The sequence below is a fragment of the Triticum urartu genome, chromosome 1A (assembly GCF_056163025.1).
Source record: "Triticum urartu cultivar PI428250 chromosome 1A, HENAU_Tu73, whole genome shotgun sequence".
Taxonomy (NCBI): domain Eukaryota; kingdom Viridiplantae; phylum Streptophyta; class Magnoliopsida; order Poales; family Poaceae; genus Triticum; species Triticum urartu.
In genome coordinates this window covers 380,090,027-380,160,146 of record NC_141873.1, presented here as the reverse complement: position 1 = coordinate 380,160,146, position 70,120 = coordinate 380,090,027, and the positions used below count along the sequence as shown (strand labels likewise).

Below are 70,120 nucleotides of genomic sequence, written 5' to 3'. Positions count from 1 at the left end.
CTTCGACACAGATCTGGATGACTCTAAGTCACAAACCGGATACGTGTATATGTTGAATGGTGGAGCAGTAAGCTGGTGCAGCTGCAAGCAGAGCGTCGTGGCGGGATCTACATGTGAAGCGGAGTACATGGCAGCCTCGGAGGCAGCACATGAAGCAATATGGGTGAAGGAGTTCATCACCGACCTAGGAGTCATACCCAATGCGTCGGGGCCAATCAAACTCTTTTGTGACAACACTGGAGCTATTGCACTTGCCAAGGAGCCCAGGTTTCACAAGAAGACAAGGCACATCAAGCGTCGCTTCAACTCCATTCGTGAAAATGTTCAAAATGGAGACATAGAGATTTGTAAAGTACATACGGACCTGAATATAGCAGATCCGTTGACTAAACCTCTCCCTAGAGCAAAACATGATCAACACCAGAATTCCATGGCTGTTCGATTCATCACAATGTAACTAGATTTTTGACTCTAGTGCAAGTGGGAGACTGTTGGAAATATGCCCTAGAGGCAATAATAAAAGCATTATTATTATATTTCCTTGTTCATGATAATTGTCTTTATTCATGCTATAATTGTATTATCCGGAAATTGTAATACATGTGTGAATAACAGACACCAACATGTCCCTAGTAAGCCTCTAGTTGACTAGCTCGTTGATCAACAGATAGTCATGGTTTCCTGACTATGGACATTGGATGTCATTGATAACGAGATCACATCATTAGGAGAATGATGTGATGGACTAGACCCAATCCTAAACATAGCACTAGATCGTATAGTTCGTTTGCTAGAGTTTTCCAATGTCAAAGTATCTTTTCCTTAGACCATGAGATCGTGTAACTCCCGGATACCGTAGGAGTGCTTTGGGTATACCAAACGTCACAACGTAACTGGGTGACTATAAAGGTAGACTACGGGTATCTCCGAAAGTGTCTGTTGGGTTGACATGGATCAAGACTGAGATTTGTCACTCCGTATGACGGAGAGGTATCACTGGGCCCACTCGGTAATGCATCATCATAATGAGCTCAAAGTGACCAAGTGTCTGGTCATGGGATCATGCATTACGGTACGAGTAAAGTGACTTGCCGGTAACGAGATTGAACGAGGTATTGGGATACCGACGATCGAATCTCGGGCAAGTAACATATCGATTGACAAAGGGAATTGCATACGGGGTTGATTGAATCCTCGACATCGTGGTTCATCCGATGAGATCATCGTGAAGCATGTGGGAGCCAACATGGGTATCCAGATCCCGCTGTTGGTTATTGGCCGGAGAGTCGTCTCGGTCATGTCTGCTTGTCTCCCGAACCCGTAGGGTCTACACACTTAAGGTTCGGTGACGCTAGGGTTGTGAAGATATGTATATGCAGAAACCCGAATGTTGTTCGGAGTCCCGGATGAGATCCCGGACGTCACGAGGAGTTCCGGAATAGTCCGGAGGTAAAGAATTATATATAGGAAATGCTGTTTCGGCCATCGGGACAAGTTTCGGGGTTATCGGTATTGTACCGGGACCACCGAAGGGGTCCCGGGGGCCCACCGGGTGGGGCCACCTGTCCCGGGGGGCCACATGGGCTATAGGGGGTGCGCCTTGGCCTGCATGGGCCAAGGGCACCAGCCCCACTAGGCCCATGCGCCTAGGGTTTCCATGGGGGAGGAGTCCAAGTGGTGGAAGGCACCTCTAAGGTGCCTTGGGGGGGAGGGAATCCTCCCCCTGGCCGCCGCACCTAGGAGATCAGATCTCCTAGGCTGCGCACCACCCCCCCTTGGCCCTCCTATATATAGTGGGGGAGAGGAGGGATTTCATACCCCAGCCCCTGGCGCCTCCCTCTCTCCCCGTTACGTCTCCCTCGCGTAGTATAGGCGAAGCCCTGCTACTGTGACGCCCTGCATCCACCACCACGCCGTCGTGCTGCTGGATCTTCATCAAACTCTCCTTCTCCTTGCTGGATCAAGAAGGAGGAGACGTCTCCCGTCCCGTACATGTGTTGAACGCGGAGGTGCCATCTGTTCGGCGCTTGGTCATCGGTGATTTGGATCACGTCGTGTTCGACTACATCATCACCGTTCTTTGAACGCTTCCGTGCGCAATCTACAAAGGTATGTAGATGCATCCAATGACTCATTGCTAGATGAACTCCTAGATGATCTTGGTGAAACGAGTAGGAATTTTTTTGTTTTCTGCAACGTTCCCCAACAAGCCCCTCAAAGGATCATGTTCCATAGTAACAAGTGACAGTAAATTTCAGCACACTATATAAATTTTTTCCTTACCAAATTCCACCTACCAAAGGCGCTACACTCCCCGGCAAAGGTGCCAGAAAAGAGTCTTGATGGCCCACAAGTGTAGGGGATCTATCATAGTCCTTTCGATAAGTAAGAGTGTCGAACCCAACGAGGAGCAGAAGGAAATGATAAACGGTTTTCAGCAAGGTATTCTCTGCAAGCACTGAAATTATCAGTAATAGATAGTTTTGTGATAAGGTATTTTGTAACGGGTAATAAGTAATAAAAGTAAATAAGGTGCAGCAAGATGGCCCAATCCTTTTTGTAGCAAAGGACAAGCCCGTACAAACTCTTATATAAAGGAAAGCGCTCCCGAGGACACATGGTAATTATCGTCAAGCTAGTTTTCATCACGTTCATATGATTCGCGTTCAGTACTTTGATAATTTGATATGTGGGTGGACCGGTGCTTGGGTACTGTCCTTCCTTGGACAAGCATCCCACTTATGATTAACCCCTATTGCAAGCATCCGCAACTACAAAAGAAGTATTAAGGTAAACCTAACCATAGCATGAAACATATGGATCCAAATCAGCCCCTTACGAAGCAACTCATAAACTAGGGTTTAAGCTTTTGTCACTCTAGCAACCATCATCTACTTATTACTTCCCAATGCCTTCCTCTAGGCCCAAACAATGGTGAAGTGTCATGTAGTCGACGTTCACATGACACCACTAGAGGAGAGACAACATACATCTCGGACTCCATCACCACCACACGAACTCGGATGAAAAAGTTTTTTATATGAAAAATCATCTACTCGAAAAGATGCGGGGCTTTTAAGATCTGGGAGGCAAAAAAATTCAAAAAAAAACAAACTTACTAATGGCGCACCTACCCATGGTGCGCCATTAGTATCTTCCCGCCTTCAAAATTCAAAATAAGTCAAAAAAATAAAAAAAGTTACTAATGGCGCACCTGCCCATGGTGCGCCATTAGTATCTTCCCGCCTTCAAAATTCAAAATAAGTCAAAAAAATAAAAAAAAAGTTACTAATGGCGCACCTGCCCATGGTGCGCCATTAGTATCTTCCCGCCTTCAAAATTCAAAATAAATCAAAAAAATAAAAAAAAGTTAGTAATGGTGCACCTGCCCACGGTGCGCCATTACTATGTCGTATATATGGCTGGGCGCACCTCCTCCACTCCACCTCTCCTCCACTCCATCTCCTCCTCTCTTCCACTCCATCTTCCCTTCTCTCCTCCACCATACTACCCTCCTCCTCTCCGACGACCTCCTCCTCCTCCTCTCCGGCGACCTCCTCCTCTCCGGGGACCTCTTCCTCCCTCCTCTCCTCTCCTCCCCTCCCCTCCCCTCACGGTTTCTCCTCCCTCCTCTCCGGTGAGTGTTGGGGAACGTAGCAGAAATTCAAAATTTTCTACGCATCACCAAGATCAATCTATGGAGTAATCTAGCAACGAGGGAAGGAGAGTGCATCTACATACCCTTGTAGATCTCTAAGCGGAAGCGTTCAAGTGAACGGGGTTGATGGAGTCGTACTCATCATGATCCAAATCACTGATGATCCTAGTGCCGAACGGACGGCACCTCCGCATTCAACACACGTACAGCCCGGTGACGTCTCCTATGCCTTGATCCAGCAAGGGGAGAAGGAGAGGTTGGGGAAGACTCCATCCAGCAGAAGCACGACGGTGTGGTGGTGGTGGAGGAGCGCGGGACTCCAGCAGGGCTTCGCCAAGCACTACGAGAGACGAGGAGGAAGAGGGGTAGGGCTGCGCCAACAGGGAGATTGAATCGTGTGTTGGGCCGGCCCTTTGCCTCCACTATATATAGGGGGAGAGGGAGGGCTGCACCCCCACCTAGGGTTTCCTCCCTAGGGGTGGCGGCAGCCCTAGATCTCATCTTGGGTGGCGGCCACAAGGGGGAGAGGGGGAGGCGCACCAGGGGTGGGCCTTAGGGCCCATCTGCCCTAGGGTTTGCCCCCCTCCCCTCTTGGAGGCGCCTTGGGCCTTGGTGGAAGGCGCCCCAGCCCACCTACGGGCTGGTCCCTTCCCACTATTGTCCCATGTAGGCCTCCGGGGCTGGTGGCCCCACCTGGTGGACCCCCGGACCCCTCCGGTGGTCCTGGTACACTACTGGTGATGCCCGGAACACTTGCGGTGGCCAAAACCATACTTCCTATATATTAATCTTTACCTCCGGACCATTCCGGAACTCCTCGTGACGTCCGGGATCTCATCCGGGACTCCGAACAACATTCGGTAACCGCGTACATACTTTCCCTATAACCCTAGCGTCATCGAACCTTCAGTGTGTAGACCCTACGGGCTCGGGAGTCATGCAGACATGGCCGAGACAACTCTCCGGTCAATAACCAACAGCGGGATCTGGATACCCATGTTGGCTCCCACATGCTCCAGGATGATCTCAGATGAACCACGATGTCGAGGATTCAATCAATCTCGTATACAATTCCCTTTGTCTACCGGTACAGTACCTGCCCGAGATTCGATCATCGGTATCCCGATACCTTGTTCAATCTCGTTACTGGCAAGTCTCTTTACTCGTTCCGTAACACATCATCCCGTGATCAACTCCTTGGTCACATTGTGCACATTATGATGATGTCCTACCGAGTGGGCCCAGAGATACCTCTCCATTTACACGGAGTGACAAATCCCAGTCTCGATTCATGCCAACCCAACAGACACTTTCGGAGATACCTATAGTGTACCTTTATAGCCACCCAGTTACGTTGTGACGTTTGGCACACCCAAAGCACTCCTACGGTATCCGGGAGTTGCACAATCTCATGGTCTAAGGAAATGATACTTGACATTAGAAAAGCTTTAGCAAACGAACTACACGATCTTTGTGCTAGGCTTAGGATTGGGTCTTGTTCATCACATCATTCTCCTAATGATGTGATCCCATTATCAACGACATCCAATGTCCATGGTCAGGAAACCGTAACCATCTATTGATCAACGAGCTAGTCAACTAGAGGCTTACTAGGGACATGGTGTTGTCTATGTATCCACACATGTATCTGAGTTTCCTATCAATACAATTCTAGCATGGATAATAAATGATTATCATGAACAATGAAATATAATAATAATAACTAATTTATCATTGCCTCTAGGGCATATTTCCAACAGTCTCCCACTTGCACTAGAGTCAATAATCTAGTTCACATCGCCATGTGATTAACACTCACAGGTCACATCGCCATGTGACCAACATCCAAGAGTCTACTAGACTCAATGATCTAGTTCACATAACTATGTGATAAACACTCAAAGAGTTCTGGGTTTGATCATATTATGCTTGTGAGAGAGGTTGTAGTCAACGGGTCTTGCCATATTCAGATCCCTATGTATTTCGCAAAACTTTATGTCATATCGTAGATGCTGCTACCACGTTCCACTTGGAGCTATTCCAAGTTATTGCTCCATTATATGTATCTGGTATCTCTACTCAGAGCTATCCGGATAGGTGTTAAGCTTGCATCGACGTAACTCTTCACGTCGAACTCTTTACCACCTCCATAACCGAGAAACATTTCCTTATTCCTCTAAGGAAAATTTTGACCGCTATCTGGTGATCCAGTCCTAGATCACCTTTGTACCCTCTTGCCATACATGTGGCAAGGCACACATCAGGTGCGGTACTCAGCATGGCATACCGTATAGAGCCTATGACAAGAGCATAGGGGACGACCTTCGTCCTTCCTCTTTCTTCTGCCGTGGTCAAGCTTTGAGTCTTACTCAACTTCACACCTTACAACTTAGGTAAGAACCCCTTCTTTGACTGATCTATTTTGAACTCCTTCAAAAGCATGTCAAGGTGTGCGTTCTTTGAAAGTATCATCAGGCGTTTTGATCTATCTCTATAGATCTTGATGCCCAATATGTAAGCAGCTTTATCTAGGTCTTCCTTTGAAAATCACTCTTCAAACAACTGTTTATGCTTTTCAGAAATTCTACATCATTTCGAATCAACAATATGTCATCCACATATACTTATCAGAAATGTTGTAGTGCTCCCACTCACTTTCTTCTAAATACAAATTTCTAGCAAACATTGTATAAACCTAAAAGCTTTGATCACTCCATCAAAGCATATATTCCGATTCCGAGATGCTTGCTCTAGTCCATAGAAGGATCGCTGGAGCCAGCATACCTTTTAGCATCCTTAGGATCGACAAAACCCTTTATTGTATCACATACAACTTTTCTTACGAAGAACTGGTAAGAAAACTTGTTTTGACATCCATCTGTAAGATTTCATAATCGAAAAATACAGCTAATGCTATCATAATTCCGACGGACTCAAGCATCGCTACGGGTGAGAAATACTCATCGTAGTCAACTCCTTGAACTTGTGAAAAGACTCTTTCCCACAAGTCGAGCTTCATAGACGGTAACATTACCGCACACGTCCGTCTTCTTCTTAAAGATCCATTTATCTCAATGGCTTGTCGATCATCGGGCAAGTCCACCAAAGTCCATACTTTGTTCTGATATATGAATCCTATCTCGGATTTCATGGCTTCTAACCATTTGTCAGAATACGGTCCCGCCATCGCTTTTCCATAGCTCATAGGTTCATTGTTGTCTAACAACATGATATCTAAGACAGGATTACCGTACCACTTAGGAGTAGTACATATCCTTGTCGACCTACGAGGTCGATAGCAACTTGATCCGAAGCTTCATGATCACTATCATTAACTTCCTATTCAACAGACGTAGGTGCCACAGAAAACATCTTTCTGTGTTGCATCATTCTCTGGTTGAAATAAAAGGTTCGACAACCTCATCAAGTTCTATCTTCCTCCCACTCAATTCTTTCGAGAGAAACTCCTTCTCGAGAAAGGACCCGTTCTTAGCGACAAACAATTTGCCCTCGGATCTGAGATAGAAGGTATACCCAACTATCACCTTTGGGTATCCTATGAAGATGTGTTTGTCCGCTTTGGGTTCGAGCTTCTCTGGCTGAAGCCTTAAGCATCGCAGCCCCAAACATTAAGAAACGACATCTTTGGTTTCTTGCCAAACCAATGTTCGACGTCATCTCAACGGACTTAGATGGTGCCCTATCTAAAGTGAATGCAGCTTTCTCTAACGCATAACCTCAAAATGAAAACGGTATATCGGTAAGAGACATCATAGATCGCACCATATCTCATAAGGTTCGATTACAACGTCCGGACACACCATTACTCTATGGTGTAGGTGGCTTCAACTGTGAAACAATTCCACAATGTCTTAAGTGATTGCCAAACTCATAACTCAAAAAATCCCCTTTTGATCAGATCGTAGGAACATGATCCTTTTTGTTATGATGATTCTTAACTTCACTCTGAAATTGCTTGAACTTTTCAAACGTTTCAGACTTGTGCTTCATTAAGTAAATATACCTATATCTACTCAAATCATCAGTGAAGATGAGAAAATAGCGATATCCACCGCACGCTTCAATTCTCATTGGATCACATGCATCAGCATGTATGATTTCCAACAAGTCACTTGCCCGTTTCATTGTACCTGAAAACGGGGTCTTAGTCATCCTGCCCATGAGGCATGGCTCGCATGTGTCAAGCGATTCAAAATCAAGTGACTCCAAACATCCATCGACATGGAGTTTCTTCATGCATCTTTATGCCAATATGACCTAAGCGGCAGTGCCACAAGAAAGTGGTACTATCATTATTAACTCTACATCTTTTGGCGTGAACATGTGTATTACCACGATCGAGATTCAATGAACCATTCACATAGGGTGCATGACCATGAAAGGTATTATTCATGTAAACAAAATAACCATTATTCTCTAACTTAAATGAATAACCGTATTGCACTGAACATGATCTAATCATATTCATGCTCAACATAGACACCTGATAACATTTATCTAGGTTCAATACTAATCCCGAAGGCAGATGGAGCGTGCGATGGTGATCTCATCAACTTTGGAAACACTTCCAACACACATCGTCACCTCGCCCTCAGCCAATCTCTGTTTGGTCCGTAGCTTTTGTTTCAAGTCACCAATAATAGTAACTGAACCGGTATCCAATACCCAGGTGCTACCAGGAGTACTAGTGAGGTACACATTAATGACACGTATAAATTTTGTTGAAGTTGCCAGCCTTCTTATCTACCATGCATTTGGGGTAATTCCGCTACCAGTGACCGTTCCCCTTACAATAGAAGCACTTAGTCTCGGGTTTGGGTTCAACCTTGGGTTCCTTCATTGGAGCGGCAACTGGTTTGCCATCCATGAAGTTTCCCTTCTAGCCCTTGCCCTTCTTGAAACCGGTGGTCTTGTTAAACCATCAACACTTGATGCTCCTTCTTGATTTCTACCTTTTGCGGTCTTAAGCACCGTGAACAGCTCCGGGATCAACTCCATCCCTTGCATGTCATAGTTCATCACGAAGATCTAGTAGCTTAGTGATAGTGGCTAGAGAACTCTATCAATCACTATCTTATCTGGGAGTTTTAACTCCCACTTGATTTAAGTGATTGTAGCACCCAGACATTCTGAGCACATGCTCACTAGCTGAGCTATTCTCCTCCATCTTGTTGGCAAAAGAACTTGTCAGAGGTCTCACACCTCTCAACACGGGCATGAGCCTGAAATCCCAATTTCAGCTCTTGGAACATCCCATATGTCTTATGGCGTTCAAAACGTCATTGGAATCCCGATTCTAAGCCGTAAAGTATGGTGCACTAAACTATCAAGTAGTCATCAGGATGTGTCTGTCAGGTGTTCACAACATCCACAGATGACGTTGTAGGGGTTTGCACATCGAGCGGTGCATCAAAGACGTAAGCCTTCTGTGTAGCAGTGAGGACACTCCTCGGACTACAGACCTAGTCCGCATCATTGCTTACAATATCTTTCAACTTAATCTTTCTCTAGGAACGTATTGAAACAGGGAGCTACAGCATGAGCTATTTATCTACAACATATTTGCGAAGACAATTTAGACTATGTTCATGATAATTGAGTTCATCTAATGAACTCCCACTCAGATAGACATCCCTCTAGTCATCTAAGTGAAACATGATCCGAGTCAACTAGGTCGTGTCCGATCATCACGTGAGACGGACTAGTCAACATCGGTGAACATCTTCATGTTGATCGTATCTTCTATACGACTCATGCTCGACCTTTCGGTCTTCCGTGTTCCGAGGCCATATCTGTACATGCTAGGCTCGTCAAGTCAACCTAAGTGTTTTTGCTGTGTAAATCTGGCTTACACCCGTTGTATTCGAACATTAGAATCTATCACACCCGATCATCACGTGGTTCTTCGAAACAACGAACCTTTGCAACGGTGCACAGTTAGGGGGGACACCTTTCTTGAAATTTTAGTGAGGGATCATCTTATTTAAGATACCGTCATTCTAAGCAAATAAGATGTAAAACATGATAAACATCACATGCAATCAAATAGTGACATGATATGGCCAATATCATTTTGCTCCTCTCGATCTCCATCTTCGGGGCTCCATGATCATCGTTGTCACCGGCATGACACCATGATCTCCATCATCATGATCTCCATCATCATGTCTTCTTGAAGTTGTCTCATCATCTATTACTTCTACTACTATGGCTAACGCTTTAGCAATAAAGTAAAGTAATTACATGACATTTATGTTGACATGCAGGTCATAAATAAATAAAGACAACTCTTATGGCTCCTGTCGGTTGTCATACTCATCGACATGCAAGTCGTGATTCCTATTACAAGAACATGATCAATCTCATACATCACATATATCATTCATCACATCCTTTTGGCCATATCACATCACAAGGCATAAGCTGCAAAAACAAGTTAGACGTCCTCTAATTGTTGTTGCAAGTTTTTACGTGGCCGCTATAGGTTTCTAGCAAGAACGTTTCTTACCTACGCGAAAACCACAACGTGATATGCCAATTTCTATTTACCCTTCATAAGGACCCTTTTCATCGAATCCGATCCGACTAAAGTGGGAGAGACAGACACCTGCTAGCCACCTTATGCAACTAGTGCATGTCAGTCGGTGGAACCAGTCTCACGTAAGAGTACGTGTAAGGTCGGTCCGGGCCGCTTCATCCCACGATGCCGCCGAATCAAGATAAGACTAGTAACGGCAGGTAAATTGACAAAATCGACGCCCACAACTGCTTTGTGTTCTACTCGTGCATAGAAACTACGCATAGACCTAGCTCATAATGCCACTGTTGGGGAACGTAGCAGAAATTCAAAATTTTCTATGCATCACCAAGATCAATCTATGGAGTAATCTAGCAACGAGGGAAGGAGAGTGCATCTACATACCCTTGTAGATCGCTAAGCGGAAGCGTTCAAGTGAACGGGGTTGATGGAGTCGTACTCGTCGTGATCCAAATCACCGATGATCCTAGTGCCGAACGGACGGCACCTCCGCGTTCAACACACGTACAGCCCGGTGACGTCTCCTATGCCTTGATCCAGCAAGGGGAGAAGGAGAGGTTGGGGAAGACTCCATCCAGCAGCAGCACGACGGCGTGGTGGTGGTGGAGGAGCGCGGGACTCCAGCAGGGCTTCGCCAAGCACTACGAGAGACGAGGAGGAAGAGGGGTAGGGCTGCGCCAACAGGGAGATTGAATCGTGTGTTGGGCTGCCCCTTTGCCTCCACTATATATAGGGGGAGAGGGAGGGCTGCGCCCCCACCTAGGGTTTCCTCCCTAGGGGTGGCGGCAGCCCTAGATCCCATCTTGGGTGGCGGCCACAAGGGGGAGAGGGGGAGGCGCACCTGGGGTGGGCCTTAGGGCCCATCTGCCCTAGGGTTTGCCCCCCTCCCCTCTTGGAGGCGCCTTGGGCCTTTGTGGAAGGCGCCCCAACCCACCTAGGGGCTGGTCCCTTCCCACTATTGGCCCATGTAGGCCTCCGGGGCTGGTGGCCCCACCTGGTGGACCCCCGGACCCCTCCGGTGGTCCCGGTACACTATCGGTGATGCCCGGAACACTTTCGGTGGCCAAAACCATACTTCCTATATATTAATCTTTACCTACGGACCATTCCAGAACTCCTCGTGGCGTCCGGGATCTCATCCGGGACTCCGAACAACATTCGGTAACCGCATACATACTTTCCCTATAACCCTAGCGTCATCGAACCTTAAGTGTGTAGACCCTACGGGCTCGGGAGTCATGCAGAAATGACTGAGATAACTCTCCGGTCAATAACCAACACTGGGATCTGGATACCCAAGTTGGCTCCCACATGCTCCACGATGATCTCATCGGATGAACCACGATGTCAAGGATTCAATCAATCCCGTATACAATTCCCTTTGTCTAGCGGTATAGTACTTGCCCGAGATTCGATCGTCGGTATCCCGATACCTTGTTCAATCTCGTTACCGGCAAGTCTCTTTACTCGTTCCGTAACACATCATCCCGTGATCAACTCCTTGGTCACATTGTGCACATTATGATGATGTCCTACCGAGTGGGCCCAGAGATACCTCTCCGTTTACACGGAGTGACAAATCCCAGTCTCGATTCGTGCCAACCCAACAGACACTTTCGGAGATACCCGCAGTGCACCTTTATAGCCACCCAGTTATGTTGTGACGTTTGGCACACCCAAAGCACTCCTATGGTATCCGGGAGTTGCACAATCTCATGGTCTAAGGAAATGATACTTGACATTAGAAAAGCTTTAGCAAACGAACTACACGATCTTTGTGCTAGGCTTAGGATTGGGTCTTGTCCATCACATCATTCTCCTAATGATGTGATCCCGTTATCAACGACGTCCAATGTCCATGGTCAAGAAACCGTAACCATCTATTGATCAACGAGCTAGTCAACTAGAGGCTTACTAGGGACATGGTGTTGTCTATGTATCCACACATGTATCTGAGTTTTCTATCAATACAATTCTAGCATGGATAATAAACGATTATCATGAACAATGAAATATAATAATAATAATAACTAATTTATTATTCCCTCTAGGGCATATTTCCAACAGTGAGCTCCTCCTCCCTCCTCTCCGGTGAGCTCCTCCTCCCTCCTCTCCTCCCATTCCCTCATGGTTTCTCCTTCCTCCTCTCCGATGCTTCGGTGAACTCCTCTCCGGCGACCTCCTCCTCCTCTCCGGCGATGTAGGCGAGTGCCTCTCCGGTGACCTCCTCCTCCTCCTCTCCGGTGAACTCCTCTCCAGCAAAAGAACACGGCAAAAGAACGTACAAGATCCAAAAACAGGAACACAATTTGAAATAATATCGTGCCAAAAAACGAGCAAAAAAATCACGATCCAGATCCAAATTCAAAATTCAAAAATAGCAATGGCGCACGGTGGGGGTTAGACGGTGCGCCACTACTATTTTCCCGCCTTCAAAATTCAAAAATACTAATGGCGCACCGTGGCCTATACTAATGGCGCACCAGTGGCCTATACTAATGGCGCACCATGGCCTATAATAATGGCGCACCAGTGGTGCGCCATTAGGAAAAAAATACTAGTGGCGTGATACTAATGGCGCACCAGTGATGCGCCATTAGTAGGGAAAACTGGTGCGCCATTAGTAGCCCTTTTCCTAGTAGTGCGGGAACAAACGGAACTACTCACAAATCATATTCATGTTCGTAATCAGAGGGGTATTAATATGCATAATGGATCTGAACATATGATCTCCCACCAAGTAAACCAACTAGCTGTTGGAAATATGCCCTAGAGGAAATAATAAATGGTTATTATTGTATTTCCTTGTTCATGATAATTGCCTATTGTTCATGCTATAATTGTATTAACCGGAAACCGTAATACATGTGTGAATACATAGACCACAACATGTCCATAGTAAGCCTCTAGTTGACTAGCTCGTTGATCAATAGATGGTCATGGTTTCCTGACCATGGACATTGGATGTCATTGATAACGGGATCACATCATTAGGAGAATGATGTGATGGACAAGACCCAATCCTAAGCCTAGCACAAGATCATGTAGTTCGTATGATAAAGTTTTTCTAATGTCAAGTAGCATTTCCTTAGACCATGAGATTGTGCAACTCCCAGATACCGTAGGAATGCTTTGGGTGTACCAAACGTCACAACGTAACTGGGTGGCTATAAAGGTGCACTGCGGGTATCTCCGAAAGTGTCTGTTGGGTTGGCACGAATCGAGACTGGGATTTGTCACTCCGTATAAATGGAGAGGTATCTCTGGGCCCACTCGGTAGGACATCATCATAATGTGCACAATGTGACCAAGGAGTTGATCACGGGATGATGTGTTACGGAACGAGTAAAGAGACTTGCCGGTAAAGAGATTGAACAAGGTATCGGGATACAGACGATCAAATCTCGGGCAGGTACTATACCGGTAGACAAAGGGAATTGTATACGGGATTGATTGAATCCTCGACATCGTGGTTCATCCGATGAGATCATCGTGGAGCATGTGGGAGCCAACATGGGTATCCAGATCCCGCTGTTGGTTATTGACCGGAGAGTTGTCTCGGTCATGTCTACATGTCTCCCGAACCCGTAGGGTCTACACACTTAAGGTTCGATGATGCTAGAGTTGTAGAGATATTAGTATGCGGTTAACCGAAAGTTGTTAGGAGTCCCGGATGAGATCCCGGACGTCACGAGGAGTTCCGGAATGGTCCGAAGGTAAAGATTTATATATAGGAAGTCCAGTTTCGGCCACCGGGAGAGTTTCGGGGTCATCGGTATTGTACCGGGACCACCGGAAGGGTCCCGGGGGTCCACCAGGTGGGGCCACCTATCCCGGAGGGCCCCATGGATTGAAGGGGCGTGGGAACCAGCCCCTGGTGGCCTGGTGCGCCCCCCCTTGGGCCTCCCATGCGCCTAGGGTTGGAAACCCTAAGGGGTGGGGGCGCCTCCACTTGGCTTGGAGGCCAAGCCACCCCTAGGGCTGCCGCCCCCCCTCCCTAGATGGGATCTACAAGGGGCCGGCGCCCCCCCCTCCCTAGATGGGATCTACAAGGGGCCGGCGCCCCCCCTAGGCCCCTATATATAGTGGAGGGGAGGGAGGGCAGCCGCACCTGAAGCCCTGGCGCCTCCCTCCCTCCCATGACACCTCTTCCTCCCCGCTTGTTCTTGGCGAAGTCCTGCCGGGATCCCGCTACTTCCACCACCACGTCGTCGTGCTGCTGGATCTCCATCAACTTCTCCTCCCCCCTTGCTGGATCAAGAAGGAGGAGACGTCTCCGCTCCGTACATGTGTTCAACGCGGAGGTGCCGTCCGTTCGGCGCTAGGATCATCGGTGATTTGGATCACGACGAGTACGACTCCATCAACCCCGTTCTCTTGAACGCTTTCGCTTAGCGATCTTCAAGGGTATGAAGATGCTCTCCCTATCTCTCGTTGCTAGATGAATCCATAGATTGATCTTGGTGACACGTAGGAAAATTTTGAATTATTGCTACGTTCCCCAACAGTGGTATCACAGCCAGGTTTATGCGTAGATTCTATGCACGAGTAGAACACAAAGTAGTTGTGGGCGATGATTTGTTCAATTTGCTTGCCGTTACTAGTCTTATCTTGATTCGGAGGCATTGTGGGATGAAGCGGCCCGGACCGACCTTACACGTACACTTGCGTGAGACTGGTTCCACCGACTGACATGCACTTGATGCATAAGGTGGCTGGCGGGTGTCTGTCTCTCCCACTTTAGTCAGATCGGATTCGATGAAAAGGATCCTTATGAAGGGTAAATAGCAATTGGCATATCACCGTTGTGGTTTTGCGTAGGTAAGAAACGTTCGTGCTAGAAACCCATAGCAGCCACGTAAAACATGCAACAACAATTAGAGGACGTCTAACTTGTTTTTGCAGGGTATGCTATGTGATGTGATATGGCCAAAAGGATGTGATGAATGATATATGTGATGTATGAGATTGATCATGTTCTTGTAATAGGAATCACGACTTGCATGTGGATGAGTATGACAACCGGCAGGAGCCATAGGAGTTGTCTTAATTTATTTATGACCTGCGGGTCAATAAAAACGCCATATAATTACTTTACTTTATTGCTAACCGTTAGCCGTAGTAGTAGAAGTAATAGTTGGCGAGGCAACTTCATGAAGACACGATGATGGAGATCATGATGATGGAGATCATGGTGTCATGCCGGTGACGATGGTGTTCATGCCGCGCCTCGAAGATGGAGATCAAAGGTGCAAGATGATATTGGCCATATCATGTCACTTTGTGATTTGCATGTGATGTTTGTCATGTTTTTACATCTTATTTGCTTAGAACGACGGTAGCATAAATAAGATGATCCCTCATTAAAATATCAAGAATTGTGTTCCCCCTAACTGCGCACCGTTGCTAAGGTCCGTTGTTCCGAAGCACCACGTGATGATCGGGTGTGATAGGTTCTAACGTTCGCATACAACGGGTGTAAGCCAGATTTACACACGCAATACACTTAGGTTAACTTGACGAGCCTAGCATGTACAGACATGGCCTCGGAACACGGAAGACCGAAAGGTCGAACATGAGTCGTATAGTGGATACGATCAACATGAAGATGTTCACCGATGATGACTAGTCCGTCTCGCGTGATGATCGGACACGGCCTAGTTGATTCGGATCATGTATCACTTAGATGACTAGAGGGATGTCTATCTAAGTGGGAGTTCATTGAATAATTTGATTAGATGAACTTAATTATCATGAACATAGTCAATAGGTCTTTGCAAATTATGTCGTAGCTCACGCTTTGGTTCTACTGTTTTAGATATGTTCCTAGAGAAAATTTAGTTGAGAGTTGACAGTAGCAATTATGCGGACTGGGTCCGTAAACTGAGGATTGTCCTCATTGCTGCACAGAAGGATTATGTCCTTAATGCACCGCTCAGTGTGCTGAACCTCGAGCGTCGTCTGTAGATGTTGGGAAACATCTGACATACACATTTTGATGACTACATGATAGTTCAATGTGTAATGCTAACGGTTTAGAATTGTGGCACCAAAGACGTTTTTGAAACGTTGCAGAACATATGAGATGTTCCAAAGACTGAAATTGGGATTTCAGACTAGTGCCCACGTCAAGAGGTATGAGACCTCTGACAAGTTTCTTAAGCCTGCAAACTAAGGGAGAAAAGCTCAATCGTTGAGCATATGCTCAGATTGTCTGAGTACTACAATCGCTTGAATCGAGTGGGAGTTAATCTTCCAGATGAGATAGTGATAGTTCTCCATAGTCATTGCCACCAAGCTATTGGAGCTTCGTGATGAACTATAACATATCAGGGATAGACATGATGATCCTTGAGCAATTCGCGATGTTTGACACCGCGAAAGTAGAAATCAAGTAGGAGCATCAATTGTTGATGGTTAAACCACTAGTCTCAAGAAGGGCAAGGGAAAGAAGGGATACTTCATGAGACGGCAAATCAGTTGCTGCTCTAGTGAAGAAACCCAAGGTTGAACCAAACCCGAGACTAAGTGCTTCTGTAATGAGGGGAACGGTCACTGAAGCAGAACTACCCTAGATACTTGGTAGATGAGAATGCTGGCAAGATAGACAGAAGTATTTTGGAAATACGTTATATTAATGTGTACTTTACTAGTACTCCTAGTAGCACCAGGGTATTAAAATACCGGTTCAGTTGCTAAGTGTTAGTAACTCAAAATAAAAGGCTATGGAATAAACGGAGACTAGCCAAAGGTGAGATGACGATATGTGTTGGAAGTGTTTCCAAGGTTGATGTGATCAAGCATCGCATGCTCCCTCTACCATCGAGATTGGTGTTAAACCTAAATAATTGCTATTTGGTGTTTGCGTTGAGCATAGACATGATTGGATTATGTTTATCGCAATACGGTTATTCATTTAAGGAGAATAATGGTTACTCTATTTATTTGAATAATACCTTCAATGGTCTTGCACCTGAAATGAATGGTTTATTGAATCTCGATCGTAGTGATACACATGTTCATGCCAAAAGATATAAGATAGTAATGATAATACCATATACTTGTGGCACTGCCATTTGAGTCATGTTGGTATAAAACACATGAAGTAGCTCCATGTTGATGGATCTTTGGACTCACTCGTTTTTGAAAAGATTGAGACATGCGAACCATGTCTATTGGTAGATATGCATGAAGAAACTCCATGCAGATGGATCGTTTGGACTCACTTGATTTTGAATCACTTGAGACATGCAAATCATACCACATGGACAAGATGACTGAAAGGCCTCGTTTTCAGTAAGATGGAACAAGAAAGCGACTTGTTGGAAGTATTACATTTTGATGTGTGCAGTCCAATGAGTGTTGAGGCACGCAGTGGATATCGTTATGTTCTTGCTTCATAGATGATTTGAGTAGATGTTGAGTATATTTACTTGATGAAACACAAGTCTGAATTATTGAAAGGTTCAAGTAATTGCAGAGTGAAGTTGAAGATCATCGTGGCAAGATGATAAAATGTCTATGATATTATCATAGAGATGAATATCCGAGTTACGAGTTTGGCACACAATTAAGACATTGTGGAAATTGTTTCACAACTAATACCGCCTGGAACACCATAGTGTGATGGTGTGTCCGAACATCATAACTGCACCCTATTGGATATGGTGCATACCATGATGTCTCTTATCAAATTACCACTATCGTTTATGGGTTAGGCATTAGAGACAACCGCATTCACTTTAAATAGGGCACCACAAAATTCCGTTGAGACGACACCGTATGAACTATGGTTTAGAGAAACCTAAGCTGTTGTTTCTTAAAAGTTTGGGGCTGCTATGCTTATGTGAAAAAGTTTCAGGCTGATAAGCTCGAACCCAAAGCGGATAAATGCATCTTCATAGAATACCCTAAAATAGTTGGGTATACCTCCTATTTCAGATCCGGAAGCAAAAGTGATTGTTTCTAGAAACGGGTCCTTTCTCAAGGAAAAGTTTCTCTCGAAAGAATTGAGTGGGAGGATGGTGGAGACTTGATGAGGTTATTGAACCATCACTTCAACTAGTATGTAGCAGGGCACAAGAAGTTGTTCCTGTGGCACCTACACCAATTGAAGTGGAAGCTTATGATAGTGATCATGAAACTTCGGATCAAGTCACTACCAAACCTCATAGGTCGACAAAGATGCGTACTACTTCAGAGAGGTACATAATCCTGTCTTGGAAGTCATGTTGCTAGACAACAATGAACCTACGAGCTATGGAGAAGCGATGGTGGGCCCGAATTCCGACGAATGGCTTGAGGCCATAAAATCCGAGAGAGGATCCATGTATAAAACAAAGTATAGAATTTGAAAGAACTACTTGATGGTCGTAAGGCTGTTGGGTGCAGATGGATTTTAAAAGGAAGACAGACAATGATGGTAAGTGTCACCATTAAGAAAGCTCGACTTGTCGCTAAGATGTTTCCTGACAAGTTCAAGGAGTTGACTACGATGAGACTTTCTCACTCGTAGAGATGCTAAGAGTCTGTTGGAATTATGTTAGCAGTTACTGCATTATTTATGAAATCTTGCAGAAAGGATGTCAAAACATTGTTTCATCGACGTTTTTCTTGAGGAAATGTTGTATGTGATACAACCAGAAGGTTTTGTCAATACTGAAAGATGCTGACAAGTATGCAAAGCTCCAGCAATCCTTCTAAGGACTGGAGTAAGCATCTCGGAATTGGAATGTACGCTTTGATGAGATGATCAAAGATTTTGGGTTTATACAAAGTTTATGAGAAACTTGTATTTCCAAAGGAGTGAGTGGGAGCACTATAGAATTTTTGATGAGTATATGTTGTTAACATATTGTTGATCAAAAATGATGTAGAATTTCTGGAAAGCATGCAGGGTTATTTGAAAAGTGTTTTTTGATGGAAAACTGGATTAAGCTACTTGAACATTGAGCATCAAGATCTATAAGGATAGATCAAAAACGCTTAATAGTACTTTCAAATGAATACATACCATGACAAGATTTTGAAGGAGTTCAAAATAGATCAGCAAAGAAGGAGTTCTTGGCTGTGTTACAAGGTGTGAGTATTGAGTAAGACTCAAGACCTGACCACGGCAGAAGAGAGAGAAAGGACGAAGGTCGTCCCCTATGCTTTAGACGTAGGCTCTATAGTATGCTATGCCGTGTACCACACCTAAAGTGTGCCTTGCCATGAGTTAGTCAAGGGGTACAAGGGTGATCCAGGAATGGATCACATGACAGCGGTCAAACTTATCCTTACTAACTAGTGGACTAAGGAATTTTCTCGATTATGGAGGTGGTATAAGAGTTCATCGTAAAGGGTTACGTCAATGCAAACTTTGACACTAATCCAGATGACTCTGAGGAGTAAACCGGATTCATATAGTAGAGCAGTTAGTTGGAATAGCTCCAAGTAGCGCATGGTAGCTGCATCTACAAGATGACATAGAGATTTGTAAAGCACACATGGATCTGAAAGGCTCAGACCCATTGATTGATAAACCTCTCTCACAAGCAAGATATGAACAAACCCCATGGGTGTTGGATTCATTACAATCACATAGTGATGTGAACTAGATTATTGACTCTAGTGCAAGTGGGAGATTGTTGGAAATATGCCCTAGAGGCAATAATAAAATGGTTATTATTGTATTTCCTTGTTCATGATAATTGTCTATTGTTCATGCTATAATTGTATTAACCGGAAACCGTAATACATGTGTGAATACATAGACCACAACATGTCCATAGTAAGCCTCTAGTTGACTAGCTCGTTGATCAATAGATGGTCATGGTTTCCTGACCATGGACATTGGATGTCATTGATAACGGGATCACATCATTAGGAGAATGATGTGATGGACAAGACCCAATCCTAAGCCTAGCACAAGATCGTGTAGTTCGTATGCTAAAGCTTTTCTAATGTCAAGTATCATTTCCTTAGACCATGAGATTGTGCAACTCCCGGACACCGTAGGAATGCTTTGGGTGTACCAAACGTCACAACGTAACTGGGTGGCTATAAAGGTGCACCGCGGGTATCTCCGAAAGTGTCTGTTGGGTTGGCATGAATCGAGACTGGGATTTGTCACTCCGTATAAACGGAGAGGTATCTCTGGGCCCACTCGGTAGGACATCATCATAATGTGCACAATGTGACCAAGGAGTTGATCACGGGATGATGTGTTACGGAACGAGTAAAGAGACTTGCCGGTAACGAGATTGAACAAGGTATCGGGATACCGACGATCGAATCTCGGGCAGGTACTATACCGGTAGACAAAGGGAATTGTATACGGGATTGATTGAATCCTCGACATCGTGGTTCATCCGATGAGATCATCGTGGAGCATGTGGGAGCCAACATGGGTATCCAGATCCCGTTGTTGGTTATTGACCGGAGAGTTGTCTCGGTCATGTCTACATGTCTCCCGAACCCGTAGGGTCTACACACTTAAGGTTCGATGATGCTAGAGTTGTAGAGATATTAGTATGCGGTTAACCGAAAGTTGTTCGGAGTCCCGGATGAGATCCCGGACGTCACGAGGAGTTCCGGAATGGTCCAGAGGTAAAGATTTATATATAGGAAGTCCAGTTTCGGCCACCGGGAGAGTTTCGGGGTCATCGGTATTGTACCGGGACCACCGGAAGGGTCCCGTGGGTCCACCGGGTGGGGAAACCTATCCCGGAGGACCCCATGGGCTGAAGGGGTGTGGGAACCAGCCCCTGGTGGGCTGGTGCGCCCCCCTTGGGCCTCCCATGCGCCTAGGGTTGGAAACCCTAAGGGGTGGGGGCACCTCCACTTGGCGTGGAGGCCAAGCCACCCCTAGGGCTGTCGCCCCCCTCCCTAGATGGGATCTACAAGGGGCCGGCGCCCCCCTAGGCCCCTATATATAGTGGAAGGGAGGGAGGGCAGCCGCACCTGAAGCCCTGGCGCCTCCCTCCCTCCCGTGACACCTCTTCCTCCCCGCTTGTGCTTGGCGAAGCCCTGCCGGGATCCCGCTACTTCCACCACCACGCCGTCGTGCTGCTGGATCTCCATCAACTTCTCCTCCCCCCTTGCTGGATCAAGAAGGAGGAGACGTCTCCGCTCCGTACGTGTGTTGAATGCGGAGGTGCCGTCCATTCGGCGCTAGGATCATCGGTGATTTGGATCACGATGAGTACGACTCCATCAACCCCGTTCTCTTGAACGCTTCCGCTTAGCGATCTTCAAGGGTATGAAGATGCACTCCCTCTCTCTCGTTACTAGATGACTCCATAGATTGATCTTGGTGACACGTAGGAAAATTTTGAATTATTGCTATGTTCCCCAACACTAGCATCAACTATAAGGAGTAATCAACACTACTAGCAACCCACAAGTACCAATCCGAGGTTTTGATACAAAGATTGGATACAAGAGATGAACTAGGGTTTGATATGAGATGGTGCTGGTGAATATGTTGATGGAGATTGACCCCCTCCCGATGAGAGTATCGTTGGTGATGACGATGGTGATGATTTCCCCCTCCCAGAGGGAAGTTTCCCTAGCATGATGCAAAATGGTCGTATCAAGAACCACCAGATCCAATCTAGACACCATCTCGGATGGGGTTCACCACCTCCATTGGTGCCTCTCCGATGATGTGTGAGTAGTTCTTTGTAAACCTTCGGGTCCGTAGTTAGTAGCTAGATGGCCTCATCTCTCTCTCTCTCTCTTGATTATCAATACAATAGTCTCTTGGAGATCCATATGTTGTAACTCTTTTGCGGTGTGTTTGTTGGGATCCAATGAACTTTGAGTTTATAATCATATCTATCTTTCTATATCCATGAAAGTTATTTGAGTTTCTTTGATCTCTTATATGCATGATTTCTTATAGCCTCATATTTCTTCTCCGATATTTGGGTTTTGTTTGGCCAACTTGATATATTTATCTTGTAATGGGAAGAGGTGCTTTTTAGTGGGTTCGATCTTACGGTGCTTGATCCCAGTGACACAAAGGGAAACGACACGTATGTATCGTTGCTACTAAGGATAAAACGATGGGGTCTATCTCTACATAGAGAGATCTTGTCTACATTATGTCATCGTTCTTATTGCATTACTCTGTTTCTCCATGAACTTAATACACTAGATGCATGCTGGATAGCGGTCGATGTGTGGAGTAATAGTAGTAGATGCAGGCAGGAGTCGGTCTACTAATCTTGGACGTGATGCCTATATAATGATCATTGCCTGGATATCGTCATAATTATTTGAAGTTCTATCAATTGCCCAACGGTAATTTTTTTTACCCACCGCTTTTCTATTTTTCTCGAGAGAAGCCACTAGTGAAACCTACGACCACCGTGTCTTCTTTCTCATATTATTTGCCTTTGTGATCTACTTTTATTTTCAGATCTATTAATCCAAAAACCCAAAAATACTTTGCTGCATTTTATTTTATTTGCGATCTATTTATCCAATCTATTATAAACTTTTTCCCGTCACGCACCAATTTCTGGCACTGTTACCCGAAAGGGATTGACAACCCCTTTAACACGTCGGGTTGCGAGGATTTGTTATCTGTGTGCAGGGGGTATTTACGTTGTGTTGCTTGGTTCTCCTACTGGTTCGATAACCTTAGTTTCATATCCGAGGGAAATACCTACCGCCGCTGTGCTGCATCATCCCTTCCTCTTTGGGGAAATACCGATGTAGCTTCAAGCGACATCACGGGCGCCCACACCCGCACCCCTACGCCCATTAACCCGCATGGCCACCGGGCCAATGACAAATGGGGCCCAATCCCCCTTGTTTTTTAAAGAAGAAACAAAAATGTAAAAATTAATAAAAATTAATTAATTACTTAACTTAATTAATCTTATTAATTGACCTAATTCACTTAACTAATTAAACTGTTAATTAGTTTCAGTCAATTACAAGCGGGACACACGTGCTGTTTGACCAGTCAAACAGACTGTTGACTGATGACATCATGTTGATGTCATGCTGACACAGTAATTGCTTTTATCTAATTAAATTAATTCTGTTAAATCCAAAAATGAGTTAAATCTTTGAAAAATAATATAAAATAAACCGTAACCCGGGTTAAAATACTTTGTACATGAAAGTTGCTCAGAAAGACGAGATGAATCCGAATACGCAGTCCGTTCGCCTGCCACACAACCTAGCATAGCGAACATGCAACCTCCCCCCTCCGGTTCGTTTGTCCAAAAATGCCAAACTTCGGGAAAACTTTCCCGAATGTTTTCCCCCTTCACCTATATCGTGTAGCACTGCGTTAAGTCACCCCAACGCAACGTTTTACTTTGTCATGCTTTGCGATGCATTGTTTGCTCTGTTATTATGTTCCCCCTTTGTTACTTCTTTCCGGTAGACCCCGAGGCCACGGTTGAACCGGTACTCGACTGCTTCACCATCGAAGGTTCTTATCTGTCTTCAGAGCTTCCAGGCAAGCCCCCCCCATTTGATCATCCCGATATCGCCCATTCCATTCTCTCATGCTTGCTTTAGATTTTGCTACTGTAATTGATTGCTCCCATTCTGATGCATAGCTTGCTTTTGTACCTACTATTGTACCCTACCTGCTTATCCTAAACTGCTTAGCATAGGTTGGTTAGTGATCCATCAGTGACCCCCACCTTGTCCTTGTTGCCCCTACTTCATCACCGATGACTCGATCAATGTGATCGATGACCAAACTCGACACCTCACATCACATCATGCCCCTTTTGTTGCTCGACTCTGTAGAGTTACCATCGAGTATCGAGGGTGATACCTCGCACATCACTCCTGATGAGATCTCTGTAGTGTAGCTATTCAGTCGTGGTCATCGAGGGTGATTCCTCCTTAACCACCCCTCAAGTGTGAACCTGGAGGGTGGTTCCTCTTACGTTCACCTTGATGATTACATCGAGTGGAATCCACCGAGGGTGATTCCTCGAGTTTTGCGCTTGATGTTTGGACACACAGTTACCTTGACTTTACTTGAGACCTTGGTGAAAGTCGGGCGGGCCCGGAAAGCACCTGCAAGATAATTATGTGGCACGACCGGGCATTCTGGGCCCTTGCCGTAAGTCCACGAGACAGGGCGACGAGATCACATCGATCGTGAGTCTCTGCTCGTCTCCGCAAGCTAATAATACACTATGGTTTGGGTATTTGTTCTGAGTTGGCCTTTGTCCTTTACGCACTAACCACCACGCGAGAATAGTTATGGGCCTCGACGACGTAGTATCAACCGAAGCTTTGTTAGACGTCCAGTTCAGCATTGTGGCACGGCCTGGTCGGCGCCCCAGTGGAGGTGGCCTGGATCGCCCTGCGCGCAACGACCTGGAGCGCAACGGGCGATGGGCCCAGACCCCAGAGTGCTTAGGATGTAGACCGACGGGGACCTCTCTGCTGAGCTTAGGTAGGGCTACGACATGTTGATCTTTCGAGGCCGGGCATTGACCCAGAAAAGTGTGTCCGGCCAGAGTAATCAAGCTTGTTGGAAAACATGGTGCACCCCTGCAGGGAAGATTATCTATTAATAGCCGTGTCCACAGTAATGGACGTTCAGAATTATATCCTGATCTTTTACAACTAGAAATGGATACTTGAGATATGTGGCCCCGGGATTGCTTTCTCGCAGGGAGTCGAGGAAGGATCTCTGGCCATTAATGCTACAACATGTTTGTTAAATATAAACTGCTATTCTTTACTCTTCTACATGCTGCAAGATGCTTGGAGCTGCTTGAAGATGCTAGTCTTCAATAGGCTAGGCCTTCCCCTCTATTCTGGCATTCTGCAGTTCAGTCCACTGATACAGTCCTTCCGTTTGATACGAATGCATACTTAGTATAGATCTGATGCTTGCGAGTACTTTGGATGAGTACTCACGGTTGCTTTGCTATCCCTTTCCCCCCTTCTTTCTTCTTTCCGGTTGTTGCAACCAGATGGTGGATCCCAGAAGCCAAATGCCACCACCGACGGATACTACTACATGGAGGCCACCGAAGATCAGGAGTAGTTAGGAGGTCCCAGGCAGGAGGCCTTGCCTCTTCGATCGTTGTTGTTTTTGTGTTTCCCTTTTAAGGCATCCTTGTTTAACTCATGTCTGTACTCAGATATTTGTTGCTTCCGCTGACTCTTGTGTATCGAGCTTGTATTCGAGCCTTCGAGGCCCCTGGCTTGTAATATGAAGCTTGTTTTATTTCTTTTTTTGTGTCTAGAGCTGTGTTGTGATATCTTCCCGTGAGTCCCTAATCTTGATCATACACATTTACGTGTATAATTAGTGTACGGTTGAATCGGGGGCGTCACAGTAGCGCATCGTCGGAGTTCTCTCCTCCTCGTCGCTGATCTCCCTCAGTTAACTCAGCAGTCTGATCCCTCGAACAAATTTGCTGAAGCAGCACAAATGTACCACCTCTAATGGTATCTGCACGTACAAGAGGAACGTTGGGTGGCTGAAAGATCGTGGATGTCCTCTAGAGGGGGGTTGTGAATAAAATAATTACGGTTTAGACTTTAACAAATGCGGAATAAACTAGCGTTTAATTTGTCAAGCACATGACCTAATACAACTAGGTTCACCTATGTGCATGAACAACTTATGATAAGCAATATAAACAACTAAGTGATAGCAAGATATATAACATGAAACACTATGGCTATCACAAAGTAAAGTGCATAAGTAATGGCTCGGGTAAGAGATAATCGAGGCACACAGAGACGACGATGTATCCCGAAGTTCACACCCTTGCGGATGCTAATCTTCGTTTGTTGCTGTGTGGAGGCACAATGCTCCCCAAAATGCCACTAGAGCCACCGTAATCTCCTCACGCCCTCGCACAATGCAAGATGTCGTTATTCCACTAAGGGACCCTTGAGCACGGTCACCGAACCCTTACAAATGGCAACCCCTGGAGGCGGTCACCGAAACCCTACTCTCGTCCTCCTCGGACAAAGGTAAGTAATTGTCGTCAGCCCCTTCAAAGAGGTAATCCTTCGTCCTCGGGGATTCCTGCGGGACTGTGTTGTTGCCATGAGGAGGCTTGAAAATCCTCCTCTAGATTGTCGGCCTCATCAGCTACCGCACCGTTGTTGGTAGTGGTGTCGGGCCTACCGGGGTCCCGGTTGGTATCTCTCTCGTGCCTTCACCGACGTCTTGACGGGTTCTTGGGAGTATCTACCATGTATACTCCCTCTGTCCGCTGAAGAATGTAAGTTCATATTTAAAATTTGTCCACAAAAGAGTATACTTCTATCTTCCCATTGCACTTTAAAGTATTTTCTCACACGGTAATCAAGACCAATAGCATTCTATACATAGTCTTATTAATTGCTACATGCACTTAGCTCATTGGGGGTTGGGTAATTAAAGAGGAGAGAGATTGTGGCTTGCAATTTCCCAATGCATTTTTTACTCCACTTCATAATTTGTCTTAAAATTTCTAGATGTACACTTTTCACCGGGAAGGAGTACATCATAAGTAGATGTTGCGGTCCACTTGCCGGTGTTGACCAACGGCGTAGTGGTTTCTGGAGGGCCGTCGACATCTTCATCCATGTCGGTAGCCTCCGCGTAGTCTAACACGCCAGTTAAATCGTCGACTGTGGCGACTAGGTGGGTGGCGGGTGGGACGTAAATTTCCCGATCGTCGGCTTTAAGTCTGATCTTGTCATAAACCGAGGTCTGACTGTCCGAGATTGATAAGCTCTGGATGCGATCGAGTATCTCGTTTAGCTGAGATAATTCCTCAGGGTATCAACATAATTTGCAGTAAGCATTATGACAGTGACAGCAGGCCCGTTACCTCGAGCCATTCAAACAACAGTGCACATAGATAATGGTTTCACAGTTCTACAGATCATCCAAACCACAGTGCACACAGATAATGGTTTCACAGTTCTACAGAACCCACACTAAAGGTCTAAAGTTTAAAAGAAGTATCCCTAAGCTCACTATGTAGATCTCATCGTCTCTGAAACACAACAAGGGCCCTTTGCACATTCCAGAGCCACCCGCCACCTGAGTCTTGTTAACTAGTACAATTCTTCAGTTACTACCTTGGTTCTCCAGCAGAAGTCAGCTAAGCCTAGGCTTTGGTGAGATGCCAAGATTTGCTATGAAATGGAAAAAAAATGAATCAGTTTGTTTAGATGAAGCAATCCCTCCGTTTGAATGAAAAAGAGATACAAAGGTTCCACATGCCAACAAAAAACAGTTTGCAAAAGAAAAATGAGTTCAGGGTATGTTTGAATTGCCACCAATGTCCACCCTACCGAATTTTTTGGTCATGGCCAAAACATTGGTCCTTGTTTGGATGATTGCCAACTTTTTGGCATGCCAATGCTCTTTCGCAACTCTAGTTCATTTTTCTAGCCAATGTTGGCCAACTCACAGGCATGCAAAACCTCAACCAAAATATTGGCTAACCACATTTTTGGTAGGGTAAACATTGGGAGCAAACAAGTAATCCTGAGATCTTTACTAGTTCCACATTCTGCAGTTACCATTAACCCCAAACGATTCTCAGACACAATTTCAGGCATGACGTTGTGCCTACTGCCTAGCACAGTAAAGAAATAGATGGTCCACATCCAATACAACAATATGCGATTTGAAGTAGAAAATTCTGAGTTTTAGTCAATCACCGAAACATGTCAAATGTAGTGACGAAGTGATGATTGACCAAGCAGCTTTCATGAATAACCCAAAGCTAGTGTTTAGTTTGCTTTCAATCACACTGAATTTTTAAATAAACACTAGCAAAGATTAGTTCAATTGGAGATAATTTGTTAACAAAAATCAATGCATTTATGCACCAAACAAACAAGAATAAGAGGTGGCCCAAAGAAGAAACACTAAACTACCTTTTCGCATAAGCCACAGTGAACACATCAGTCAACCCTGAGTTCTCCAGGCTCAGTATTCTTTTGATCTTTCTGTAATCGAGAGGCAGGCAAAATAGATTTGAGCTGGGTGGTCTCCATGTTTGACAACAGTTGTGTGACAGTCTTAATTTGAGATGCGCTGCATAGTTTAAAATATGATGTTACCACAGGTGACAAAGAGGAAAAGTACCTTCAACCATGCGGTAGAAATATGTAGAGAATAAATTATGGTTAAAGAAGCTCTTTGGAAAAGCTACAGGTGCTTTAGAATATTATTAGCAAGATGACTGTGTAAATGACATGAAGTTCGGGCAGTCACCTTTGCAAACTACTGTCCATAAAAGCATCCAAGGAAGAAATTACATTAGGTAGTTGTTGTAGCACCTAGAATATGTTAGGATACAAATGTCAATAGCTACATTACAGGGATATAATTTCACATCAATGCAAAATGACATTTTACTTGCTCTGTGTTCTTTGTAAGAGATGCTTTTGCCAAGAGATTCTTAGGGAGTTTAGCCAAGTGGACCTGTGACAAAAAGGACCCCGTGTTAGCACAATGATACAAAATATTTATTCTGGACACAGACCCCATAGTCAAAATTATACTGAGACTCCTGAATTCAGTGAACTAGCATATTTTGTAATTGTAGGCTTGTAACTTCGATATTTTGGGGGACAGAACATTATCGCAATCAGGGTGACTTCCACTAGCAATCTGATTGATTAAGCACCACGAGGTCTGGACAAGAATGAAAGCACACAAATAATCTAGAACTGTAATACCATGCTGCATCTGAACACTCCAGAGCAGTATTTTTGCAACTTTCTCAATGCCAATCAAAGCTCACACTACTTGATAAATGTGGACAAAATGTTCAATGCGGTCTTGACACAAAATATTAGATTATAAGATGCAACAGATTAACTAGGAAGCAATCACAATGGCGTGAAAATTCATTCAAAACCTAACTGCAAGGAGGAACTACCACGTCTATCGCAAGATTCACACCCTTGGGGGCACCTGAATAAACAGTCTGCACGAATCAGCACCTACTTCCTGTCGAAATTCCCCGGACTTGACAAATTGTTGCTCTTGTATCACATCCAAACGGATGCGAAACAGCAAGAAACAGACAAGGAGAGAGGAAGAGAGGGGGAGGGAGACCTGGGCAGGGGAGGACTGCTCCATGAGCTGGAGAAGGTTGGAGGTGGACTGCACCGCCTGCCCTATCTGCTCCGCCACCGTCGCCTTCGCTCCTCCGCCGCCCCCCGCCGCCGCAGCCATCTCCTGGTCGTCGTCGTCGTCGCCGTCGCCGTCGCACAGCGCAGCCTCAGAATAATTCGAGGCCCAGCCCAGTCAACTGCAACATGGGCCACGTGGGCTGTCCATGTAAGGAGCCATTCGCAATTCGAAACATTCCAGAGGTGGTGGGTCGAAAACTCCCGAACCCCCTAGAACAGGACACGCCCCCACCGACCGGCGGCGAGGAAGAGGAGGAGGACATGGCGGCGGCGCGGGGGCAAAAGGCGCTGGCGACGCTGGTGAGGTCGCTGCGGAGCGATTCCATCTCCAACTCCAACGCTCCCAGGCTCAGGCACCTCCCGTCTCTCAGGTACGCATCGGCTTCCCCCTCCTTCGTAGGCGATGCTGGTGGATGACGCGTGCTGGATTTGATTTGACCGGGATGTGGATTTGGCTTGATCAGGAGGACCTTCTCGCTCTACGACCAGATCAACCTCATCGACACCGTCCCCGAAGACCAGCTCCGCTTCCAAACGTAACCTCTCCTTACATCCTCCCCGTTCCATTTCAATTGTTTTCAGCTTTTGCTGTGCGATAGCCAGATTGCCTTCTTCAAAATATATCCGTGGATATGTAGATTTGTGGAATGAGATTGACCATGATTGCGTTTTAAGCTCAATGTTTGATGTATGGTCGAAGAATCATCCTGGTAGTGGTAGATTAATCAATGTACTCTCTTCCCAAAATAACAGGTTACAAAATATCACTCAAATCCGTCAGTATCTGGAGGTTTAATTACTTACAAAATTATCTGAAGGGTCCTGTGGTTGATCAGTGCCCGGAAGTTTGGTTACAAACTGATGTTCTTCTCTTAAAACCAGATACTGCCCACAGGAGAGTGCTGTAGCCTGTAGATACTCTTGTTCTACCTACTAATCCTAGCTGTTTGTAGGATTAAACCAGACGAATGCTTTAGATACTTACGTTGATAATTCATATCACGAATTTCAATGACATTTTCTAGCAGATGGAGTGAGACTGAAGAGGTTTTGATTAGAAGTGATCATCTTGATATAGGATGGTTAACTCATATTATTGCTTGCAAGTAAAGGGATGCAGCTGCCATTTTTCCTTTTTTCCCCTTTAGTTGCTAGGAATCTGAAAATGATGCTGTACTCACGTACTGCTATGAATAATTTCTGAGGATTGACCAGTAACTTCAACAAAAGTGAATCAATCTCCTTTTTTGCTGAATGAAGGGGAACACAACATGTTTGAGCGACTTTTTTTAGGCTGCGAACTGTCATTTTTGCCTCTCAAATTATTTTGGTTTTAGGAAGACCACTAGCCTATTATTTAGAAAGCCAAAAAGAAATTAGCTAGGTGTAAAAGTGGTTTCTTAGTTCTTATCCTGGGGGTGTTGGGGGCAGGTTGAATGATAAGGAAAACAAACAGAATTGCCGTTGGTAGCTGGAAGCCGCTATGCATGAAAAACATCTAGTGGTTTGGGCATTCAAAACCTCAGAGTTATTTACATGTATTGTTTTTGGGAACCATTATTTTAAACTTCTGATGCGTAAGGCTGTCACACGGTTGTTTTATTGTACCTGTTTTCCTTGTTAAGTTGCATAGTATGACTTAGCCTTGTACTGATCTTGTTTTTTTTCGACCGAAGGGGCCACACGGCCCTCATTTTCATTATGAAAATGGACTTGTTTACAGGGCAACAAACCAACCATTACATCACTGATCTAGAACCACACCAGGATGCTCCAGCGTAGCAAGCCTAATCATCACACCGCTGATATATATCACCACATCAGGATGCTTCAATCTACCCAAAACTAGCCCAGAAAAGGCCTAGTTTCACACTACCTACAAAGGTATCAGCAGAGTAAAGGACGACAACCAAATTAACATAAAGGCTTCGAGGCCAGCAAGCATTTCCAGCGGCTAGCTTCACAAGATCCTTCTCACATGCGGCGCCAAACCATGCCCACCTCTGAAGACATCACGAGTCACCCTCACGATCCGTCTAGACACCTGATGCAGCATGTTTTGTACCCCTCTTTTCTGCAGATTTTTCCAAGAGTCAATTAGGGAACAAACAAGAAAGATAATGCCAGTAGGATCTGTAGGCATGACACTTTGAAAACTGGATTTGTTCCTTGTTTTCCATATAGACCACAAGAGAGCAGCAGTACCCAATAAAACAACTACCCTATCTTTGCCAGTATAGCTAGACAACCAGTTCTGGCACAGGTCGAAAAAAGACATTGGAGCTCTCTGGTTCCCTAGAGCACATCCCACAATATTCCACAGGAACTTAGCTAAGGAACAAGAGAAAAATAAATGATTCACAGGTACTGATCTTGTTCTTAGATTCAATATAAAGCTGGGAGAGGTGCATCTGTTTCTTACTTTCTCTTATGAGAATCACTTTGCTCTACTGTCATGAGGGGTGGATAGTACAACACATAGTGGATTTTTTTAACATTCCCCTTTAGTTTGCTAACTTTGGTTCCTTTCCTGAGAATCATCATCTCAGTCTCGCTTATATACAATTGGCAAGAGTAACCAAGATTGTCAAAAATAGTGATTGGGGACACACTTGAATTTGCCATGACTTGGGGCTTAGATTTCTCTTGTTATGCTTTCAGTTGTGTGTAGTTCTGAAGAAAATTTCATTCTACTATCTCATTTAGTTATGTGGAACTTGTGTATTTGATCAGATGACTGAAATACTCTGCAGTTACGATGACACTGGATTCAAGATTAACAATGTAAAGTATGAAGGGAGCTTGCTGATAGTAGAAAACAAGATAATGACCTGGACACCCAAAACATTTGCGGATATAACTGCTGAAAGGTAAAGGTTTGCACAGTAATGTACTATCTGCTGTATATATGTCTTGAGCAATGACTCTATTAGACCATGTGATACCATTTGTTTGCAGTAGCGCTGTTGAATCTATTCCTGTTTGTTTGTTATTTACTGACAACTTATATTCCTTCAATAATGCAGTTTATCAATCTTCAAAATTGTGCACCCAATCCCAGGTATCTTGGCCAGTACCCTACAGTTATACATGACATTTTCTTATCATAATTTTATCGTGTCAGATGAGCATGGTTCCCAAGGGTGGCCATTTCATGTTTAGTAAAAATGAATATTGTTTACGCGTTCAAGATATTGCGGTCTGTTTTTTTTACTTCCGTGTTGTGGTTCAACATGTTGCTCTAGTAGTTTATCCAAGTTCATTGTTAAAAATTAACAATATTTCCTCAGGGCCCAGGGGTGGACAGTTCTGTTGTTTGTATTTCTGAACCAAATTAGCGTTACTTGGTTATTAACATCCAATATACCGTGTTTCTCCAGAGATTCTGATTCTTGGTTGCGGGAAATACGTCCAGCCAGTCAGTCCTGAGCTGCGCAAGTTCATTCGGTCAACTGGGATGAAACTGGAGGCCATCGATTCGGTAAAGTTCAAATGCATTTCCCCCCTCCAAGTACAACATAGCGTCTATGCTGAAAATCTCAATTCGAAACACAAACTTCGATACTGTGATACATAACGGCCCATATTTGTTTGGCAGAGGAATGCGGCTTCGACCTATAATATTCTGAATGAAGAGGGGAGGGCAGTGGCGGCCGCAGTTCTTCCGTTTGGAGTCGACTCTTAATCACTGTCAGCAGAGCGGTTTGTGTTCTCCTTGAAGTCCATAGAGCTGACATGAGACCTCTCTTGCACCTCGGCGTCGAAACCTGTAACGATCGGTGGCAAGTGTTGTTCCCCACTCCCTTTTCTGTTGTCCCTTAGGAAGCATCACCCTGGTTGTGAAGTGTGTTTTCTTGTGACCGCGAAAACAAAAACAAAAGCAGTCTACCTTGTGTACATCAGAATAATCTGCACGAGCCGAACGGTGTTTTCCGTATTAGCCAGGGTTTATTTATCGGTCTTGTCGGCCCTGGGATTCATCTGCCATGAGGCCAGATCGATGAACCGACGAACAAACGGCGTGTGCACTGATGTTTATACTTGTCCGGTATCTCCCATAACTATGGAAGGTTCGATTCACACAATACAGTAAATTGTGGTGGCGCAGAACGATTTTGCGCCGGTAAATCAGAAGGAGAAAAATTGGCGTGCGTGTTCTCAGGCGTGAGAGGCACGCTGCCGACTTGGGCAGGCAGTTGAGATCTCACGCCGAAACTCGGGGAGCCATACGCCAGGACTCGAGAGGCTGAGATATATCCTGCTTCCTTTTTTTGTTTGAACAAAGTAGCGAGATATAGCTCGCTGGCTACGCCACACACGGTGGTGGTGATGGAGGCAGGAAAGGGAGATGGATGTTTGTCATCGCTTTCTCCGTCCACATCGCCTCGACGGGAACGTTTACTCGCATAGCCTAGCTCCGCACGCAGGGCAGGGCAGGCGCGACGAGCTCCGGCCAACTTGCCCTTGTTTTCTTTTGGAGGAAAAACTCGCTCCAGCCAGTTTGTTCTTGTCTGCATCGTCCGACACATTGCCGTCTCCGCGCGGCCCGAGAAGTCCCCAACCGCCCATCCCCCCAAACAGGATCCGCCTCGCGTGGCATATTCCTCTCCGCGCACGCGGCCGTTCTGATTGCACCGGCCAGTGGGCCCAATCAGTACGCATCGGAGGACGTTGGTACGGGCTGGGTTCGGATCTGCGGACCATGCCACCTATGGGAGGACGCATATACTACAATTGCAATTATTTTCGTATTTTGCGGGGACACGCAGGTGCAATTCAACATGTGGTTGAAATGGTTAGATGGACAGTGGTATCCCAGTTCACCAGGATTCAAATCCTGGTGCTCGCATTTATCTTGTATTTATTTTAAGATTTCCGGCGATACATTTTCAGTGGGAAGAGACGTATCGACGTTGAATAACTACCTCACATACTGTAGTTAACTGTTGGAACCACTAGATAGAGAAAAAAAGAAAAAACATTCAACAACAAAAAAGAGTTTAGCGATGTACTAATTAATATTAAAACTCAATAGGTCATAATAATGAAGTAATGATTTGTTTTTGGCACATGAATAATGATTTACTTTGTTGTATTGAGCGGAGGAGATTTCCTATACAGAAAAGAATCACTAACATATGCAAACTTCTAATGCAAAAGGTATATATTGAAACTTCTGAGGGATGCTGTTGCATTCTATCGCTCTAGTATTCTCCCACAAAAGGTTGAGTCGGGGTGGCATGCGATGGGAGAGAGAGTAGGGCATGCGCAGGTTCGGCCCTGGCGGCGCGAGCACGAGGATACAGTGTGAAAGTTTTTCTAGCTGAGCGTGGGCAGTTTTGGAGGAGGATGTACGTGGTGGAAGGAGTGGAAGGTGTGCGGCGGCGTTATATTTGGCTAATGTGTTTTCCCAATTACATGATATATGTTGTCATGATTTATTTCCTAATGAAAGTGTAATTGAGATGAAATGATTCCTATTTTAGTGTTCTGATGATTATATGTGACGTGATGCTTTGTATCCTAATGAAGGTATACTTAAGGTGCAATAATTCCTATTTAAGATATTACGGAGATGGTTAAAATTAATTAGTAAATATGTGAATTTGATGTGATACAATATTGGGACAATCTGATCAATTGATGAATGATGGATATGTGGTTGAGATCTAATATTTCTGCCTCAACTTGTTTGTTTAATAGTAGTGGAGATGAGTCACAACTTCTTGCATTTAATGGTTCAGATTCAACGTTCAGCTCATTCAGCTTGTGAGATACAGGAATTTATGCTCGCCCTCATGAGCAGCTTTATTTTGGTCAGGCTGGTGGCCGCGCCGCTGACTGTAACCATGTTTCCTGACGAGCAATAAAATGAGCTGCGAAAAAATAACCACGTGTGAGGTGCACTTGACTTGACTTGTGTGCAATGTTGCGTGTGCGTGTACAAAATAGACGCTTGGCAACAAGCAGCCCACCATTTCGCTGCCCCCAGCGGGTCCCGCACGAAACTGGCTCGTGCCAGGCAGGCACGCTGGTCTCCGGGTCTCTTGGGCGCTGGAACCTTTTCTTGGGCGTTGGAACCGAGGCGACGACGAGCGGAGGCGCATCGGATGGACCGCGCCGCCTGGCTCCGGGGCCTCCGGAGGCCCCCCACAACCACCAGTCGGCGTATAAAGGCCCGGCCCACGGAGGGAACGGGCGGTGCTCCCCTCCTCGCAGCTCCTCCCAACATTAACCCTCCCTCTCTCCACGACCACCAGCTCCTCCCTATTCCCGTCTCTAGCGCGAACCGCGGGGCGTCCTCCAAGCAATGGCGGCGGCGGCGGAGATGGTGCGCGGGTTCGCCGCGACGGCGCGCGTGGCCAGGCCGGCCGCGGCGGTGGCGGCGCCCCCGCAGCCCAGGCGGGCGGTCGCCGCGCGGGTGCTGCGGACCTCCGCCTCTGAGAAGGTGGCGGCGGATCTCTCCGTCGCCGGGACCAACGGCTCCCTCTCCGCTCTGGTGAGCGTCCGACGGCTCTCCCCGTCCCTGCTGCGCGCGTTCTTCTTGCTTCCCTAGTGCTGCTCCACCATGTGCGCCGAGTAGAGACTTGCCTTATGCTCTCGGTGTTCGATGCGGGCCGCTCGAGCCAGCGGCTGGCCTGGTCGCTCCGCGCTCTTGCAGTGTTCGGCGATTTTGATTCCGAGCACCGCGGTTGGGTTCGCCGTTTCCTGTCTTGCTGGGATTTGTTTGTTTGTGCTTATTATATAGCGTCGTCCTTGCCGCGCACTTCGTTAGTGACCGATGGTTTGATCCCGAGCGCAGTGCTTGAGACTCCGACGTGATCTGTTCCAGCTTGCGATAGCCTCGCCCCGTCACCCGTATAGGGCTTTTGATCTGCTCATCTCTACCACATTACATTCGGGGAACTGCAAGCTCCTTTTATATTGCTCTGATCTTACTACAAAAAAAAACGGTCCGAACTTGAAAAATGGCTGGCTGATGATTATTGGAGGCAATTCATCCTCTATGGCAGCTCTTGAGCAATTTCTGGATTGTTTAGCTAACAACCCATTTGTTTCCCTGCTACTTTTGCTTTGCAATATGCTAAACGCGATGAGAGATTTAGCCATTCCAAACATGTGGTTCATTCGGTGACTGATTTATCTTGTTTGCATGCAGAGCAATACTGATGTCAGTACTGACGCCACCTCACAAGCAGTGGATGTGAGTCCCCGGAGGAAGACAAAGATAGTCTGCACCATAGGCCCCTCGACCAACACTCGTGAGATGATATGGAAGCTTGCAGAGACTGGAATGAATGTTGCGCGTATGAATATGTCCCATGGTGACCACCAGTCACACCAAAAAGTGATTGATTTGGTCAAGGAGTACAACGCAGAGAACACTGATGGCAACACTATTGCTATTATGCTGGACACAAAGGTATGTCACGACTGAATTCATTAAATTAAATGCAGCAGTCAAATGCGGCAAGATGATTAAGGTTCAGCGATGCAGGGTCCGGAAGTGCGAAGTGGGGATCTTCCTGAACCAATCATGCTTGCAGAAGGTCAAGAGTTCAATTTCACGATTAAAAGAGGGGTGAGCACCGAAGACACTGTCAGTGTGAATTACGATGACTTCATAAGCGATGTTGAAGCTGGTGACATACTGTTGGTGGATGGTGAGGACTGGCCTGTCACCATTTAGCTAATAATTTCATGTCGATGATTAAATTCTCTTTAAAGCAAGTGCATGCCCTCATATTTTCTCTACAACTGTTCCTGGTTAAAACTCCAATCCCGCTATTTCATAATATTAGCAGTTTTAAATTTTGTGCCACTCAAATATTTTTTAGGTTTTGAGCATCAATATAGAAATAATTATCGGCATAGGGAGCAACATATTCTTTTAGAAAATTATGGTCAATGTGTTGCTTTGTAGAGTGTGGTTGTGTCTTAGACTACTCATATTGTGAATGAGAGGGAGTTTTACTGTTCATTCTATCAGATTATTTGGCTGTCCTTCAAAATCAAATTGTCTTGTTTGCAGGTAAACAATACAGAACGTTGTAGTTACTAATCCTTCATTGCATTGTTTGTGTTAACAGGAGGAATGATGTCGCTTGCTGTGAAGTTGAAAACAGCTGACACAGTCAAGTGTGTAGTAGTCGATGGTGGGGAGTTGAAATCAAGGCGCCACCTTAATGTGCGCGGAAAGAGCGCAACTCTGCCATCTATAACAGGTTAATTGGTTTCTTCCTTAACATTTTCAATTGTCTCAGAGGTGTGCACAGAATCCTGACATGACATGCTTCTGCCCCAACAGAGAAGGATTGGGAAGATATCAAGTTTGGCGTCGAAAATGGTGTTGATTTCTATGCTGTTTCGTTTGTGAAGGATGCCAAAGTTATTCATGAACTCAAGGCTTACCTGAAAAGTAATGTTCTCTATCATCTTTGGAAGTCCTGGATATCTATATTGGGAGCTTACTCAATATTTTGTTTGCTCTTTCATACCCAGGTGCTAATGCGGATATACATGTTATTCCAAAAATTGAGAGTGCTGATTCAATCCCAAACCTCCAGTCCATTATTGCTGCTTCAGATGGGGTAAGGCCTTGAATGTATCAGTTCATTCATGTCAAAACAAATAGCAACTCCTTCCCACATGTAAATTTCCTTAGATAGCTGTCATGAGTGAGTAGTGGATCATGTTTATTGAAACTTCAAACACATCATTCTTATATGGCGTATGAATTCCATTGGTCTATTTAAGTCTAGATTTATCCTGCACATGCTGCATGCAGGTCTTATGTTTGAGATAACGAAAAAATATATATATTGCAACCTTAGTGGACTAATTTATCATTGTTACAAATATCGGCTGATTTAACTGCAGTTAACTGCTGTTCGACCCCCCTCCGATACGAGAAAGGCCTATTCGGCCCATTAACTGGGAGGCCCAGTTAATCGGTCTGACAAGCTGATTTATCGGTTGTCAGGCTGAATTATTGGCTGTGCCGATTAACTGAGATATTTTGGCCCAGAACTACTCTCCTATGCCAAGAACAGAAGCACAACTCGTGTTGTTCTGTTAATGCTGATGTACTGCTGCTGCTGTGCTGTTCTCTTATGTTTCTAGATAGTACTGTTACTGTGCTGCTCTCATTTGATGTTATATAGTGACGTACAATTCCTGCTGCTGTGTTGTTGTTGTTTCTGCTCTTCTATGTTGATCTATATATCATCAGAACATCAAGGTAACACTCTTCCTTGTTGCTATGTAGCCTAGGATTGCATATTTAGACATTCAGTACAATGTATGTTGCTATGTAGCCTCGGATATATAGATATGGCCCTAGTTAACCTACCGATAAATGGGTTACCGATATATTCAGTTAAATGGCCGATTCACCGATTAATCCCTTATCAGCCCCGACTGATATGGTACCAGTTACTGATATCCTGAACAGTGTAATTTATTACTGCTAAATACTGAACTTCTTGAAATGTTCATAGGCAATGGTGGCTCGTGGAGATCTTGGTGCTGAACTTCCAATTGAGGAAGTTCCTTTACTACAGGTGAGACTAAAAAAACCACTGCATTTACCAGAGCATGTCTATATAAATTTTGGAGTAAAGAAAAAGATTCATCCTTCTGTACTTTTTCTTAATATACCTAAAATGCAACGAAGCATCAGTTGCATTTAAACTGCAACTATTTTACCTTTACAGGAGGAGATTATCAGAACATGCCGAAGCATGCAGAAACCAGTAATTGTTGCAACAAATATGTTAGAAAGCATGATAGATCATCCAACTCCAACAAGGGCTGAAGTCTCTGATATAGCCATTGCTGTTCGGGAAGCTGCTGATGCCATTATGCTATCTGGTGAAACTGCCCACGGGAAGTAAGTTTTAACCTGTCATAGCTTTTAAATCCCTTTTATTTATTGTGTATATCAATTAAGCAATCACAGAGGCATTTCTAGAGGGTACAGATCTACATTGGTCTATAACATTGCATTGGACTTACATCTGTGCTTTTTCATGTGCTTAGGTACCCATTGAAGGCAGTAAAGGTGATGCACACTGTGGCACTTAGAACAGAATCCAGCCTATACGACCCAGCTAAAGCTCCCAGTCTTGTTGCACGTCCAAAGGTATGATCGCTTTTTTCCAGCTGCTGCACTTTCAACCCACTATGCGGTGCCTTCTGCTCTATTTGATGTTTACTACTTAGACTAACCATCTTATACCTTTTGTTTTAACCCATGTTTTCTCATGATTATTCTTGTAGGCGCTGCTCAACGATGACTTCTGCAAAAGCCAATTAAGTAAAATGTTCGGATCTCATGCTACAATGATGGCGAACACCCTTCGTACACCGATCATTGTGTTTACACGTGTGGGCTCCATGGCTGTCCTTCTGAGCCACTACCGTCCCTCGTCCACCGTATATGCATTCACTAATGAGTATGTTCTTTTGTGGTTTTTAACCATGCTGCTTTCCTCTTGTGAAATCTACTATGGGAGTGGGTTTTGCATTGATCTGTGATACCTAGCATCCACTCAAATAAATGATCAGAATGGGAAATAGATGCTCTGGAGTATTGATGATGTCATTCCACTGTTGTTGCAGAGTACGAGTGAAGCAACGGCTGGCACTCTATCAGGGCGTGGTTCCTATTCTCATGGAGTTCTCAGATGACGCGGAAGAGACTTTCTCAAGAGCAATTACCAGCTTGCTGGTAAGTCCATGTGCTTCACAAAGTCAAACCTTTTATCATCATTCTGACAATATAAACATGCTGGTTTGTCATGAAGTTTCGCTCCCCAAAGTCCCCAAGTTTCTTTCTGATCAATCATGGGTTTCTTGGACATTTTGACAGGATGCGAAATACATGAATGAAGGGGACTATGTCACCCTGGTTCAGAGCGGGTCGCAGTCGATCTGGAGAGAGGAATCTACCCACCACATACAAGTGAGGAAAGTCCAATGCTGATGCAGAACATGCACGCCGGTCTCCCCCCTTATCACGAGAGGAAAGTTTTGATGACGCATCCAAGCATGTTACTATTCTACTGTGTCGTGTTATGACTACATCCGAGTAATTCTTTTATGGAGAACGTTGCTATGTCGGAGCTGTAGCTCACGCTGAATTTACTTGTAAACACTGAATTTTTTAATGCAATATTCATTCTTATTGGCATGGTTTGACATTGGGCATGTCTTGTGATTTTTGGCGTTAGCAGTTGAAAAGAAGGCAACAAAGTAGTAGATTTGGACTATCAAGATACTACTAGTGACATGTGTTTTGTTTTTTCTTGCTGCATGGATTCAGCTTAAGGTTCATTTGGAGTTGGCTTCTCACCGAGACAAATGCCCATTGTTGGAACCAGTTATCATTGGGCGGACTATCATGATGCTAATTGAAATAATGTTGTTGTGTAGTAAATGCTTTGTGTTCTTGTGCAATTTAGTACTCCCTCTGTCTAGGTTTGTAAGTCATCTTACGAAAATCAAATAGTCTCAAAACACATAGACATGGTGCATTAACTCTCATGTTTTTTTTTGTTTTTTTGACATAAATAAAGGAATCAACCAATAAGAGATATGAGGCGTGTATGCTTTTAATGACTTGAGACTACCAAATATGACATGTAGTGATCAGTTCGTTGCATGCAATGGTATTAATTAGCAAATAAACATTAAGTTTTTTCGTTTCTCTCTCCACCTTGGTTGCGGTGCACAACCTAAGGTGGTGTTTGGTTCTCTAGTCCTAGGACTTTTTCTAGTCCCAATTAAAAAGTCCCTCCCTGTTTGTTTTCCAAGATTAAAAAGTCCCTATTCCCTTCCTAGAGGTTATTAAATGACCATGTTGCCCTTAGTATATAGAAAAATAACAATCAAACAACACCATGGGGTGGCGGGCCAATGGGTGCATGGAGGGGCATTGTTGGAAAAGTCCCAAAAAGACTCTCCTTAAGAGTCTTCTTCATTTAGTCTCAAATACCTAGTTTAGTCCCTAAAAAGTCCCTCTTGTTTGGTAAAAAAGTCTCTAAGAGAGACTTTTTCTAGTCCGTACACAAAAAAGTCCCTGGAAACAAACACCCCCTTAGACTAGTCACAATGGATAGTAACATAGAGTAGGAGAAGTGCATGGATGAACCCGGGTACATATGAACCCACTTTGAAAAACACATTTCTAAATTCTAAAAAAATCTGGAAAAAAATTGCACGGGTATGTCTCCATGTTCTATGTGCGTGCATAAAGTTTCATGAAAAAATAACTTTTTTGTGGCCTGTGCAAAAAGACAAAAAATTATGTCGTGAAACACTATTTAGAAGCACCGAAATTTGTCTTTTTTGCGAAGGCAAAACAAAAAGACATTTTTTCATAAAACTTTGTGCCGCGTACACACATTTGCGAACATGTATGCGTGATATTTTCTTTTGATTTTTTGACATTTTAAAACGTGCTTAAAATGCATTTTATGAAAAGTGGGTGCATATGCCCATGGGTTCAGATGGTGCCCTCTCCATAGAGTAGTAACTATAGTGGGGAGTAACATATGTATGGTAACATGCAACACTTTATTTATTAGCCTATAGACTCATCTTGCCTTGATGTGTGATGTTACTCATACTAGTAGTAACTAGCTATGTTACCATATGCTTCTCTTTCTTTTTTTATTGCTTGTCACATCATTTATTTTATCTAGATATATGTGATGTTACTACCTATGTTACTTCCATTGTGGGTAGTCTTATTCACCTAGACGGAGGAAGTATTAAAATGGGTCGGACCATGTTGCCCAATAGGGCATGAGGCCACTCAGTATTGGACCATTTGGTCGGCTCCATGTCCGAGGGGCTGGCTAGGAACCTTATGCCTTTCAGAGGGGTATTGTGATTCTCAGATAGAAGTTCAGTCCTAAATTAGCCAAAACCTAGGGGTCTTGAATCTCCAGTTGAAGATTTTGTGAGCCAACCCATTCCCATCCGAAGTGCTAGGTGTGCGTGTTCGGAAATGACCTTTAATTACTTCCCTAGTCAGGTTTATTAGCTCTATTCATATTTTGAGTCAAAATTTAATCATGCATCTAATGTAATACACATAACTTTTAATTTGCAAGTACACTCTCAGCGTGTTTGGTTGTTTAAGGGAAAACAAATAGGAATTTATAAGAGGCAGTTAGTTGAGGGAATTTTGACTTGGGAAGTGGTTTATTAGTCCCATGCCCATGTTTGGTATGGGTGGAGTGAATTGCAAGAAACCACCACATTTAGGGCTTATCTTGCAGAAAACAACGTGGTCACTAATCATTTGCAAAAGCCACCGCGGATTCAGTAACAGTTTTGCAGATTGCACTGAACATGTCATTTGGCTCGGTTGAGGGCGTTTCCGACATGTGGGGCCCAATATGCGTGACATGGCGTAACGGACGCGCTGACGGCGCCGTTTGAGCGTACATCTTGTCGAGTCGGACCGACCGACCGACGGCGCCCGACCAGACCAGATCTGCTCCGTCCTCTCCCTCCAGCTCCAATCCATGGCGACGACGAAACCTAGTGGCGTGGACGACGGCGGGGGAGTTGCTGCCGGTGGGGATGCTCCGGGCGGTGGTGCTGGAGATCCACCGGAGTTCTGCGGGAGCTCCAATCCGTCGAGCGCGCTGCCTCTTCCCCAACCGCCGTCGCCGCCGAAGTCGTTGGAATACGCGGCGGCTACTGCGTTCGCCCAGGCGGCGAAGGCCAATCCGACGGGCAGCCACCATTTTGCCTCCTCCTTCGGCGGTGTGGAGTAAGTCATCCTCCTCCTCCTTTGTCATTTCCCTGATTGGTATTCTAGGGTTAGGGTTGTAGTGTTAGGGTTCTATGGTTGGTGTTCTTGGGTAGTTGTAGTACGGCTAAGGTTGTAGTGTTAGGGTTCTAGCATTAGGGTTAGTGTTAGCTGTTAACTGAATTTTCAGTAAACTGTTAACTGTGTACTGAATTTATTGAACACTGTATATTGTTAACTGAATTTTATGAAGACTGTTAAGTGGATTTTAACACTGTTAACTGAATTTCTGTTGCCAACAATTTTAACTCTGTTAACTGAATATTGTGAACACTGTTAACTGTTAACTGAATTTATTGATAACTGTATGCTGTTAACTGAATTTTGTTTACACTGTTAACTGGATTTTAACACTCTAAACTGAATTTTTGTTGCCACCAATGAGACCTCTTAACAATAATTGTGAACACTGTTAAATGCATTTTATCTGAATTTGTAGCTTGGATGATGAAGAATGGGAAGTGAGGTTCCATTTCCTAGACAGAGATAACTTGGAAAGAACAATCTGTTTATCAGACATAACCTTCTGGAATCTCATTGCCCTAATAGAGGTAGAAGGCTATAGTTCAAGGGATTTTATGTATTATGTTAGAGATCCAGGAGCTGGGGTGTCCGGAATGGAAGAATTAACTGATGATGACAAGGTGGAAGAAATGTTGGATCACATAGCTAGTAAAGGAAAGAATGTTGTTAACATTACAGTTATGAGAAGTGATGCACCTAGACCAGTTGATTTGAACATTGGTCATGCTTATGAAGAGCAGGTTCCTTTGTCAGAAATAGGTGTACCAGTTGTCTATGAGGTAGACAATTCAGGAGTTCTTTTCCCCAGTCCAGTGAAACCCCAACCACAGCCAGTCCAAGTAATGAACACACAGGAGAGCTCTTGTTTGTTGAAGCAAAAGGGCCCAAGTGAACCTGAGTTTGCTTTGGACAATGGTAATGAGAGGCATGAGTATTTCATGGAGATAGAGCAAGATCAAGAGCACATTGAGCAGATGATGGAGCAGAAAAGAAATGAAGAAATTCAGAGGTACAGGAGTAATATGATACAAAGAGTGAAGTACAAGGCAGCAAAAAGAAAACTCCCACAGCTGCTTACTGAGGAGTTCACTGTTAGTGAAAGTGAGGATGAAGATCTTGAAGATGAGGACATATTGGCTAGGTTGGAGGCAATGAAGAGGCATAGGGATGATCCACTACATCACTTTGAAGGAGACACTGATGTGGAAGAGCTATATGGGCCAGATAAGGATGAGGAGAATGAAGGAAGAGATGAAGAGGAAGGACAAGAGGAGCCACTAGATGAGGGCTTGAGAGGAGGAAGCAGTGTAGGAGGAAGCAGCAGCACAGGAGGAAGTAAGAGGAGGGGGAAGGGGCCAACAACAAGATCCCATGCAAGTTTGGATCAAATCATAGAGCAAGACTGGGCACCTTCATCTGATGAGGAGAGCAACCCAGGTGACTTAAGTCAGGAAGAGAATGATTGTGCTCAGCTTCCACCATTTAAGCTACCAAATGGTAGGAAGAGCAGGGCCAAAAAGAATAAAGTTAGGGTTTGGTATGATGAGGAGAGGGAAAACCCACAAGAACAATTTGTCAAGCAACTTTGTTTCCTAGATGTCCAGCAGTTCAGGAGGGCACTCCTTACATTTCACATCTCACAAAACAGGAACTACTCATTTCATAGGAATTGCTCAGATAGAGTTATTGTAGTTTGCAGTACAGATGACTGTCCTTTTTTCATTGCTGCTTCCAAAATTGCACATGAGAAGACATTTTGCATGAAGAAAATGAACTTGTACCACAACTGTCCTGCTGTTGGAGAGAGCACCAAAGTCACTGCAAGATGGTTGGCACATAAGTGTGAGCAATAGTTAAGGTCTGACATAAACACACCAGTCCAGGCAATAATTGACAATTTGAAGAAAAAACATGGAATTGAAGTGTCCATTCACATGGCCTACAGGGCAAGGAAAGCAGCTAAGGAAGTTGTCCAAGGAGATCAGAGGGCACAATACACTAGGATAATGGATTACCTCCAAGCTGTGCTGGATACCAATCCTGGAAGTAGATGCATTGTGACAACAAAGCATTTAAAGCTTCATCCTAGCAAAAAGCCTAGATTTCATGGCTTGTTCATGTGCCTCAATGCTTGCAAAGAGGGATTCCTAAATGGTTGCAGACCCTTCATAGGTACTTGCATAATTATTTTCCCAACATATTTGCCATTGCTTTTGTTTATGTTTGGTGCTAATGTGTTATGTTTGGTTGTAGGTGTTGATGGTTGCTTTGTTAAGTTGACAACAGGGCAACAAATATTGGTTGCAACTGGAAGAGATGGTAATAACAACATCTTTCCCATTGCATTTGCTATTGTTGACAAGGAGGACACTGCCAGCTGGTCCTGGTTTCTAACCCAGCTCAAGTATGCTCTTGGTGGTGAGTCAGAAAAGTATGGCAAGTACACTATCATATCTGATAGACAAAAGGTACCTCATACATCATAATTCTTATTTTTACTGAAGTTTTACCATGCTTAGTACTGTCAAATAGTGTGTTGTTATACTATATTTTGAACACTAGTTATTTAAACAGAGCCTTCTTAAAGCCATAAACAATGTCTTCCCAAATTGCCCTCAAAGATACTGCCTTAGACATATTTATCAGAACTTTCAAACAGCTGGCTTTAGAGGTGAAGAGTTAAAGAAGTATATGGATCAGGCTAGTTATTCATATACTGAGTATGGTTTTGAACAAGCAATGGAAGGCATGAAAAGAGAGTGTGAGGCAGCTTGGAAATGGCTTAGAAAGATACCCAAGCATACATGGGCTAGACATGCCATGGACAAGAATTGTAAAACTGTTTTGGTTGTTAACAATATTAGTGAAGTGTTCAACAAAATGATACTTGATGGAGAGGGAAACCAATTAAAACCATGGTTGATGGCATCAGAACAAAATTGCTAGTTAAGTTCAATGCCAATAGAACCAAGACTGAGACAGCCAAGTGGTAGATATGCCCAACATATGCTGAGAAGTTAGAAGAAGCAAAACACCATGCTAGATATTGTCAGTCAATCAAAGCAGGACCCGATCTATACCAGGTTAGCAGTGGAGAAAGCACATATGCAGTAAATCTGCAAGTGCACACATGTGGGTGTAGCAAATGGGACATGACTGGTGTTCCTTGCAAGCATGGTGTTTCTGCAATTAACAAGGCAAAACTTCATCCAGAAGATTTTGTTAGTGATTTCTTCAAGAAACCAATGTACCAAGCAGCCTACAATCTAATTGTGTATCCTGTGCCTGGGCCTGATCTATGGCCAAATACTGGGACCCCTGACATAGAGCCACCAGTTTTCAGAGACAAGCCAGGAAAGAAGCAGACTAAGAGGAGAAAGAATCAGTTTGAGAAGCCAGCTCCCAAAGATACTTCAAGGATGGCAACAATAACCTGCAGCAATTGCAACTTGACAGGGCATAGGTACACTAGCTGCCACAAAAATCTGAAGCCAGCCCTAGCAATGAGAAGGAACCAACACCAGGTTAAATCTTGTTTATATATGTTGTCACTGCAGGTTAAATCTTGTGTATATTTAATACTATGTTCTAATCTGTCTATATGTTCTCACTGCAGGAAAACAGGAGAGTTGATGCACCAATGGCAGCTCCATCTGCTCCACCAGCAGCAAGGGCAAGAGCTCCTGCTGCAACCAGTGCAACACCAAGGACAGCTCCACCAATAGCAAGGGCAAGAGCTCCAGCTGCAGCTAGGACTGCAACTAGGGTTGTACCTAGGGCAGCTCCTTCTGCTCCTGCTCCAACAAGGCCAAGTTCATCTTCTGCTGCTGCTGATAGGCCTAGTTCATCTTCTGCTACTGCTGCTAGGTCAAGGGGAAAGAAAACATTCATACCACCAAGACTGTCAGGTACTGGAAGAGTGAGAAAGCCATCATACAAGATGTCTGAATGGTTCAATTGTTCTCAAGGCAGCAAGAAGTGATGTAATGTTGAAACATGTTTAATTCAGCCTTTTTGGCTAGTTTGTGATGAAGAGTATTAAGAATTTCATGTTGAAACCAGTTAGTTCAAGTCCAAGTGATGGACTATGTAATGTACCTAATGGTTGTGATGCACTATGATACTCTGGTTATGATGATGTGATGATGAACTTATTAGTTATGATGTTTTGCAACAAGTTTTCATTCTGTTGTTGTGATGATGAGCATAGTTTCATTGTTGATATGATGATGATCTTAGTTTTCATGCTGTTGATATGATGTGTTATGATGTGTTGCAACAAGTTGGGTGCCTCGGCGTCGGCGTCGACAAAACCCAAAATGTCTCCACTTGGGCATTTAGGGTGCCTCGGCGTCGACAAAAACTAAAATGTCTCCACTTGGGCATTTAGGGTGCCTCGGCGTCGACAAAACCCAAAATGTCTCCACTTGGGCATTTAGGGTGCCTCGGCGTCGACAAAACCCAAAATGTCGCCACTTGGGCATTTAGGGTGCCTCGGCGTCGACAAAACCTAAAATGTCTCCACTTGGGCATTTAGGGTGCCTCGGAGTCGAAAAAACCTAAAATGTCTCCACTTGGGCATTTTGGGTGCCTCGGCGTCGACAAAACCCAAAATGTCGCCACTTGGGCATTTAGGGTTCCTCGGCGTCAACAAAACCTAAAATGTCTCCACTAGGGCATTTAGGGTGCCTCGGAGTCGAAAAAACCCTAAGAAGTTACTGACATATTAATTTTGTAAATCCAAAAAAATTGCACAAAAATAAAAACCCTAAGAAGTTACTGACATATTAATTTTGTAAATCCAAAAAAAATTGCACAAAAATAGTTTGGCCTGGGGATCAAACCCAGGACCAATGGGTAGTAACCAATGGTTCAATACCAATAGGATAGTGCTAGTGATGTTGTTTTAATAGCATCCGCAATTTTACTTATATTTAGTTAGGCACGCACTATGTTGAGAGTGCATTGAGGCCGCCAGCGTGGTGAACGTCCGTTTAGTATAACTAGTCGTTTCGGTTTCTACCTTTAATACGTGTCCACCTACCGCTCTCTTCGATCACTCGCCCACTCGCCGCCCGCACCGCCCACTCCTCATCCCCCTCTCTCCCGTCGAAACCACCGCCGAGAGCCACCCCCACCGCTGTCGCCATGGACTGGCAGCTGGCCATCGAAGAGCTCGCCGGCAACAACCGCAAGCTGCGCGCCCAGTACAGGGAGATCGCGCGCTGGTTCCCCAGCGCGGCAATGCTGAGGAACCATGCCTGCGGCCTGGTGAAGGTGATGACACCTACCGAAAGGTAGCGTGCATTCCCTGCCGGCTGCACCGTCCCGCCGGTGACCATTCTCCTGTGGGCGATGCGCGAGGTGCAGCGCTCCCCCGACCCCAGACAGCGCGCCCGTTGGTGGATGTACCGCTCATCCACCACGCCGCCGACCGCCGCGGATGACATCACCGACGCCGTCCTCGCTCTCCCAGCCCCCATCAACAACGCCTACTGGGAAAGGCGCAATCCATGGGTGCTCGGGCCAGACGACGACTCCGACGCCGAGTCCGAGTCCTCTGATGACTACGACTCTGACGGCTACTCCTCTGACGACGAGGTGGACGAGGTCATCGTACTCTCCTCCGACTCCTCCTCCGACGAGCCTGATGTGCAGCTCCTGGCGCCCGTCCTCCATGCCGTCGAGGGGCAGAAGAATAGCCCAATTGATGTGGATAAGCTGCCGGAGGTCGCCGACAACCCAGAGCTCGTCGTCGTGAAGCAAGAAGAGGAGGGCGGCGGTGAAGATGTGGTGGAGCCAGCGCCAGCCAAGAAGAAGAGGGCGGCGGTGAACAACAATGACGTGCGGCGCTCCCTACGCCTGAAGATGCTGAAGAAGGAGGAGTGACATGCTGTCTTCAGTTTCGTCAGAAGAAGAAAAAGTTCAGTTTCGTCAGTATGTTAGTTTGCCAGTTCTATCTATGTCAGTTGTATCTATGCAGCTACTATCTAATTAGTATGCCACTATCTATGTAAGACTATCTATGCAGCTACTACCTATGTTAGTATGCCACTATCTATGTCAGACTATCTATGCAGCTATTATCTATGTTAGTATGCCATTATCTATGTCAGACTATCTATGCACTATGAACTTGCTATCTATGTTCACTATCTACTTGCTATAATCCAAGCTGTTAATTCATCACAAACTGAACTTAATAAAAGCTGATAATTCATCACAAACATAGTACTCTCACAAACAACATACAATCCAAGGTTCATTGCTACAGACATAATAGAGTTCACCACAATAAAGCTTAACACATTACAAGCTTTCCTCCATAGCTACTACAAAAGACATCATTGACACACATGGTCAGACAGCAACACAAATTAGTCCTCATCACAAATAGCCTTAATCTGGTGAAGCTTCCTCTTGTTGCTATCACCTGCTGTCTTGAGCTCAACAATGCAGGAAGCAAGAGTACTCTTCTCCATGGTCAACTTCTCCTTCACTTTCATCAGCTCAGCAATGCAACAATCCAGCTTATCCTTCTCTTTCTTCAGGTCATCCTTCTCTTTCTTCAGGTCAGCATAGCAAATCTTCAAAGTCCTCTTATCAGAGCTCAACTTTTCCTTCTCCTTAAGATGGTTGAACTTCAAATTCCTAATGACAGTGGCTTGAGCTACATGAATTTGCTTTAACTGGTCAACAACATCCTTTAATTTTTTATCTCAGCATCCTTTGTCATGCTGCTTTCCACACTAACTGAAATGTTGTCAGCATCATTCTTCTGGTTTACCTCAGGCTGACTATCCTTATAATCCAAGAGGTTGTTCACATCTTCAACAAGCTTCTCATATGTCTCCTGCAACTCTTTTTTCTGCTGTGTGAGATTGTGTACAGTGCTTGCATGCTCCAGGCATGCCATCCTGTTTTCATGTTGGCTATGCTCATACATAAGCCAGAGCTTATGAATAGCATTATGCAGATGCTCTGGCCAATGCTCATCTACCCACTGCACTAATCCACAATTTGCAACACCCTACAATAGAAAAAATCAGTTCAAAAATACAGACATTACTTACAGATTCAGTTAAATAGCTGATTCTGTTAATGTACCAGAATCACATTCATTTAATGATGAATAATTATGAAAACTACAACTAAGAACACTACCTATGAATCCTAGAACTAAATTCAGTAACTATAAACCCTAGAACATGAGCAGTAACTATGAACCCTAGAACATGAACAGTAACTATGAACCCTAGAACAAGAACAATTACTACAAACCCTAGAACAAGAATTGGAATGCTGCAAACACAACTTAAAACTTACTTCAGTGGCACAAGCAATGAACCTCCTACCAGTGCTTATCCCCTCAAATGCAACATACTTCCTCCCTGGATTCCCATGCTCACAAATCACATTCAAGTCGTCAGCAAGACCCTCGAACGACGGCTCATCAATTGTAGCTGGGATCTGAGAAATCCAACAAAACGTGTTCAAATTGAGCAAATGTTCAACCCTACAAACCCTAGAACAGAAATGAGGAATAGAATGTTCTGACCTTGACAGGGGAGTCGTCGGAGGAGATGTACTGCGCGGCGGAGCCGTCTGTGCTCTCACTGTCGGTCCAGGACACCATGGCGGACAGCGGCCGGCGGTGACCGGAGAGGAGAGGAGCAAATGGGAGGGGAGCGAGCGAGTGTGGGAGCAGAGAGAGCGAGCGTGAGAGCAGAGAAATCGAGCGAGATGTGGTCGGGCGCGGGCGGTCTGTCTCTGGCGACCCGACCGCGTCTGTCTTAAGCAAACGGCGCCGTCAGCGCATCCGTTACGCCATGTCACACATATTGGGCCCCACATGTCGAAAACGCCCTCAACCGAGCCAAATGACATGTTCAGTGCAATCTGCAAAACTGTTACTGAATCCGCAACGGCTTTTGCAAATGATTAGCGACCATGTTGTTTTCTGCAAGATAAGCCCCAAATGTGGTGGTTTCTTGCAATTCACTCGTATGGGTGAGGATAGTTTGTGGGAATTTAAGAGGGAATTAAAGTTTCTTTTGCTGGCGGGGCGTGGACAACAAACAATTTTCACACTTCCCATTCCCCAACTCAATTACTAGCCCCCCATCACGGAAGTGATTCGGGGGAGTTGGACCCCTTAATTCCCTTTCCCCTATCTTCTTTAATTCCCATGTCCTCCAACCATACAAGGGATTTTAAGTCCTGCACCGCACGAACTCCCATTCCCCAATACAAACTCCCGTAAAACAAACACGTTGTCTATGGTTAAAATTTGACACAAAATACGAGGTAGTATAAACCAAGGCGGAGAAAGTAGCATACCACGTTGTGATAGGGAGAACGTTCAGTCCTCTAGAATTTCAGTTCACATTTGCTTTGTGCATTTGCCTTGCAACAGTCAAATTCGAGAGACGTGTCAGTGAGGGTGAGCTAGGACCTGGCAGGAGACGGGCCGTGGCGTCGCCAATGAAGGACATGGACATGAAGGAGGTTGATAGTATGGGGTAGAGCTACGAGGCGCGCGTGGTAGCACCACCAGCCACAGGTCGTGACATGTGGTATTGGCTATGTGCATTTTAAGGGTGTTCGGATCATATCCTGGTTAGAAATTGCCTGGCCTGGAGCATCCCTGGGAAATGCCTGGAGTGTGTTTGCTTGCTACCCTGAAGAAATATGGTCCAGGCTAGCCTGACCGGGCACATAAACACCAATATACCAGGCAAAACCAAGGCACGAACTTCTTGCAGGCACAAAGCCGAAGACACTATCCAAATAACCCCTTTATGTATGCAGAGACGGGGTGTTATTCAGTATATGTTTTTATCCGCTTGATGTCACATTTTAAGTTAATAAAAATGTCTTTATTGAAAAAAATATACATGATGTGCGAAGGCAATAGGGGTCCAACAGTTTTATCTTTGACAAGGGAAATGACCCTTGTGAGGTCTGTTTCCAAACAGCAAGCTCCATTTCAATTTTTTGAATCTCAAGCCGATCACCATTTTACACAACAAACACTAAAACTCAAACCAACAAAGAAATCCGCATCACCCCCAACTATAAAAGAACACCCAAAACCCAAATGAAGATAAATTTACATAGTCATATAGACGTGGATCGATCATATGGAGACGCTGTTGGGTATCCCTTTCCCCGTGAGCCCCTTCTCCTGGCCGGCCACGTCCGGGAACAAGAGCGTGTACGGCACCTTGACCGGCCCCCTCCGGTTCTTGAGCCGCGGGTCCTTGTTCCTCTCCTCCACCCGCCTCTCCACCCGCCGGAGGTCCTCCCGGAACCCGTCCAGCAGGCGCAGCAGCTGGCCGTCGTCCGTCCACGTGGACGTGGCGCGCTGCCCGAGGTAGACCTCGTCGGAGGTGTGGTTGGACAGCACCTCGATGAGCGCCAGCCCCAGCGTGGCGGTGAACCTGTCGGGCACCATCTCCAGGAAGAACTTCTCTGGGTCGGCCTCCAGCTGCGTCATCTCCGGCGACCCCGGCAGCGGCACGAACCGGCGGCACCGCGTGGGCCGGTTCGGGGGGAACCCCGCGTAGGCGTACTGCCCGAAGTTGACGGCCGCGTGCAGCGCGGAGGCGATCCAGACGAGCGTCGACAGCGTCTGGGCGAGGTGGTCGACGGTGTCCAGCGCCAGCCAGCACGCCTGGTCGCCCTGCCGGTCGCCGTGGCCGACGGTGCGCACGTCGTGCCACCACGCCTGCAGCTCCGCGTCGCCGTCCACCTCCTTGTCGCTGTGGTAGAAGTGGGCGCAGTAGCTGCGCACCCACCCGTCGATGGCGTGCCACACCTCGAGCCCGTCGACGGCGTACGGGTAGTCCTCGATGTGCAGGGTCAGGCCGCCGGGCTCATCGGAGCTGGAGGCCACCCCCCTTCAGATACAAGAATAACAATTACATTACAGCTCGGTAGATTGCCATTTGTTCTCCTAAACTTTTCAAAAAGAAATGGGAGCAAGGAAATGGTTTGAGTACCGCTTGAGGAGGTCGTTTGGCAGGGACTGCTCGGTGAACCTCCAGTCGCCGTAGATGGCGGAGGACATCTCCACGGCGTACTTCCCCGGGTACATGGTCCGCTCCAGGATGCCGCCGGCGTTGAGCAGTATGCTCCTGGCCAGCGTGTTGATCTGCATGGTGTCCTTGAAGTGCGGCTCCAGGAGCTTGTGGATGGGGTGCATGGCGCTCAGCTGCCTCCTGGTCGCGATGATGAACGGCTCCACCGCCGCGTGCGTGAACAGCCTTCATTTGGCCGCCCGTGTCAGTGACTCAGCTTGTCGACTTCTGTGCAGATGATGACTAGGAGTAGAATGGAACTTTTCGTCCTCACCAGTGGCTGATGAGCTGATGGTACCCCGAGTCGTTGACGGAGACGTGGGCCTTGGCGAGCTGCCACAGGTGGCCCTCGGTGCCGTGGGTCGCGGGGAGGAAGACCCGGCTCAGCTCGGTGTCGCCCTCGCCGTCGCTGGGCAGGCTCAGCTCGATGACGACCGGCTTGAGGGTCCCGTCGGCCTTGAGGAACAGCAGCGTGCGCGACGCGTAGATGCACACGCCCAGCGTGTTTATGCGCCTCAGGTACGGCATCAGGTAGTCATGGTGGTCCAGGATGTACAGCCTCTTCTGATGCATTGCCTGCATTTTTACAGGGATACTGTGTCTGTATCATCATCATACATACCAAGCAGAGAAACAGGGAGCAGTTTTGCTAACCATTTCAATGGTGACATCTCCAAGCTGGCTCTTGATGTGCTCGGCGGTTATCGAGCTCTTCTTCCCGCCACTGCTCACCGGCGGAAACGTCTGAGAATGGAACATTTGAAAGCCACTCAATGCGGTAGCGGTACAAGTTTTCAGTCAAGAAAATTCAGGACGATGAGATGAACTACTGCTCACTTGTAATCTCTTGATGGCGACAGGGTTGAGCCCGGCGAGCATTTCCCTTGCGAACTCCTCGTCGCTCCTCCACGCCTCAGGATCCTCTGCGTGCACCATGGATCGATCGATCATCATCCCAAGATGAAACTTGACGCATGATGAATTGGGCGGGAGAACAGAGAGGGAAATAAACTCACGCTGGATGACTTGCGGGATGGGGAACCTGGCGGGGTGCTCCTCCTTGACGGCCTTGGCCACCTGCTTGTAGGTCTTGTGGGACGGCACGGAGGACTTGAGCTTCTCCATGACCTCGCCGTCCACCGCCGGCTGCACGGGCCTGCTGTACAGGTCCTTCCTCAGCTGCTCCATGGACTTGAAGTCGTTGCCGTGGACCAGCGTCCTCGCCTCCGGGATCACGAAGTGCGTCACCGCCTGCACCCCCAGCTTCAGCACCTCCGCCAGCTTCCCCGGGCTGAACCGCTCGTCCGGCGGGATGTAGAAGTCCAGGTTGATCACGTGCTTGCGCGTCTCCGTCACGCCGTCTTCGAATCAATCGATCGTTAATCAAATTATTAGAACAACCGGCCATGAGATGCGAGGTTCTTTATTCAGGATGAATGAAATCGGCTGGAAATGGCAGCCAGTGTGGTACCGGTGTTGCTGATGGCACGGCCTGTCCGGCAGCGGCGCGGGTAGGGGTGCGTCCTGGTGCCGCCGACGACCGGGCGGACGTGCTCCGGGTTGTCGGGGTTGCCGAGGTCGTTGTAGCGGTCGTAGTCGTAGATGCGCTCCCAGTCCTTGCGCTCTCCCTTGCCGTCCCCTCGCAGGCTCCTCAGCTCCTCGTCCCGCAGCAGCACCAGCGCCTCCGGCGTCTTGGAAGGCAGGTAGCTCTGGCAATGGTCACGACGAAAGAAAGAAAGAAAGAAAGAAAGCTTCATGCACGAGTTCACCCAGGATGCCAGGACTGGATATGGAACAAACACAAACGAATGGCCTCTGCTCTGACCGTGTTGACGAAGAAGAGGCGGTCGGAGGCGGTCTTCTTGTATGGGTACACCCAGGAGTTGCACTCGAAGTGGATGCTCCGGTCCTCGGCGAGCTCCAGCCGCACGTGGCGGAGGAAGAAGCGGTCGGCGCGGTTCCCGTTCCGGACGGACACGGCCCCCGGCGTGCCGAAGTCGGCGTCCACCACGAACGTCACATGGTACGTCGTCGTGCTCGTCTTCCCGTGCTTGCTCTTCTTGCCGCCCCTCAGCGGGGCCTCCGGGCTCAGCATCCCCTTCCCCGTCTCTGCACGCGCTCGGCATCAGTCACAGTCAAACACACGAACAACTCACATACAGTGCACTCACCGTGGTCGATTTGGGTGCCGCTGAAGAGGCGCAGGGTGGTGGACTTGCCGGGCGCGGAGAGGCCGAAGGTGTTGGCGACGACCACCGTGCCATTGACGGCGATGGCGTTGGCCGGCGGGACCGGGCTCCGATCCCACAGCTTGGGGCAGAACGGCATTTGCATGGACCGGGCTAGCTAGCTAGACCAGCAGAGCAGAGCAGGACAGGGACGATGCTAACTGATTATCCGCCGGCGGAATTCCTGTCGCAACCAATGGATTGGTACCACGAGGCTATATACATCTCGGTGGGGATCCTTGGAGTGTTTTCTAGGAGGGCATCGTTCTCTGGTTTCCTTTTCACTGCAGAGGAGGAGGAAAGCAGAAAGGGAGAGGGGAATGTGTGCCAGCCTTCGGCCTGACCTCTTGCACCTGATGCCGCTTCCTCTCAGCCGCAAAGGATCTCTGCCTTGCGCTGCTGCACATCCACATGGCTTTCTGTGGGGCGTGGTGGTAACTTCTGGGCGCTCTGTCACTTCCCACAGGCTTTTATGAGATGGGCCCAGAAAATTCTCCCCGGTCGATTCGTGATCCCGGCCGAATGCCATGCCGATATTGGCAAAGTGCTATGCCTCTCGGGGTAAAAAAACACAACGAGCGAGGACCGTTTTGTTCGTGTGCCGGTGCCTTTTCTGCCCGGACTTGAGCGGAGCTGGGAATTTCTTGGAAGCCGTTTGGTTGCTGTCCTGGAAAGGCCTGGGTGTCTGGCCTGGAATGGCCGGAGGTTGTTAGGCCAACTCCACCATGCGACCCCAAACAAACGTTCGTTTTGTCCGGGTTTTGTCCCTTTGGGTAGGGATTTGGGGTCGTGTCCGGACCTGTCCTGGGATGTGGTGGCCGTGCGCCCAGCGCGCGGACGCATCCCGGCCGCATTCTGTCCGTGTATTATTTCTTTGCAAGTCCTTAACTTTATTTCATCATTCATTTTTGGTACATGAAAAATACATTATCACATTTTGACTAGTAAAGCAAGACCAAAGAAAACAAGAACCACAAGAATACATTTTAAAAGATACCCAACTTCCATAACTGCTCCCTTGAGTTGGGTTAGGGCCTTCTCGATGCACTCGTTGTTGATCTGTGGAGGAGGAGGCTCGATCTGGCATCCTCCTTTCTTCTTCAAGCCAGAAGTCGATATTGATTCTTCCTCACACCTAGTCTCGTGTCTAGCCTCTAATCTAGCAACAAGTGCACTTGTCTCATTTACAGCCTCTATGCTAGCTAAAAGTGCACGAACATGTACTAAATTTCGCTCTATCAATATATCGATGTACTCTTCTTCCCAATACCAAAACTTGCATCCATTCTACACAACAAAATTTGAAGTTAGCATAACTAGTTAAATCTAGAGCACAAACCGAAGCTAAAGAAAGCGCATACCCCATCGTTTAAGCACTTGATGAACACCCATCCGGGATGTTCCGGCGTTGTAGACACGCGGCGCACGACCATCCTTGGGCAGTGGTCGCACTTAATGAGTGGCAACGGTGCGCCGGCGAGCTTTTAGGCAAGCACCGGGCCCGGCCGACCGCCATTCGTATATCTGCCGGCGGACCACCGACGGTGCAGATCCGAGCGGCTAGAGGAGGAGTCACTGCCTGCATGTGGCCTTGCGGCCCTGCCAGGGCCTTCCGGCGAGGTGCCCGGCCAGTCCATGGCGCGGCCCGGCCTCCCACAGCCGGCCGAGCTCAAAACCGACCGGATCCGCCCCAAAACCGGTCGGCGGGTGCGCAAACCAGGTGGCCGTGGTCGCGTCCGAGCCCGGCGCCGAGGGGAAGGGGTTGGGCGAGCTCGTGCCCGAACTGCACGGCTGCAATGGCAGCGGCGGCGGCGGCAGCGACAGGAAGAGTGGGGAAGAGTGGAGGGGGTGCGGCCGGAGGGAGGGAGGGGGGCAGATAGAAAAAGGCCCGTCTTGTGCCACCGACGGGCGGGCCAGGGGAGGACACGCGCAGACGACCCGCGTGTCCGCGTGGTGTCCGTTTCACCCCAAAAGCGGCGCAAGTTTGGGCCGGGAATGGGTCGAAAGCGGACACAAAGCGGACAAAAGTCCGTTTGCTCCCGCGCACTGGGCCGCCTTTTTGTCCCTTTTACCCCAAACGGACGGGGCCGGACAGGATAGGGTCACGCGGTGGAGTTGGCCTTAGACTGATATTCGACGAATAGTTTTTTTTAGAAAAAGAGGATGACCCCGGCCTCTGCATCTGAAAGATGCATGTGGTCATTTCATTGATTATTCTTAAGGACCTTACAAAATAGTACAACAATATGCCTGCATCCGCAATCTTGGTAACATCTGCCGTTACCTCAATCCATATGATGAAGAGGTGTAAGCTGGACCAAATACCCAGACCTCTCACCTAAGCCTAACATCTAAAGCCGGAGACCCCGACCGAGCCACATACCGGGTCCGGGGCACAAACCGGCCCGACGCACTCACATGTGTCGTCGCCGCCATCTTTCACTGGTCCATCTTCAGAGCAGATTGAGGTGCCAACCTTGGCAGGTGCCTTCGCCATTGAGGCCACCATGACGCCAAACGACGACCTCCACCTACGCGAGTCCATCTTCAAGCAACGGACGCAGATCCATGCTAGGATAGGGCCGCACCACCGCCGTCACCCACCATCCACAAGCGCCACCCAGCCCCAAGGTTCCCAAAGCAGCGCCTTCAAGAAGGGAACGACGCCGTGAGCGCCGTCGCCGCCCAACAAAGTTAGGGCTTTTGCCCGGGAGACCTAGGGGAAGGGAAAGTGAGGGGATCAGTCCATACCGACGCCTTCAAGGAGGGGAATGACGCCCTCAGGCGTCACCGTCGACGCGACCGGCCATGGCTGACCAGGGATTTCGCCTGAACTAGATCCTCGTCACCACCAGCGCCTCCTGTACAGAACCGGCGACCCAAGGAAGCGCGACCTGACGAGGCTGACCCGCACGCCAAACAGGGGAGGAGGGGAGGCACCAGATCACGTGCACCGGCCACCGCAGGAACCGCCGCCGGCCGCCAACGACCACCGGATTCCGCCACCCGCGTGGCTGGGACACCAGATCCACTGCCCGCATGGCTGCTAGCCGGCCGTGCCTTGCCAATGGAGCTGCCACTCCAGATCCGGGGTTCCCCACGTAGAGGCAGGGCAACTGAGGCCCCGCCGCCACCATCCTTGGCGCCCCGGGCTTGCCTGGCGTCTGCCTCAGGCAGCGGTGAGGAAGGGAAGAGGAGGAGGGGAGGCTAGGAAGGAGGAGGGAGGAGGAGGAGGGACGGCTAGGGAGGAGCATTTTCGACGAATAGTGTATTTTATTTACTTAAACATGTAGGCATTGAGAGATATAATTATAATGAGTATATAACTTGCCTCTATATATTTAAGATGCACACATTCAACACTAATACACCACGCGAAGAATCACCTCAACAAATAGCAAGTCATAAAGACCTAAGCCATTGCTTCCATTCTTCAGCCTCACAACACCCTGCCAGGATCTAGGGATTCTTCCTGACCGACCCCCGCGTCGCCTCTCTCTGGCGACTCGGGGGGACCCTCTCCGGCGCCGCAACTTCCCCACCCCTCCCCCCTCACCTCACCGCCGCCTAAGGAGCCCGCCGTCAAAGCCCGGCCATGCTCCAAGGAGGGTGGTGGCGGGGCATCGCTCTGTGAGGTGCGCGAACAGATCTGGCGCGGTGGCGCGCGAATTCAGGCGGGCGTGTGGGCGTGGCTCCGGCGAGGATGGCGTAGATCTGGTGGTCTACGGGTAGAGGAGGGACAGTGCGACGGAAGGTTCGTGTCAGCCTCTCACGGCACGGCTGCGCGGGCGCCGCAGATGTGGCTCGGGTGATGGGTGAGGTGCGCGGCAGGCTGGCCGGAGCAGGTCTGCTACCTAGCGGACGCATGTTCCGGAAGGTGGAGGTCTGCAGCGGTGCTACCATGGCGGGGCGCTGATGCTGGCTTCGACCACGAGCTGTGGTGCGGGGCATGGATCTGGAGCGCGTGTTGGCAGGGTTGTGGTGCTCGGACGCCGGGGCGGCGACCCCGTACCTCTTCTATAGCAACGGCGGCCGTGATGGCTATGTGGGCAGCGCCACGGCCGGAGCTTGGGGCATTGGTCCTCTGTAGCAATGTGTCGTCCCTCGGTCGCGTCACAGACGCTTGGTGCTGGCCAATGGGTTGGCTGTAGCTGTTGCATGGGGCGATGGATCTGACAAGACTTGGCCGGTTTCTGCTCCTGCGGTGGTGATGGGGTGGCCTGGTCGGCGGCTCTACGTGGTGCAGGTGGCGGCGGAAAGGTTGTTCTGACCGGTGGCTTTGGGCTCTAGTGGTGGGTGGTGGCTAAGGCGGGCGGTGGCTCTCATGTGCCAGTTTGAGGGGATGGCTTCTTTGGCCGCTCGAAGCAAAAGCCTTGCTCTGGCTTTGGTCGGAGTTCACGATGGTGATGCATGTGGGCGTCGCAGACCTTCTTGGAGGTGTCGTCGTCCGAGGGCCTACACCCTCCTCTCTTGCACTTCAGGGGAAACCCTTGTTCCAGGTTCCTGGAACAGACGATGGCGGCGCTTCAGTGCCGCAGTCCTTCTTGGAGGCATTGACCTGGAGTGGTCTTGAAGGAAATATGCCCTAGAGGCAATAATAAAGTTGCTATTTTATATTTCCTTATTCATGATAAAGGTTTATTATTCATGCTATAATTGTATTGATCAGAAACCTAAATACATGTGTGAATACATAAACAAACATTGTGTCCCTAGTAAGCCTTTACTAGACTAGCTGGTTGATCAAAGATGGTTAAGGTTTCCTAACTAATAGACACGTGTTGTCATTTGATAACTGTTGGTACAACAAACCCTGGGTCAGTTGCCCAGACTGTGCACAGGCATGGGAGCAAGATTATAGGCCAAAGTGCAAGAGACCAAGATCTTCAAAGGACCAACGTGCAGATCAAGAGGACCAAGACCAAGCCAGAGAAGTAAGAAAACCACTAGGAAAAAAGCCTCCCTTGTCGGGCAGGCGAGCCTGACGAGGATGGGGTCCCCCTGGAAGAAAAACTCCAAGACGCCCCGGCAGGGCCTGCCAGGACTCGCGGAGACGGAGCCACCTCACCAAACCACTTCACCACGACGCACGTCGTCGATCAGTGCAGTGTCAAGCCGCAAAGTGACTAAGTGGCAGCCATCTACCACATGGCAGCCTCTTTCTATAGGTAATACCTACAGACGACTCGTGTCCTGCGATGTGTCAAGCGAGCAAGCGTGAAGCTGGCAAAACAGCCCGGCAAGGCTTGCCGGGCAAGAGACGATGTGACATTGAGCGGCACATTTAATGCGCTCTGTCAGCCTGCATAGTTAGGTATGATAGCACTATTTGCTATATTATTAGTGCATAATGACTAATTTGCCACTGTGGTGACCCCTTAGTCTATAAAAGGAGGCCCAAGGAAACCGTAGAAAGGGTTGGACCCTGTGTTAGCAAATCCACCCCCTCACATTTCATACGCATGTAGCCATTTTCGTCCAAGGCAACCCTGCCGGGCAAACATGCTACGACCACCACCATTTTTTCACCATCAATACACTAAAGAAGGAGTAGGGTTTTACGCCTCACAGCGGCCCGAACCTGGGTAAAAAATGCCCGTGTGATCTCTGTCCTGCTCCCCACGCTCTTCTGCTCTTTGTGCAACGTGCCATCCCCCCATCGAACCAGCAAGGGACCCTTGGTCCCATAGGTGGCCGTGGTTTCCCGCGACATCTTTGGCGCGCCAGGTAGGGGGATGACTTGCATGAACCTGAAAGCGTGAGCAGCGCATCATCTTCATCTTCGACAGCGCCATCGACCATGGCGCCCAAGAAGAAACCCGGTGCTTCCGCTCACCTGTCCACCTCGAAGGCTCCGTCGCCCGCAACCACCAACGCTACGGGGGATGCGGAGGCACACGAGGATGTGGACGCTGCTGGGGGTGAGGTCGGAGCAGGTGGCGTCGTCACCACCTTTCCTGCGGCCGAAGCAGGAGCAGGAGACACCGGAGGAGAGCAGCATCAGCAACATCTCGGTGGCCATGCTTCACGAGGTATGGGTGAAGGGGTTATCACATCCGCACCCCTTCCTCTCGCCGTCGGGCACAACCACAGTGACGGCGCCCGGTCTGGGGTGAATCGCCGCCCTCCGGTCATCCCTGCCATGGGCACGACCGTAGTGCGTGCACCTCCCCCGGAGCGAGTCGACCAGGTCGTTGTGCCCAACGGAGCAACTGGACCTTAAGCTCCTTCACCACGTCACCATTCCATCCAAATGGCCGCCTCGCAACAACAAGGACGTGGTGTTGTCGCCGCTGGCACTGACAGAAGCCGAGCGATGGTGCGGTCCACATCATCATCACTCATGCCAAGCACTGCTACGGAGGCCATGGCGCGGGCTCAGCTGCTACTGAGGTTTTCGCCGATGGCCGAGCAGATGGACGAGTGGCGTGCCACCATCCAGAGTCTGCTCGATTTCGCCGAGGCTGGGGGCTCGAAGCGAGCTGGCCTGCCACGGCCTCCCCAAGCGACAACGACGGCTCGTGCTGCTGGTCGTACGGAAGGGGCCACCCCCACAGTACAGTCCCCACCATGACAACCGGCGCGAGCGCGACAGAATCAAGAACCTGATGATGTCTCGATGGCCTCTTCTGGCCCTCGAGCACGTCTAGGCCAACGACGAGCCCCGAAGGACAGGCGGAGGGGAGACACATGCGTCGTCATTGAGAGACACCGCGACGACCATCGTCGGACCAATGGGTGCGATGGTCCTGACGTTGACGAGCCTACGCTCAAGGTTGGCGGGTGCCTACCTTTCGAGGTTGGGTGCCTTGCCTTTACTCGTGAGCTGCGGCAAGTCCGTTGGCCGTCCGTTCGTATGTTCAAGCCAGACATACTTGAGAAGTATGATGGGTGGCTAAACCCGACAGAGTTTCTGAGCATCTACACCATCGCTGTTCAAGCTGCCAGGGGAAGAGATGAGAAGGTGTTTGCCAACTAATTCCCTTTGGCACTCAAGTCCAATGTGAGGTCTTGGCTGATGCACCTGCCGGAGAGCTCCATTTCGTCATGGGCTGACCTGTGCCATGATTTCATTGGCGCCTTCACTGGCAGCCATCAAGAACCAGGGCGGCCCAACGACTTGCAGCTTCTCCAACGGAAATAAGGAGAAACTCTCCGGAAGTACTTGCAGAGATTCAGTAGAGTCCACATGAACATCCCAAATATCCATCCAGCAGCTATGATAGCTGCCTTCCAATCCAATGTGCGCAACCGCAAGATTCGTTCCAAGATGAATGTGCGGTTGCCCAAGACTGTGAAGGAGCTTTACACCTTGGTGGACAAGTGTGCTCGGATGGAGGAGGGAAGGAAACTCCTCGGAGAAGAGGGTTGCATCAACATCGACTCAGAGGATGACGACGAATCCACCAGTTAGAAGAGGAGCAAGAAGTGCAAGGATAAGACAGTGATGACTGTCGAAGGATCAGGCACACTTAGTACCGGCAAGAAGGATAGAGCTAAAGCCCCCGGCAAGGAGGCTGCCATGTGCACTGACCGCCGGGAGGCTGCGGCTGTAGCGAAGGCTGGGAAAGGGCCGAGGCGGTGAAGCAAATCGCCCCGGCAAACCCTTTCAGAACCAAGTAAAACCCTCCAGGGGTCGCGAGAAGGAAGCTAGCAATGATGAGAGTGATGGAGGGGATGAAGAGGAAACTAGTGACCAGGAATTCTAGAAGGCCACTGACGCCCTGTGCATTGACGGGGGTGCATCCCCGCACTCCTCTCACCGCCAACTCAAACGGTGGGCACGTGAGGTCAATGTCATGGAGCCAGCGGCAGAGGCTCGGAAGCTGCTCAAGTGGTCACACAAGCCCATCATATTTGAGGAAGAGGACCATCCCGACGGTACCACTGTAGTAGGATGTTTTCCACTGTTGGTCTCTCCAACAATTCACAACCTCAAGGTCACAAAGATGTTGGTTGACGGTGGGGCCGGGTTGAATCTGATTTCCCCAAAGGTCATCGGCAAACTTCAAATAGCAGAGGAAGAGCTAAAGGTCATGGGCACGTTTCAAAGAGTTAATCCCGGTAGGAGTCATCCTAAGGGAAAGATCACATTGCTAGTGATGTTTGGGGGAGAACTGAACTATCGGACTGAGAAGATTGTGTTTGATGTTGTCGACCTCCCCCTATCGTACAATTTGATCCTTGGATGCCCAGCCCTGGCTTAATTCATGGCGGCATCTCACTATGCCTACAACACCTTGAAGATGACTGGGCCGGTAGGAGTCATTTCCATCCTATCAGATGAGAAGGACACAATCATTTGCGTGGATAAGATGTACAGGGATGCAGTCGCGACAAAGGCAGCGGCAGCGGCAGTTCCCACCAAGGAGAACAGAGAAAATAAGAAGGATAGAGGGGATGCCAGCAAGGAATCCAGGAAGCATACCTCTTCGGAGTGCGCTGCGCCTGTTGATGACTTGCCGGAGAGTTCCAACAGCAAGAGATCCAAGGTTGCTACACCGCAAGTGAAGACGGTCCCGGCAGGGCTGGCTGGTGTTGATGGCACCTTCACTATCAGTGCCACCCTTGATGACAAATAGGAAAACACGCTCGTTGCCTTCATGCAGGCGAATATCGATGTGTTTGCCTAACAGCCATCTGATATCCCCGGTGTTCCTAGGGAGGTAATCGAGCACCACCTTGCTGTCTGCCCACATTCCTGACCTGTCAAGCAGAAAGTTCGGAAGCAAGCCTTAAGCTTAGAGAGGCAGCAGTTTATTGCAGAGGAGATTAAGAAGCTTGAGGCAGCTGGATTTGTCAGAGGAGTGCTACATCCAACATGGTTGGCAAATCCAGTGGTCGTTCGCAAGGCTAACGGAAAATGGAGGCTTTGCATAGATCATAGATTTCATAGATCTCAACAAGGCTTGCCCGAAGGACCCATTTCCCTTGCTGCACATCGAACAGATTGTGGGTTCCACTTCAGGCTGCGATTTGCTCTCCTTTTTGGATGCATATTCTGGATATCATCAAATCTTCATGTCCAAAGAAGACGAAGAGAAAACCTTGTTCATCACCCCATGTGGTACGTATTGCTTTGTCTGCATGCCATTCGGATTAAAGAGTGTCGGGTCTACTTTTGCAAGGGCAGTCCAGATTGGTTTTGAGCCACAGCTGCACAAAAACATTGAGGCTTATATGGATGATATTGTGGTTAAGACCAAGGACAGAGCAACCCTCATCCAGGATTTGGAGGAGACATTTGCTAATCTGCACAAGATCACCTTGATGCTCAACCTGGAGAAGTGTGTGTTTGGCGTTCCCTCCGGCAAGCTATTTGGGTTCTTTGTATCCCATCGAGGGATCGAAGCCAACCCTGACAAGATCAAAGATATCGAGCAGATCCGGGCGCCCAGGACAGTCAAGGATGTGAGGCATCTGATAGGGTGCGTTGCCGCGCTTAGCAGATTCATTTCCAAGTCTGCCGAGCGCGCCCTGTCGTTCTTCAAAATCCTGAAGAAGGCAGGGCCCATGAAGTGGACCCCAGAAGCAGATGCAGCTTTGCAAGAGTTGAAGGCCTACTTATCCTCTGTGCCCACCTTGGTTGCCCCCAAACCACAAGAGTCGCTGCTGCTATACTTGGTGGCAACCAATCAAGTGGTTAGTGCAGCCTTAGTGGCACAGTGGGAAGTGAAAGAAGTAGAAAGTGAGGAAGGCCCGACAGAGTCAGATAAGGATCAGGACAGGAAGGAGCACGATAGCGAGGGCGACCCCAAGGACACGACAAGGAAGAAAGTGGTGCAGCGCCCAGTGTACTTTGTCAGTTCCCTGCTACAAGGAGTTAGATCGAGGTTGTCGGTGTCAAAACCGGCGGATCTCGGGTAGGGGGTCCCGAACTGTGCGTCTAAGGCGGATGGTAACAGGAGGCGGGGGACACGATGTTTACCTAGGTTCGGGCCCTCTCGATGGAGGTAATACCCTACGTCCTACTTGATTGATCTTGATGATATGAGTATTACAAGAGTTGATCTACCACGAGATCATAGAGGCTAAACCCTAGAAGCTAGCCTATGGTATGATTGTTGTTGTTCTACGGACTAAACCCTCCGGTTTATATAGACACCAGAGGGGGCTAGGGTTACACAGAGTCGGTTACAAGGAAGGAGATCTACATATCCGTATTGCCAAGCTTGCCTTCCACGCCAAGGAGAGTCCCATCCGAACACGGGACAAAGTCTTTAATCTTGTATCTTCATAGTCCAACAGTCCGACTGTCTGGAGACCCCATAATCCAGGACTCCCTCAGTAGCCCCTGAACTAGGCTTCAATCACGATGAGTCTGGCGCACAGATTTGTCTTCGGCATTGCAAGGCGGGTTCCTCCTCCGAATACTCCATAGAAGATTTTGAACACAGGGATAGTGTCCGGCTCTACAAAACAAGTTCCACATACCATCATAGAGAGAATAATATTTCCACAAATCTAATCTGCTGGCACGTTTGACAGCATGACATCATGCCACGGCCCGGTCATTATTCGAACCGTTTTTCTCAACCAGCTACTGCACATATCGCGAGGTGGTTTCCTTGGCACATCTCGTCGAAGCAGAGATCGTGTCCCCTTATCATGGGATTCTCATCAATAAGGATGCGGGTAACCCAACCATGCCATCAATTACAGCGCTTGGGGAATAAGAGGCTTTACCAGGCGAGTGGGGAGACGCATCGCCTCTTCCGCCCTTATAAAGGGACAAGGATTCACTCTTTTCACCCATGCCTTCTTCCCGATTCATTCCCTTCTGCTCAGGCTCCAGCGCCCAAGCGTTCACCTTCTCTGCCCACAAAAGGTCTTCCAAAGATGTCCGGATCTGGAGCAGGAGGAAAATTGATGGCCTCTACCATCCGAGAGAAGGATATCAAAAAGCTTTGGGAGGCCGGGTATCTGGCCAAGAAAATCAGCCACCGTCTCCCGACGGCGGGACAGATCGTCCCTACTCCAGAACCCCACGAGAGGGTTGTATTCCTCCCTCACTTTGTCTGCAGGCTAGGGTTTCCCCTCCACCCGTTCGTTCATGGAATCATGTATTATTATGGGATCGATCTTCACGATCTACCCCCTAATTCCTTCCTCAACATCTCGACATTCATTGTCGTGTGCGAGGCTTTTCTCCGCATTTCGCCGCACTTTGGTTTATGGCTAAAGATTTTTAATGTGAAGCCCAAGGTGGTGGGCGGCGAGCATGCCGAGTGCGAGGGTGCTATGGTGAGCAAGATGCCCAACGTCATATGGCCAACAAGAACCTTTAATGATTCTGTCAAGGAATGGGCCGCCTCTCTCGAGTTTCGATCCGGCGCCCCTCTGCGGCTTACATCTTGGGTTAAGAAAGGCCTGGACAAGTCCTCATCCGATGAACTGTCGGTGCTCCAGATGCGCGTTAAAGATATGGGAGATAAGAACATTGAACTTGTCAACGTAGTCCAGGTGATGTTAGTCCGCTGGATACTGCCTTGTCAACACCGGACTTGCAATCTGTGGGAATTCGATTCGGCTAGGCACCAAACCTTGCGAGGGTTCTTCGGCTCCTCGCACAAGGACATTTGGAAGGTGCTTTACAAGTCCACCAAATCATGGCCGGACTCCGCCGAAGACCGCGGGTACCAACTGTCCCGCCCTGCAAGTTCGGTGAGTTTATCAAACTTTTCTATCCGCATGACCCAAAGGAAGCACTTAACGCGTGTTATTTAACTCTCCCAGGGCTGGACGAAGAAGGTGGAGCGGATCCATTATCCGGCCCCGCTGCCCGAAGACCCGGCCATCCCACTTCTTACGAAGATGCTGGTCCCGGCGCCTTACAAGGTGCCGAAGAAGATGGCCGAGAAGGAGGCCAAAAAGACCCGGGGCGGCCTTCGTCGCCGCAGCACTTCGGACACAATATCCGAAGGTTCTGATACCTGTTCCGCCTCCGAAGAGGATGAAAAGGAGGAGGAAGATGAATCCCCTGCGGGGGAAGAAGGAAGAGGACGGCCTTCGCACCCTTGGAGGCCGAACTGTCCAAAAGGGGAAATGCTTCTCTTCCGGAGGAGTCCACTACCGCCGTCGACAGCGGCCCAGCATGTGATCCCAGGGCCCAGGCCCTGGTGAACTCATAAGTATATAAAATCCGAGTACGTTTAAGCGTCCGGACTCATCATGGCTTAGTATTTTGACCTAACCATATATTTTTTTGTAGTCCGGCGAGGTCCCGTACCAAACAATCCTCATTAGAGGACGTGCTGAGCTCAAATGCTATGGAGAGCGGGATGCCCCCAAAGGCCCCTTCCTCCAAACAGGTGCATAACACCGAGGCTTCATCCTAGAAGGACCCCGGCCAAGGAGGAAAGGAAGAAACCGTGAAGGCGGCGCCTGGAGGTCAAACCGCAGGGGCCGGACACGTGGGGGAAAAGATTCCCATGGGGTCTGACGGCGGGGGCGATCCTGAGTTCGGCTCCCCATTGGATGCGATTCCAGAGACCTATACGGCTCCAGAATCAAGAAGGCCGCCTCCTTCGGCTGGAGGGGGCGTGCTTGTTAGAACGGCGACCTCTGTCTATCCAGAAGTGTCGGATGCTTTTTTGGTGGTGTTACGAGACACCTCCATCATTGACGAACACCGTGCCCTTATGGGTGCGGTGATTGAGAAGATTTAGTCAACTGAGAGTGGACTGAACGAAGCCTGTATCAGCCTTATAAGAGGCTTTGAGGTATGTTTAATAAGTTGTCAAAGAGTATCATAGTATAGATAGTAGCCCCTGATACACTGTTCGGTGAAAGAAAGAACCGGACAGGGGATCGAATTGATGATCACAGGAAGACTCATTGAATGACATTGATTTCTCTTCTGTTTCAAGCAGATACCTGTAGCGGCTACTGCCTCTTGTGCTACGGAGATCTCTAGACTGAATCAAAGTTTGGAGTGGGCCATAGAAGAACTTGGCCAATTGAAAATGTAGTTGAGGGATAAACAAGGTATGCACAAGCATTGCGCGCATTTATTGTGAAATAAATGTTCAGTATGAAATAAGCCGCATAATTTGTGCTAGGGGTTATGACCAAAGTCGAGGCCCTCAAAAGGGCCGTTGCCGAGGCCGAGGAAAAGGCGGCCACAGAGCGGACTCTTCGTGAGAAACACGAGGCCAGAGTTATTAAAGCTGAGCAGGAGCTGCAAGAGGCCGTAAGTAAATGCGAGACCTTGGAGCAGAGTTTAACGGAGAAAGAGTTCGAACTCACCAAGGCGCGTCAAGCCACGAGCGATGCCCGGGGGGAAACCCAAAGCGCCCTGTAGGGGATCGAAGAGGCGAGAAAGATCGCGGCGGGTAAGGCTTTTCCCATGTAAAGCAAGTATTTGAAGGGAAAACTATGTTTCTGATTGTGAATCCGGATTTCTCAGGTGTATTTGCCGAGCTACCTCACAGCATATCAGATGCCGCCCAATTCTACCGAGCTGAAGAAAGGAACACCACAGATAAGCTCTTTTGGTCGCAGTATTTGGCACTGAATTATCCGGTGCCTTTTGCCGATCAACTGAAATAGCTGATCGAACTGCATAAGGCGGCAGAACTAGCCATGAAAGATATGGTTATCCGGCTATGGCCTGCCGAGCCGATTCCAAGCAGCTACTTCGGGCTCGTGAGGCGGCTTGTAAGTGCTTGCCCTCGACTTGACGTCATTAAGTGGTCGGTCTGTATAGAAGGAGCGCGAATGGCCTTCGCCCGCGCAAAGGTGCACTGGGGGAAGATGGATGCCGAAAAGCTAGTGACCAGAGGACCGCCAGAGGGGAAGGAGCACCGCAAGGCCGAATTATATTATAAGAGTGTCCTGAAAGAATCCTACCTTGCAGCGGAGCTATGCACCAAGGACATTATATTTCCATGAATGCCAATCATGTTGTCCTTTGTAATGTTTGAACAAGGTCATTTATATGTCGCCTGTTATATAAAAGTTTACCCTCCTGTGCGGCCGTTTTTATGTTAAACCTGAGAGTTGGCCAGTCGTCGGCTTCTGCCCCCACGTAAGAAGTATGGGGGTGTTCGGGATAAACCTAAGCACTCTTTATCCCAGTTTTGGGTCCTCCGAAGGAGGTGCTCAACACAACGAACCAGGCAATCGGACTATAGGGCTTTATCACTCTCACTTAGCCATAGGAGCTTTAGTATATTCGGCGCAGCCCCTTGTGTTCAGAAGACCGTACTAGGGGCTCTATAAGCGCCTGATCGGAGAAAAAACCGATCTATCACACGCTGCATTGGTTATGGCATTATGCGGGAGAAATCCTTAAAGATTTTGTAACCGCTCGAACAGCTGACCAGCTCTCGCCGTATCATGACAGTCAGTTTTCGGCTTTCTCTACTGAGGTGCTCATCCGGAAGAACCGGGACACAATCGCAGTAGTTCTCCCAGTTCTACCTTAGCCGATATAGTGGAACGTAAGGTACCAAAACATGGGAGCCGGGCAAACCCAACTATTGACCCAAGACATGATTCGGAGCTGATGCATATAATGTTATAGGTTCGGGGTACCAAACTTCCGTGAAGGTGTTCGGACTTTTATTGCCGTGTTACGGGAAAAACGAAGCCCCTGGCATA

General features: G+C 47.5%; 5 protein-coding genes and 3 pseudogenes across 5 annotated transcripts; 5 read left to right on the top strand and 3 right to left on the bottom strand.

The window, feature by feature from the left end:
- Positions 1-27,010: 27,010 nt before the first annotated feature.
- TOM2B (tobamovirus multiplication 2B) lies at positions 27,011-29,479 on the bottom strand. The gene is made up of 5 exons (XM_048678463.2): positions 29,278-29,479; positions 28,573-28,638; positions 28,429-28,493; positions 28,089-28,248; positions 27,011-27,338 (listed from the first exon to the last, which is right to left on the bottom strand). Exons 1-4 carry the CDS (start codon positions 29,395-29,397, stop codon positions 28,116-28,118), a joined length of 384 nt encoding a protein of 127 aa, XP_048534420.1. The 5' UTR covers positions 29,398-29,479; the 3' UTR covers positions 27,011-27,338; positions 28,089-28,115.
- LOC125513354 (uncharacterized) lies at positions 29,466-33,294 on the top strand. The gene is made up of 6 exons (XM_048678453.2): positions 29,466-29,725; positions 29,819-29,890; positions 32,108-32,224; positions 32,381-32,415; positions 32,735-32,835; positions 32,953-33,294. The coding sequence occupies exons 1-6, from the start codon at positions 29,481-29,483 to the stop codon at positions 33,037-33,039; spliced, it is 657 nt and encodes a 218-aa protein (XP_048534410.1). The 5' UTR covers positions 29,466-29,480; the 3' UTR covers positions 33,040-33,294.
- A 2,252-nt stretch (positions 33,295-35,546) lies between these two features.
- PKP3 (plastidial pyruvate kinase 3) lies at positions 35,547-40,542 on the top strand. Its single transcript, XM_048678442.2, has 12 exons — positions 35,547-35,853; positions 36,514-36,777; positions 36,853-37,018; positions 37,445-37,579; positions 37,663-37,773; positions 37,857-37,945; positions 38,855-38,917; positions 39,071-39,246; positions 39,396-39,498; positions 39,636-39,811; positions 39,978-40,086; positions 40,228-40,542. Exons 1-12 carry the CDS (start codon positions 35,665-35,667, stop codon positions 40,339-40,341), a joined length of 1,695 nt encoding a protein of 564 aa, XP_048534399.1. The 5' UTR covers positions 35,547-35,664; the 3' UTR covers positions 40,342-40,542.
- A 142-nt stretch (positions 40,543-40,684) lies between these two features.
- LOC147991323 (uncharacterized) lies at positions 40,685-46,209 on the top strand. The gene is made up of 2 exons (XM_087522078.1): positions 40,685-43,143; positions 43,622-46,209. Exons 1-2 carry the CDS (start codon positions 42,893-42,895, stop codon positions 45,057-45,059), a joined length of 1,689 nt encoding a protein of 562 aa, XP_087378204.1. The 5' UTR covers positions 40,685-42,892; the 3' UTR covers positions 45,060-46,209.
- LOC147991322 (uncharacterized) lies at positions 45,141-46,931 on the top strand (annotated as a pseudogene).
- A 2,652-nt stretch (positions 46,932-49,583) lies between these two features.
- LOC147991321 (uncharacterized) lies at positions 49,584-50,842 on the bottom strand (annotated as a pseudogene).
- Positions 50,843-52,171: 1,329 nt separating this feature from the next.
- Positions 52,172-55,903, bottom strand: LOC125513340 (linoleate 9S-lipoxygenase 6). The gene is made up of 9 exons (XM_048678432.2): positions 55,460-55,903; positions 55,114-55,397; positions 54,760-54,997; positions 54,305-54,649; positions 54,126-54,211; positions 53,943-54,032; positions 53,563-53,864; positions 53,211-53,474; positions 52,172-53,108 (listed from the first exon to the last, which is right to left on the bottom strand). Exons 1-9 carry the CDS (start codon positions 55,620-55,622, stop codon positions 52,346-52,348), a joined length of 2,535 nt encoding a protein of 844 aa, XP_048534389.1. The 5' UTR covers positions 55,623-55,903; the 3' UTR covers positions 52,172-52,345.
- A 3,705-nt stretch (positions 55,904-59,608) lies between these two features.
- LOC125532872 (uncharacterized) lies at positions 59,609-60,089 on the top strand (annotated as a pseudogene).
- Positions 60,090-70,120: the final 10,031 nt, after the last annotated feature.

Excerpts from the sequence above, each read along its gene's own strand:
- TOM2B (XM_048678463.2), bottom strand. The coding sequence starts at position 29,397 with ATGGCTGCGGCGGCGGGGGGCGGCGGAGGAGCGAAGGCGACGGTGGCG. Across the intron at positions 28,494-28,572 it reads TTACAAAGAACACAGAGCAA|GTGCTACAACAACTACCTAA; the intron begins GTAAAATGTCAT and ends AACATATTCTAG. Across the intron at positions 28,249-28,428 it reads ATGGACAGTAGTTTGCAAAG|CGCATCTCAAATTAAGACTG; the intron begins GTGACTGCCCGA and ends TAAACTATGCAG.
- LOC125513354 (XM_048678453.2), top strand. The coding sequence starts at position 29,481 with ATGGGCCACGTGGGCTGTCCATGTAAGGAGCCATTCGCAATTCGAAAC. Across the intron at positions 29,726-29,818 it reads AGGCACCTCCCGTCTCTCAG|GAGGACCTTCTCGCTCTACG; the intron begins GTACGCATCGGC and ends TGGCTTGATCAG. Across the intron at positions 32,225-32,380 it reads GCGGATATAACTGCTGAAAG|TTTATCAATCTTCAAAATTG; the intron begins GTAAAGGTTTGC and ends TCAATAATGCAG.
- PKP3 (XM_048678442.2), top strand. The coding sequence starts at position 35,665 with ATGGCGGCGGCGGCGGAGATGGTGCGCGGGTTCGCCGCGACGGCGCGC. Across the intron at positions 36,778-36,852 it reads CTATTATGCTGGACACAAAG|GGTCCGGAAGTGCGAAGTGG; the intron begins GTATGTCACGAC and ends TCAGCGATGCAG. Across the intron at positions 40,087-40,227 it reads GAGCAATTACCAGCTTGCTG|GATGCGAAATACATGAATGA; the intron begins GTAAGTCCATGT and ends ACATTTTGACAG.
- LOC147991323 (XM_087522078.1), top strand. The coding sequence starts at position 42,893 with ATGGCGACGACGAAACCTAGTGGCGTGGACGACGGCGGGGGAGTTGCT. Across the intron at positions 43,144-43,621 it reads TCCTCCTTCGGCGGTGTGGA|CTTGGATGATGAAGAATGGG; the intron begins GTAAGTCATCCT and ends CTGAATTTGTAG.
- LOC125513340 (XM_048678432.2), bottom strand. The coding sequence starts at position 55,622 with ATGCAAATGCCGTTCTGCCCCAAGCTGTGGGATCGGAGCCCGGTCCCG. Across the intron at positions 54,998-55,113 it reads GCCTCTTCTTCGTCAACACG|AGCTACCTGCCTTCCAAGAC; the intron begins GTCAGAGCAGAG and ends GACCATTGCCAG. Across the intron at positions 53,109-53,210 it reads CCAAACGACCTCCTCAAGCG|GGGGGTGGCCTCCAGCTCCG; the intron begins GTACTCAAACCA and ends TTGTATCTGAAG.